We start from the raw sequence: 72,089 nt of genomic DNA on the forward strand, positions 1-72,089 counted from the left end.
TAGATATGGTGTGACATTGCATAAATAACCTTAGAGCCGTTTGGGAATTAGTGTACATTTATGTGTCCACTAATTTTTGAATTATTCAGTGTGGACAGTTTGGGATTATATTATCTGTATTGTACATTTTTGTTACTCCTACCTTTCATGTTTAATGTGAAGTTTTGGTGTCTTCCTCTACTGTTCGAAGGGTCACAAACCCTCTATTTGAACATGTCTACTTGGTGAATTATAAGGAGGTGCTGTCGAAATTTCTACTAACGTGGAAAGTAATAGAGTGATGAGATTTATGCAATATGGATAATATAATTTGAATGGGATAGGACCAACTATTTTATCAAAAAAAGCAATGAGAATTGGAGCATACATGCATGTGAATTTTCTATGTACGTGTTATTAATAGACAGATGTTTTTAAAAATGGACAAAAAGTGGATACGTCTGGGCGATAGACTTGGAAAGGATTAGATACCCTATACGCGTGGAGTAAGAATCTTCATTGATTTTTCACGAGCCTTTTGCTGATAGTCGTGGTTACATTAAGTGTTCATGTTGAGAGAGTAAAAATTTGTGTGCAATAGGGTTGGATGAAGTAGAAAGTCATATATTTGCGAACGGTATGACTCTGGGGTATACCTGATGCGTACTGCATGGTGAGCCGTATGACAGTCAGCAGATGTATTGGTCGATCATCACAATTATTTGCAGCACGTGGATGATGATTATGAGCAGGATGAGATGGAGGAGATGTTGGGTGACATTGGAGCTGAGATGTTTATGGATGAGGTTGACGACAATGCCTCAAGTGGCGGAGGGACTGATTGTGAAAATTTCACTTCAATGTGGGAAGGTGCAAAGCGTGGGCTTTATCTAGGCTGTACAAAACATTCCAAAATATCATTTATTGTGCGATTGCTTCACATTAAGTCATTGTGTGGGATGTCGACGAAAGCAATAAACATGGTATTGGACTTATTTAATGAGGTGCTTCCCTAAGGGTCTGCATTGCCCAAGAACTTTTATGAAGCGAAACATTTGAGAAATGGATTAGGATTTGAGTACAAGTCTATACATGCATGCAAGAATGATTGTGTTTTGTTCTGGAAGGAGAACGAGGAGAAACAAACATGTTCTGTATGTGGAGAGTCGAGGAGGAAGGGTAAGAAAAACGTGCCAGTTAAGATATTGCGGTATTTTCTCTTGAGACTTAGGTTGCAAAGACTATATATGTGTAAGAAAACAGCTCACGATATGAGCTGGCACGAGGAGTAGGGGTGTAACCGGTCCGGTCCGGTCCGGTTTGGTCCGGTTTTGGCCTAAATCTAGGACCGAACCGGTATGTACCGTTTTTTCATTTTTCAAAACCAATTACGCCCCGGTTACCCTTCTAAACTGGTACATCCGATTTTACCAGTTTCCGGTCCAGTCCGGTTTTTCAGTTTTTTTAAAATGTAAAAAACATATAATAAAATGTTACTTCTTATGATAAAATGTTATTAATAATTTAATATATATATTATGTTTAAAGCATATGATCAATTAAATTTTCATCTTTAAGATTAAACTTTTATTTTATAAATTATAATAACATTATCTTATATATAATTATATTAATAACATATGATCAAACAAATTAGAAATGTTCATATTTAAGATTAACATTGTATGTTATAATTTATAAATTATAATATTAAATTATTTCATATATGATATATAATTATATATTATATATAAAACTTATATATATAAATATTTTGTATAATATATAAAATTAATTTTTATATATATATATTTTCTAACCGGTCCGGTCCGGTTCTGGAAACTACGGAACCGAAATCGGACCTGTTCCGGCCGGTTTTCATAATTTAGGAACCTGTTCCGGACCGGATTGGTTCAAAACCGGACCAACCAGTCCGATTCGGTCTGGTTTTCTGATTTTTCGGTTTAAATTTACACCCCTAACGAGGAGAAAAGAGTTAAGGATAATGTATATATGAGGCACCCAGCTGACTCACTTTCGTGGCAGTCTTTCGATAATCAATATCTAGAGTTTGGAATAGAAGCTCGGAATGTGCGCCTGGCACTCACAACCGATGGATTCAACCATTTTGGAAATATGAGTACAAGTTGTAGCACTTGGCCCGGAGCATTGATTCTGTACAATCTTCCACCATGGAGGTGCCTAACTTTTTGTTAACTTTACTTATCCTCGGCCCAAGATCACCTGCGAATGACATTGATGTATTCATGCAGCCATTGATTGAAGAGCTGAAAGAGTTATGGGAAACAGGCGTTAGAACTTATGATGCATCCACGTCGACATCTTTGCAGATGCATGTTGTGGTAATGTGGACCATAAATTACTTCCCGACATATGGGAATCTTTCCGGCTGGAGCACGAAAGGGAAATTAGCGTGTCCGACGTGTAATAAATAAACTACTAGTGAGTGGTTAAAATATTTTCAGAAGTTGTATTTCATGGATTATCGACGTTATCTACCAACAAATCTTGATGGAGGAGAGAATGTGCTAATTTTGATAGGAGAGTAGAGGATAGAATTGCACCGAAAGAGCTGTCTGGTAAAGAGATAGTGGAACAACTGGAACATGTTAGAGTGAACAATTTTGGCAAAGATCGGGGAAAGAACAAGAGAAAACGAGGCGCAGCAGAATTGAATTGGACAAAGCATAGTATTTTTTTTTACTTGCCGTATTGGTCGTCCTGCATATTGCGATATAGTTTGGATGTAATGCATATAGAGAAGAATATTTGTGATAATATATTGGGTACATTGACAAGCATTAACAAAAAGACAAAGGACACGATCAAGATGAGAAAGATATTGAGAGAATGGGAATTAAACATAATCTACATTTGTGGGTGGAAGGCAATATGGTCATGCCGCATGCATGTTTTACGATGACGAGGAAAGAGATGATGGATTTCTGCAAATGGTTGCAAGGTGTGAAGTTGCCATATGGTTATGCTTCAAATATTGGTAGATGCGTGAGTCCTGATGACTGAAAAATCAGTGGATTGAAAAGTCATGACTGTCACGTATTTTTGCAGAAGTTCTTATCTGTGGGAATTCATGGGAAGCTGACATCTAATGTAAGTTGTTTTTTAAGGATTTGTGCTCTCGAGTAGTAAATCGAGATGTGCTACAGAAGTTGGAAGAAGACATTGCTACTATACTATGTAAATTCGAGCATATCTTTCTACCATCATTTTTTGATGTCATGGTCCATTTAGCAATACATTTACCACAAGAGGTACTGTTGGGTGGACCAGTGCAGTTCCGTTGTATGTATCCAGGTGATAGATATTTGGGTCGACTGAAGCACACTGTTGAAAATAAAGCCAGAGCTGAGATTTCAATAGCAGAGGCCTATAAACATGATGAATGATTAACATTTTGCTCTCTATATCTTCGTGGTGTTGAGGCACGATTTAGTCTTCAAGAGCGAAATGCTGATCTTGCTGCTCCGCCTCCTAGTGAGTTGTCAGTGTTTTTCCAGAATATACGACCCTTGGGTGCACAAACGGGTTACGATTTAATTGATGGAGAGTTGGGTAAAGTTCGAAGGTATGTTCTAAGTAATTGCCGGGAGATTGATGATTATCTCAAATATGTCATTCCATGCTTCAAATAATTCTAATTTTCTTCAAGTTTAACTATAACTGATGTGCTCAAAATAAACTTATTTTGCATTTATCTATAACAGTGAGCACATTGACAAACTTAGGATGGAATGCGTAAAAAACATAGGGCAAGACACGAGGAAGAATTTCCCAAATGGTTTGAAGAACATGTATGAACTAAAATGATATATATGTTATATTTTGAAACTTTTAACTCTGGATAATGAAATAATAAATATATACTATTTCAATTGTTAGATTTTGAAACAACGTGCTCGTGATCCCGAATCAATTTCTTTTGAATTGACTATTATGGTGTCATACGTGATATTATCAGATTGAAATATCTAGGTGGGTTTGTAACATATGACTTTAAATGTGATTGGTGGGATCTAAGTGGTGGTCGAGTTTCGCTACATAGGAATAATCACTTTACGAGTGTCAATACTGCATTTAAATGGTACGAAGATGATCCATTTGTATTGGCTTGTCAAGCTACCCAAATTGATTGATCCAATGAAAAGTGCTGGTGAAGATAGTGGAGAGATAACTTGGCGAGTCGTACAAAACTTTTTCCCTCGAAATATATATGAAACAGGAACGAGTGTAGATTACAAGAATAGTGGAGATGAAGATGACACTCCAATTGTAAAGGCATACCAGGAAGATAGAGAGGGTGTTAACTTGTTTGTTGACCTTGGTGCACTCGAGTTGCTCCCCTTGTGTAGAGATGATGTCCCACCCGTCCATCTCGACCTGTCCGTATTAAATGATCATTCAATTCAAGTAAGTGAGGAATAAGAAGAAGAAGAAGAAGAAGAAGAGTCAGAAGATGAACACGAACCAGAATCAGACCAGGAGGTGGATAAGGAGGATGAAGAAGAGGTGCATGATGATGATGAAGATGTTATTGAGGGAGATTCTGAAACAAGCATGAAAAATACATCCAAAGATGAAGAATAAAAGTACTAAATATTTTATTCATATAGATGACTATAAAATATCTTGAATTTTCATAATTTGTTCTAATTAATTTTCTTTGATATAATTAATTATTTTCAAGAATGCCGCCAAAACAACAACGAATAAATGTGCCTCCGCCATGTCCAAATCCCGAACCCGTTGAGGACTCCCCACTCGAGGATTCCGCTCCTGAAAATCAAGTTAACACGCAAGAGAACAACAGGCAGTCGACACCTACTAGTAAGGAAATATTGTCGTTGATAATTAATTATATAGTTAATACTTTTGTCTCAATAACTATATAAATATAATTGTACTATCTATTATCATGCAGTTGATGCATCTGCACGTCGCGGTCGTGGCTATACACGTGGCATCTCTCTTGAGAAAAATAGAAAGCACGGAAAATTCAAGATCATCATTCCTAATAATTCTATTGGAGGAGTGGATGACAGTGCAGCAGCGCTTTCCTCCTATATTGGCATAGTAGTTCGAGCTTATGCTCCATTTTATGTGCGCTCATAGCGAGATGTTCCGAATGAGATTAATGAGCATATTCGAAGTCGTGTGCTGGTGAGTTTACTTTGAGAGCACATTTTTTTCACCTAGATTAGTATATGATATTTTTGACCTGATTCACTTGTTAAGATGAATTCGACATCGACTTTGGCTGTAGCGAGGATTTGAGAACCGTGAATGAGTTGATGGCTACACTATTCTGATTTCACAAGGGACGATGTCATGACCACTTCAAGAAGTTTGAGATGTTGGAAGAGGCTGCGTAGTCTCCTTTCCAGCAAATGAAGTTAGATTATTGGAGAAAGTGTTGAGATATTTTCGCATCTCCAGATTATCAGGTATTTTACATTTATATCTTTTAATTATTTACATTCATATTCATTCTATATATCATATGTATACATATTACAATTAACATTCTTAATATATTTTGTAGCATTTGAGTTCTACAAATGCACAGAATAGATCTGCTTTGGCTGTCCACCATCGTGCCAGTTCAAGGTCATTCCATCGTCTTGTTGAAAAAATGGTAATTAAAAAATTATAGAATTCATTTATTTTTCTGATATTCTTTTATTTAAGTACTAACATTATCTTTTTAAAATTGTTAATGTCACTTTGTTAGAAACGTGATGATCCAGAAAACGTTTCCCTCATTCATGTTTATGCTGCTGCTCACACTAATGAGTATAGTGAGTGAATGGATCCTGTTGCTACAGATAATTATGTAAGCAGTATTAATTTTGTTAAATAAATTATGTAACATGTGAATAACTTATTTTTTATTTCTATTTCTTTTAATACGTTACTTATTAACTATCATTACCTTTCAAATTGTAGAAAAAAATGATGGAAATGCAGTCGGCTTCTGGGGAATCCTCTCCTAGTGACGTAGACATATTCACGCAAGTGTTCGGGTCGCATTCTATTATGGCAAGAGGTTTGGGATGATCTATCAAACATAGATGTTCATCATCTTGAACCTCATCGAATTCACAAATTAATAATCTTAACAAAGATTTAGAAGCTGCACAGCGTGAGAATGAGTATAAAAGGTCGAGACAGCAAGAGTTAGAGTCTCCCTTAGAACAATAGTCTCATTTAGAGACACGTTTGTAGGATCAACAGAGAGGCCATGAGGAAAGAATACACAGTAAAGTTCAAGAGCAAGTGCAACGGGAGATGATGGTGCAAATGGAGCGTGTTATGTCGTTGCAACAGAATTGCAATGGGCGAGAAAAAAATAAATAAATAAATTTTATTAGTAGTGGTGGCTAATTTTATTATCTAATTTTAAAATTTTATAAGACATTGTTATTTGTTAATTGATGGTATGTAATATGATATAATTGATATTTTTTAAAATTTTATGAAATTTGTATTTTTGATCTGTACATTCGAATGTAAAGTAAAAACGTTCAAACATTGGTTCACATTCGAACCAACGTTCAAACGTGAATACATAAAATTGTATAGTAACATTCGAACGTAGGCATTTTCGTTTGATGTACTAACCCTCAAACGAACAAAACGTTTGAATGATTAAAAAATTAACGTTCAAACAAACCTCCGAACGTACCACTTGTATTCGAACGCTCACTCGTTTACATTCGAAATAATGTTCGAACATTAAACCCGTTATGTTTGAACATTGGTCCTTTAACGTTCGAACAGAAATTCAAACTTTTATTATAATTAATGTTCGGAAGCATAAACGTTTAAACGTAAATATGATACGTTCGAACTATAATCAACGAACGTCAACTTCTCTTATTCGAACACCAATTGGTCAGGTTGTCGTTCGAACGTTCAATTGGACGTCTGAACGTTAGTTTTTGTGACAATTCTCGACCGTCACAAAAAAGGGACTGTTCAACTAAACGGAACACTTCCAACCATCACTAAAAATATTTTTAGTGACAGTTCAATAGTAAACCGTCACCAATTGTTTTCTGTCATGAACATTAGGTGACGGTTTGAAACCGTCACCAAATATCTTTAGTGATGTTTTGGCAATTTTTTGTAACAGTTTCTTTAGTCACAAAAGACAAATTCTGTTGTAGTGTAATTAATTACATTATCAACAAATAAGTTCATCTAAAAAAATACCCACACAATTCGCAACTACTTATTCCCGTTGCAAACATCAATTCCTCAATTACCAAGGACTTCTTTCTATTGCAAAAAATGGCCACTCAATTAGCAGTAACTTGTTTTGGTTGTAAAAAATACCCACTCAATTAGCAACGACATTTTTCCATTGCAAAAGTGGATTCAGAAAAATCCAATTAATGACAGATTTTCGATGAAAAAAAAAAACAATTCCTTAATTACCAACGATAAGATATTTGTAACAATTTTTGAGATCGTTACGGAAAGGTATTTGCAACGGTGAATATATTTGTAACGCCACATTCGTTGCAAATAAAAAATACTTGCATCGAGAATAGGTTTCGTTCGTAAAAGGCCAACCATTTGCAACAGCATAGTCTTCGCCCAGGACGATACCGACCTCGTAAATTGTCATTTGCAATGAAAGGCTGGTTGGAAATAAAAGGTAACTGCAACGAGAAGGGACTAAACCTATGTGTACAATAACGATGATAATATATGTATTTGCAATGATGAGATTTCATGGCTAAAAATGGTTATTTACAACCAAAAAAACCATTACCAGATCAATATACTTTTCCCATAGCTGCATTAATTTGTGAGAGTAGGGCAACGAAAAGTGATAGTTGTAAATATTTTTTTGCAACAAGGAATGAACTTTTTGCAACGATATTGTTTTTCGTTACAAAAAGTGAGTTTTGTTGAATACTGCATGCAACATGACGTTCATGCACGTGAAGATGTTTTGAATTTGAATAAACCTGACTTTGCATGAATACATTTTGTGTTCAAAGATCATCTTAGGTAGTTTACCATATTAAATTATTTATATATCTGCTATTAATTTCCAACAAAATAATTGAGCTTTTTGCTCTTCAGGATCTATCAGCTTGTTTTTTACCTTTCTTTTTTCGCAACCACCTGGTAATTGATATATAATTAATTTATAAATATAGTTAAACATGAAAAATATCAATGGCAAGTGCTAGGCTGATATTTAGAGGAAAAAAAAAAAAAAGGTAAACCGAATTGAGCCAGTGGACTCAGTTCTGTTCGGTATGTACGAATTTCATTTTTCTCAAAATCGGTCAAAATCGATCCGGTTTTAAATTTCCTTTTTCTAACACCGGACATGACCGGTTCATATATACATATATATATATTAATTTTTTATATTATATAAAATATTTTTTATATCATTTTTATATTATATATAACTTTTATATAAAATATATATAATTATATATAAAATAATTTGTATTATATGATAAATTACTAATTAATATAATATTAAATTTTAAAATCCTATATAAATAACTATATATTATCACTATAGTCTATTGTATTAGTAGTTATACTAATACCATATCACTATATATTATAATATCCTATAATATATCACTATATTATATAGTATAATATATTACTATAGTCTATAATACAATTATAATATATATTATAATATATAACAATATATTATCACTATATTATATATACTATATAATATATTAGAAAAAGGGGACCAAACCAGACCAGAATCGGTAAAACTAAAAGTATCGATTTAGGGGTGTAACCGGTATAAAAATCACAAAATAGGTATATACCAATTCGGTTATAAAATATGTCTAAAATTCAACTAAACCGAACCGGTTACATCCCTACTTTTTATTAAAGTGATATTTTAAAGCCGCAAATAAATTCTAACGTGGCAATGAGTCTCAAGCATTTAATTATTTATATATACAGTTAATTTGTATTTAATAAAGAATTCTACCCTGTAATCTGTATATAATGTTTCAATTCTATAGAATCATGATACCAAAAGTGTAATGACAGGAAATCTATACTGTCTTCCTTTTAAGCCTAATATTGCTATAGATGGCCGGTTCAAAACCATATTATATCTTCTAGAACATTAGCTACTATAAAATACTAATCTTTTCTTATCCTCTGTATAATTTAATTATGTATAATAATATCAAAATCCCAAAATGAATAATATTAGAGATATAACAATTTTATAATTTTTTTCAAAGGGAAGGCTCAATGATGCTCTCGCCTTTGGCCGAGAGTACACTATTACAGTATAGAACACTAGTCTAGGGGTTAAGAAAAGTCCCAATATTGTGAATAGGGGTTAAGAAAATTCCTTCACCTATTTATAAATATGACAAGCGTTCATTAAGCATGTAATAAATACATACTTTTTTAATTATTTAATTTAAAAAATTAAACATTTTAAATAGCTTAGAAGAAACTAATTCCTCCAATCCAATTGAGAGGAAAACCCTGTCATATTACAAAATCTAAACTTCGGATCATCAAATACATATATATTAGCATAAGCAACTCAAATAACCATAATGTATGTAAAACCCGATCCATCCAAACAAATGAGAAGCATGAAAACCTCAGAAAGGATGACAAGTTGTTCACCTGCCTACTTATAAATTAGGTAATACTCTCAACTCTCAACGCACCTTCAAAGTTCAAACAACCGAACGTGGAGAGGTAATTATGTTAGTCTTTAAGCCCATGAAAGAATATTACCCAATTTTATTGGAGGGCCGCTACAAACACAGGGATCCCACAAAGGGGTCCCAAAACACTAATGTCAGCTTTTTTTTCCTCAAAAACTCAGTACAGTTGTCCCCACTACCATCCTATCCCGTTCAATCCCAGTGTCATGTTCAGCATTTGTCCCAACCCTTGCGTCCCGTTTCACAAGTTTTCTTTCCCACCATGCATTTGAGCCTCCGTTGTCGCCGGAAGTTACAGTCCCCGATGTTAAGGATATCTCTCCACAATCAACGTGTTCCCATAAGTGCCATAGTTGACCCGTAATTCCAAGAGATTGTTCTCATTTGAATATTGCATATTCTTTCCATTTTAATTGTAATTACTATTGATATGTATTCAATCTATACAATCTGTAAATTATATAAATAAAACATATTTACCACTCTAAAGGTGTGGTAGTTTTTATCAAACATTCTCATGGTATCACAAGCCTACCTGGATTAACATCCCTCGTCTCGATGGCTTCAAATTCCTCCCCCAACCTTCTTTCATTCAACACCATGATTCACATGGTAACAATCAAGCTTTCTTCCTCCAACAATCTTCTGTGGAAGGGCCAACTTCTTCCCCTTCTTGAGAGCTAAGAATTGTTGGCTTATGATGATGGCACCCAAGTGCTACCACACGTTTTGAACCTGCCAACTCTCAAACGCCAAATGACAAACACTTGACATGGAAAGCCACTGATCAGTGTCTCCTCAGCCTATTGCTCTCTTCCCTCACCGAGGAAGCCAAGGCTAAAGTCGTTGGCCTCTCCACCTCCCACGAGGTCTGGCTCGCCTTGGAGAACACCTTCATCCACAGCTCCAAAACTCGAGAACTCCGTCTCAAGGGTGATCTACAGTTGATGAAGCGCGGCTCCCGTCCTATTTGTACGTACGTCAGAGCCTTCAAGGCTCTTTATGACCAAATCCATGCAATTGGTAGGCCCGTTGATGGCACTGATAAGGTGCACGGGTTCCTCCGCGGCCAAGGGTCTGATTTCTCAAGCTTCTCCACCGCTCAAATGGCTCTAACCCCTCTCCCCTCATTTGCGGACTTGATCTCCAAAGCAAAGAGTTTTGGGATTTTTCAAAAATCTCTAGAGTCTTCTACTTCCCCTTCTACAGCATTTACTACCACCAAAAACTTCTCTAACCTTAGTGGCTCCTCTCGCAACCAACGAGGTCGCAACAGTGGCCATGGTAGCAATTCTTCCAGCCTCGGACAAGGACGTTCCAACTCTGGTCAAGGGTGCCGTCCTCCAGGATGCCAAATCTGCAAGATGGACGGCCACTACTCCGATTGGTGCCACTAGCGTTAAGCTCGAAGTGAGCCCTCTGCACAACTCACCGAGGCTTTCACGAGTTCATGCTCTCTCTCTGAAGATGTGGCCTCGGATTGGTTTCTAGACACTAGGGCTTCAGCCCATATGACAGCAGACCCCTCTCAATTGGATCAATCGACAAATTACGTGGGTAAGGATTGTGTAATTGTCAAGAATAGTGCGTCTCTATAAATCACCCATACAGGTATAATTTCTCCTACCCTGAATATCCATCTCTTAGATGTCCTGGTTGTTCCCCATCTCACCAAAAGTTTGTTTTCAATTAGTAAATTAACATCTGATTTTTCTTTATATGTTACATTTACTAATAATATGTTTACTGTTCAAAATCGCAAAACAAGAAAGGTGATGGCAACTGACAAACGTAATGGAGGCTTATATGTGCTAGAGCGAAGCAATTCCGCTTTATTTCTGTCCTTAACAATAAATCTCTCCGTGCTTCATATGATTTATGGCATGCACGACTTGAACATATCAATCATTCTATTATTTCTCTCTTAAATAAAAAAGAGCATCTTTATCTTACCTCTTTGTTGCCTTCTCCTGCATTTTGTAGTACAATTATGCAAAAAGTCATCATTTGCCTTATTCTCGTATTGAACATAGGTCATCTAATGTGCTAGATCTTATTCATTACAATATATGAGGCCCTTCCCCCATCAAATCAAATTTGGGTTTTGTCTACTATGTTCTATTTATTGATGACTATTCACACTTCACGTAGCTCTACCCTTTGAAATTGAAATCTAATTTTTGTGATATTTTTCTTCAATTTCAAAAATTTGTGGAAAATCAATATTCTACTCATATCAAAATTTTCCAAAGTGACGGAGGTGCTAAATTTACTAGTAATTACTTTAAAGCTCGTCTTCTTAATTTTGGCATTCACCACAAGCTCTCCTGTCCATACACACCCGCCCAAAATGATTGTGCAGAAAGAAAATACCACCATGTGACTGAGAGAGGATTTGTCCTTATTTTTCATTCACACATTTCTCCTCATTTTTGGGTTGATGCCTTCAACACTACAACTTACATCACCAACTGCTTGCCCACGCTATTTCTTGGAGGTAAATCACCTTTTGATATTTTGTATGGTAACTCTCTGAATTATGAAAACTTTCATCCTTTTGGTTGTCATGTCTATCATTGTTTACGTGATTATATGCCTAACAGACTTTCCCCACCAAGCATCAAACGTTGGATTATGCATGAGGGCGTGCTAGTTCTAACAGGTTGTAAATAATCTCTAAGTGTCATGTTCTGATTTACTACTTCCCTATCATGATTCTCATTTTCAGCCATGGTGCTATTAGTGTCAGAAGATGACTCAAGAGAAAGTGATGTTGAGGTAAAAGATGCTTGTGATTCTGTCCTAACCAACCGAGAAGTATGGTCCATAGTCCAACCAGTCATACAAACAAGAGCAGAAAAAAAAATAAAAAAAAAAATATGTAAGACAAACAAGAAGAAAAAAATAATAAAGTAAAATAAAACAAAAAAGAATGTCACCCAAGCTGTGAAGAGGTTCACAGCACTACAAACGTCTTCTCAACAATATGAGAATGCTAATAAACACCAGTTGTCCCCAGCAACGGCGCCAAAAACTTGATGGCTTTCTAAATATGTCTTCCAAGTGCAGAAACTATCAAAGTAGTACATAGATGAGTTCCATGGTCATTTCCACAAGGAGAATAGTATTCATGCCGAGCAAACGTATAATGAAGTATATTTAGTGTGAAGAAATTGTTTGTGAAAAGAGGTATTTACAAAACCAAGAAAAGAAACAAATAAAGTAAATTTACGTACTGATTTTAAATGGATTAATGAAGAATGGTTTGGATCATTTCTCAAATTTTTTTTTTTTTGAATAATTTTTTGAATGCTTGTAGACTTAAAAGAAATGGAAATTGAAAGAAATAAATGCTAGAGAAATGGTTGCAAGGAATTGCAGAAAAATAAACACCTAAGCTACAATTTTCATCCTCTCACATGTTGACAATAGAAATGCTAAAATCCCTCTTATACTCAACCACTAACCCATACGAAAGGATCATGATCGGAAAATGTAACCAATCAAGCACAACTTATATCTTAGCCCCAAATTCCCTACTAAGTTGTAAAGTCAGTTGAGCAATAAAAGAAGACTATCAGAATCTTAAATCAGATCAAGCATCAGTTGTGCCTAATGTCTACAACTAATCAAAATGCATGAGAAAGAATTCCAAGCTTCTCCAAATATAACAACATTACAACTCAATAAGATGTGAAATGAAAATCAATGGAAAATGAGCAAAGTCATGCCAATCAGTTTCTGGATTACTCCCCACAACCTAGGCTTAGAAATTTAGCCTAACATCTTTGAATCCAAATGTTTCATCCACTTTCTTGAATCACTGAGTAAATAAAATCATCTCAAAACCAAAAGTCTAGAAGCTTCAAATCCCTAAGAGAAAAAATGAAAAACAACCAAAGAGATGGCGCACGAAAAAAAAATTTCCTTTTATACTGCGCGTCCGTTTCTGTGTTTCGTGTCCCGTGTCTTCCGTCTATAGTGCGCGCTTCCCCTTTCTTTCCCTCTGCAGTGCGCATCTTGAGCTACTCAATCCAGCCTCTGCTCTCGCGTCTACGTTCTGCGTCTCCAGCCCTGGTTCCATCCCGTGTGCTGCGTCTCCTACCATGGTTTGAAGCCACGATCCACATGTCCAGAAGCTACCCACATGAGCTACTCTGCACCTGTGAGGCCACACTCCTTCCACTCAGTCCCATGTGCGTGAGTTTCTAATGCCTTCTTTTGGATGTTGTTGTGCTAGTGGGATATTTCCAAGAATACCCATGTGCTTTTAACATCTTTCCCACAATGCCCTGCAACATAAGTAATATATGAGAGTAATATTTTGGGATATTAATTATTGGTGTAGACCAGCTGCATTACGACTCTTTTCAAGTGCAAAATACTAGAATTTAACATTGAGTCAAGTACTAAAAATTACTACATAATTAAGTGCTTAATTCACTTTTTGGTTAAACAATTCATTCACTTTAGCAGCTTAATTATGTAGTTTATGACACTTTATCACACCCCCCAACTAGCTTTTTACCCCCAACTAGCTTTTTGCTAGTCTCTAGCAAATAATGCAATAAAAATATTGAAGGATCCAAGAGTGAGCCACTAAACTCAAAAATCTCTACAAAAGATCAATCATATTGAAATCCTAGGCATTAGAATGTAGTCAAGTCAGGTTTTAGCTCAACACAAAAGCTTATAAAATTCTCTAGAGCTCAAATAAGGGAAATGTACTTAAGCTGAAGATTTTTGAGTGCATCAAGTGTGTGAACAGATTGCCATTTGTTAATTTCAAGATTTCTCACAATAGTTTCAGCCTAGCAACTTTTTCAAAAAAAACCAAAAGGTCTTTACTCCAATTCAAAACCATTACATTGGCGGCTTTCACGCTATCACACTTTGAAAGACCCTTTTTTAAAAAAAAAAAAAAAGATTTCGGTGATAGGCAGCCTTTTCCAATGTACTTGCACCATTTTTTTCTTTTTTTTTTTTTTTTTTTTTTTTTTGTGTGCATGATCTCTAGCCTGTCCCTTTTCTCATGTATTTTTACAACTAGTTTTTTTTTTTTTTTTTTATCACACTTTTCCTAGGCCATTAAGATATGGTTCATTGTAGTTCTTGCTAGTTGCTTAGAAGAAACCACTGGTTGTCATCAAACAAACAACAAAAAGATCTGCTCGTGTCAATTAAGGTCATCAATCAATAGATTTGAAATAAATTTCCCAAGTTTGAGTTGCTAAGACTTATCATAAGGTCTAGTGTCGAACTTAAACCTAAACCAATGGGAATTAGTGTAGCCCAAGACTACAACTATATGATCTTAAGTAGAGAAGTGTGAAAATAGTAACTTGGCAGCAACAAAAAATTCAAACCCCACAATTATAAATCCTAAGAGACTAATGGTAGAAGACTTTTCTTACCCCCAACTAAAAATGGGCAGTGTCCTCACTGCAAATCATGAATAAAACAAGACATGAAAGAAAATAGGGCCAAAGGAAAATACCTGAGATGGCAGAAGGGATCATGAACGTAAAAATGAAACCAGAAATAAAATAAACAGTGCTGAACCTGAAAAGATATACTGAAGAAAAAGAAGGAAAAAAAAAAAGAAAGAACAAAACATAGAAGTGAAACAAATAAAAGCAGAAAAAAAAATTAAAAAAAAAAAAAAAAAAAAAAAACAAAGCAAAGCAAAAATGAGCTAAGGATCATGAGAATAAATGGGATCTTCCAAAGGAATGGAAGTATCCTCATGTGAAAGTTTTGCCAAAAAATGTTTAAGTCATTGGCCATTGACTTTGAAAGTATTTCTATTTTGAGGATTAGTAATCTCAACAATTCCATATGGAAACACAGCCTTAACTATATAAGGACCACTCCAGCTCGATCTTAATTTGCCTGGAAATAGATGGAGGCGAGAATTGTAAAGTAAGACTTGTTGATTTGGCTCAAAATTCTTTCAACAACTTCATGCGCTCCTCTGACAATTTAGAATTGTCATATGCATCTCGCCTAAACTCATCCAATTCTGAAATCTAAAATTTTCTCACAAAACCAGCATGGTCAATGGAAAAATTGTATTGTTTAACAGCCCAATATGCCTATGTTCAAGCTCAACAGGAAGATGACATGATTTTCCATATACCAAGTGATAAGTGGACATGTTAAGAGAGGTTTTAAAGTTCTTTAAGCCCAAAGTGCATCAATTAGACTTAAAGACCAATCTTTTCTGTTGGGGTTAAGTTCATATTAGCTAATTCAGCTTGCCCATTTGTTCGAGGGTGATATGGAATGGAAACTTTATGGTGTATACCATATTTTTTCATGAGGACAGCAAAGGATTTGTCGCAAAAATGGGTTCCATTATCACTAATGATAGCTCTAGACATGCCAAATCTAGCAAAAATATTTTCTTTCAAGAACTTAAGCACTACCTTATAGTCATTTGTTTTACATGGGATGGCTTCAACCCACTTAGAAACATAATCAACAAATACGAGGATATACAAATAACCAAAAGAAGATGGAAATGGCCCCATAAAATCAATCCCCCAACAATCAAAAATCTCAATGACCAAAATGGGTTGTAAAGGCATCATGTTTCTCTTAGTAATTGTGCCTAATTTTTGACATGGTTCACAAGTTTTGCAAAAATTATACGCATCCTTAAACATATGCGGCCAATAAAACCCACTTTGTAAAATTTTTGCAACGGTTTTATGTGTAAAAAAATGTCCCCCACAAGCCTCATTATGACAAAAAGAAAGAACAGCTTGTATTTCATGATCAGACACACATTTCCTTATGATTTGGTCAGAACAATATTTAAACAAGTAAGGATCATCATAGAAGAATGACTTTACCTCATGCTTGAATTTCCGTATGTCTTGAGTACTCCAATGGGGTGGTGTTTGTCCTATCACCAAAAAATTAACTATTTCAGCAAACCAAGGCAAATTTTTAACTGACATTAATTGTTCATCAGGAAAAGAGTCAATGATAGGGGCAGTGTGCTCATTTTCAGCAAATGTAAGCCGAGACAAGTGGTCGGCGACTATGTTTTCATTACCCTTCTTGTCTTTGATGATAAGGTCAAATTCTTGGAGAAGAAGAATCCATCGGATTAAACGTGGTTTAGCATCATTCTTCAACAATAAGTACTTTAACGCTGCATGGTCAGTGAAAACAACCACAGAAGAACCAAGAATATAAGTTTGAAACTTGTCTTTGAAACTTGTCTAATGTAAAAACTACAGTAAGTAATTCATTTTCTGTGCTAGAATAATTTCTTTAGGCTCCATTTAGAGTTATACTTGCATAAGAAATGACATGTGGGAACTTATTTCTACGCTATCTAAGAACAGCTCCTATGGTTACATCGCTAGCATCACACATTATCTCAAAAGGAATAGATCAAACAGGGGGTTGCATGATAGGGGCTGTAGTGAGCAAAATTTTCAACTTATCAAAAGCATTTTGACAAGAAGATGTCCATTCAAAAGTAACATCATGCATAAGTAACCCACACAAGGGCTTAGAGATAGAACTAAAATTTTGAATGAATCTCCTATAAAACCAAGCATGCCCAAGACATGATTTGATTTCTTTTACTGTTTTGGGTATAGGAAGCTTGAAGATAAGCTCGATCTTAACTTTATCAACCTCAATATCTCGTGATGAGACTATGTAACCAAGAACTATGCCTTGTTGAACCATGAAATGATACTTTTCCCGATTGAGAAGCAAATGTTTATCTTCACACCTGGGTAAAACAGCTTGTAAGTTGGTCAAACATGCATCAAAAGAACTACCAAATACTGAAAAATCGTCCATGAATACTTCCAAACAATTTTCAATTATGTCGCTGAAAATACTAAGCAGACATCTTTGAAAAGTAACCGGTGCATTACATAGTCCAAAAGGCATTCTTCTAAATGCAAAAGTGCCAAACAGGCAGGTAAAAGTTGTTTTCTCTTGATCTTCAAGTGCTATTTCTATTTGGTAAAAACAAGAAAATCCATCAAGAAAGCAATAGAAGTCATGGCCAATAACTTTTTCTAACACTTGATCAATAAATGGCAAAGGGAAATGATCTTTCCTAGTGGCGGCATTCAACTTCATATAATCTATACACATTCGCCAACCAGTTGAAATTTTAGTAGGAATCAGTTCATTTTTCTCATTCTTCACAATAGTAAGCCCAGATTCTTTTGGAATTACATGAATGGGACTTACCCACTTGCTATCTGCAATAAGGTAGATAATTTCCACGTCAAGTAGTTTCAAAATCTCTGTTTTTACTACCTCTTTCATGGTAGGATTTAGTCTCATTTGCATCTCTCTAGAGACTTTAGCATTTTCTTCTAAATAAATCCTATGAGTGCACACAAAAGGATTTATACCTTTTATATCTGTGATTGTCCATCCAATAGTACCTTTGTGCTGCCTTAAGACTTCCATCAGCCTCCCTTCTTGGTCATGAGTGAGTTGGGCTAAAATCACCATTGGGAAGGTGTTGTCTGGATCCAAAAATGCATATTTCAGGTCATTCGGCAATGGCTTCAGCTCTAGTGTTGGGATTTCATTTTCTGAAGGCTTCAAACTTGCTGTCAATGGTGGGAGCTACTCAATTTTTGGCCTCCATTTAGTCTCAAATTTCTTTTCTGCATTAAAAACAGGAGAAACATCAATAGGGGTGTCATCAGTGATGAGATCACAAATATTTTCTAACTCAAACAGTAGGTCAGTAGGCTGGTATGCCAAAAAAGCCTCTTCCTCAAGGATGCTTTCCAGCAAATTTACTTCTTGTACATCTTCTAAGTCATGAGGTTGCCACCAAATATTAAAAATGTTTAGTTCAAGAGTCATGTTCTCAAAACTCAGTTTCAAAACATCACTCCTACAATTTATTAATGCATTTGAAATAGCAAGAAAATGTCTTCCAAGAATCACAGGTGCTTGAAAAGAAGATTTTGGTGTCAAGTGAACATCTGTAAAAAACATTTATCCACTTGAACTAAGACATCCTCAATAACCCCTCTTGGCATTTTAATAGACATGTCCGCTAGTTGTAAAATGATAAGAGTTAGTTTTAATTCCCCTAAACCAAGCTGCTCATAAACATTATAAGGCAGTAAATTCACACTTGAACCAAGATCTAACAATGCTTGACCAATTTTTGAACTTCCTATAACACAAGCAATTGTTGGTGAACCAGGGTTTTTATATTTTGGTGGGGTGTTGCTCTGAATTATGGCATTGACCTGCTCAGTAAGAAAAACTTTCTTTTGCACATTTAATTTCCTTTTAACAGTACACAAATTTTTTAGAAACTTAGCATATGTAAGAATTTGTTGAATAGCATCCAACAAAGGAATGTTAATCCTAACTTGTTTGAATATTTCTAAAATTTTAAATTGGTGTTTGTCTTTGTGCAGAGGAGTCAATCTTTGAGGAAAAGGAGCAAGTACAGGACATGAAATCTTTTCAGTTTCATTTTGTTCTACCTCACCCTTTTTAAGCCTCATTTTGTACAGGTTTAGAGACATTACAAGCCTTGTTTGAACCTTGAGCTGGAATATTCACCACACTACCATTTCTCAAAGTAGTGACTGCCTTCACTTGCCTTACATTTGAACTCTCAACAGCTCCTTGAAGTGGCTGACTTTGTGGATTGGGTTGAGGTTGTGCAGGAAATTTTCATTTTTCTTGAGAGCTCCATGACGTAGTCATCTTTGTAAGTGTGCTCCGAATGTCATTTATCGCTTGAGAGTTTTGATTGTTGATTGTTGCTTGACCTTGCATAAACTACTGCAAGGTGTTTGACAATTGTTGTACCGTCTCCTCAAGTCCGTTCTTTTGCATTGGAGGTGCTTGAATTGTAAGTTGAGAGGGTCTTGGAGCCAAGGCTATTGGAGCTACTTGCTGGTCACTCCTCGACCCAAAATTTGGGTGGTTTCTCCATCCTGGATTGTAAGAATTAAAGTAAGGACCAAAATATAGTTTATGTATCATATTTACAGCATTAGATTGGTCCAACAATACCTCTTTGACAGCGGGGATCTTGGGACACTCATTAGTTGAATGCCCATGATCCTCACATATGCCACACTTCTCAGAATTTTTATGGATAGCATGCACTTCATTTACTTTTTTCAATTCCATGGCTTCCATTTTTCTGGACAACAAGGTTAATGTATCACGCAGATCATCATCTTCTTTTAAAGTATATTTTCCATGACCAGACTCAACTTGCCTAGACATATCATGCACATCAGTTGTGTCCCAAGATTGAGCATTTTCTGCAAGATAATCAAAATATTCAAATGCTTCCTCAGCCTCTTTGTCGAACAATTCTCCATTACACATGGTTTGTACAAATTGGCGCATTTTAGGTGTCAAACTTTCATAAAAAAAAACTTATCACATACCAATTTTCATAATTATGATGAGGACAAGCATTTAAAAGATTCTTGAACCTTTCCCAACTTTGATAAAAAGTTTCAGAATCTTTTTGGGTAAAGTTCATGATTTGTCTTTTAAGTGCATTTGTCCAATGTATTGTAAAGAATTTCTTCAAAAATTCAGTTTGCATTTCCTGCCATGTGCATATGGTTCTAGGTCTTAATGAATTTAGCCACGTTTTAGTTTTATCTTTCAAGGAAAATGGAAACAACTTTAGTCTAATAACCTCCTCAGTGCATGTCCAGTCCATGAATGTAGAACAAACCTCTTCAAACTCTTTGATATAAAGGTAAGGGTTCTCGGATTCCATGCCATGAAAATGTGGAATTAATGGAATCATTCCAGGTTTGAAATTAAAGTCATTTGCATTCAAAGGTTGCATTATGCATGAGGGTGTGCTAGTTCTAACAGGTTGTAAATAATCTCTAAGTGTCCTATTCTGATTTACTACTTCCCTATCATGATTCTCATTTTCAGCCATGGTCCTATTAGTGTCAGAAGATGACTCAAGAGAAAGTGATGCTGAGGTAAAAGATGCTCGTGATTCTGATACCATATGGAGAAGTAGAGAAGATGTTTTTGAATGAAATGGCTCACACTTTTCTCATTTCCAATGCAGGTATATATACAAGTTGAAAGACTTGAGTTAAGCCTGAAAATAAGGCTATCCTATAACTGCCTAATAGATATACATTAACATCTATGAGCTGTACAGATTACACATCAAGAATTTGAAAACGCAGAATCAGATATTCGAGATTTAGGGGCTTGATCTGCTGTGCTTGATTGCGTTGGTTTTGGAGAAATAACAACTTTCCTTATACTATCATCTTCATGGTGATCCTTCTATAGATCTGGAAAATCCACTGGAATCATCACCAAACTTCTTTGGGCTTGCCACTTATGTTTTACGTATGTTCAACACGACCCTCATCCATGGGCCGAATTGGCTTCCCTTCCCACTACTCTTACCATTACTAGAGATAGAGCTCATATATTCCTGATTGTCATGCACAATTCGTCCACATTTGAAACACATTCTCGGTAGTTTTTTCTATGACAAAGGCACCCTCATGCTTCGACCTTGAAGGTTCACAGTCATGCCTCAAGTGATAACCTTTCTTAGATCACAGGCAATCTTCACTCATAAACAACTTCCACAGCCCACACCATCTTCTTAAGCAGCCGTCTCTTATACTTTGCCAATCGAGACTCCAATCAATTCCCATATTTGGCAATTCATACAAGCGAGGAAGATTGTGCATTTGAACCCAAAAGGATTCATGATAAAATTTTAACAAATTTGGTTGAGTGATTTTGTCGAACGGTTTCAGGATAAATAGGGTGCTAGCACACAGTGTTTGTCCCTTAGGGTGGCAAAGGTGATGATGATACAATTTGGGTGAATTTCATGGAACGTAATCGATTTGCTAACCTTCCAGATTTTTTCCATGGTTGTTCAAACAACTTCCTTCCCAATTGTGTGCTCTGAACAAATCTTGCCTACCAAACTCCGACCCCCTCTCTCCTCATCTCCTCCATGTCTTTGAGGTTGACATCAATGGGTGTGTTCTTCATTCAAATAAAGACATTCACAGATCTCTTCCAATTCTTCTATCCTTCTCTGTTGTCTCCATCAAGGTGAAAGAAGGAATACTTTCCCTTAGTCCAATGAATAGGCACAGACTGAAAAACTTATTCTCTACCAACTCACAAAGGAGTGGTTGAAAGAAGACTACTTTGTACAATAACACATCTTGGAGACTAGATCAAAGTTAAAGATAGTTATTCCTCAACTAACGTCCGTTGAATATATCGTAAGTGAAAATGTTACAATCTTCTTCTTTTAAATGAAGATATAGTAATCATAAACAACTATTGCCAAAATAAGAAAATAAGTTTTTTTTTTTTTTTTATTCTTTTTTAAAGATTAGTTCATGTAACGTAAGATTCCTTCCTAAATCTTAGAGCATAAAATGAGAGAGAGGTGGATGTGTGTGTGAAGTGATATTTCCAGTCCTAGGATTACAAGCTTTGTGCATTTCTCTTAAAAAAAATGAGTAAATCTGAGATCCACATGAAAAAACTATTTTTTTAATGATGAATCCCAATTTTGTTTTTCAGTATTTAGCATTACTTATATATATATATAGTTAGTCATAACATTTAAATAAATATTATATGATGCACTTCATGTGTCTACTTTTTTTACATTTTAGATCTTAAAGTTTTAAGAGAAATGTTTAGCCTATTAAAGAATACTATAAAAGTAATTTTTAAACTGATATATCTTGATATGGTACATTAGATTGTAAAACTCATTTTATTATAAAGTATATCTTACATTTTATACCGAGCTACATCAATTTGTAATTTGGATTTTAGAAAATCTCTTATAGATATTAAACTTATTTAGTTTGAACAATAACTTTAATGGGTTGAAAGTATCTTAATCCGTTCAAGAAAGTTTACTACATGTTTAAAAAGTATTAGGTAAGATGGCTTTAGTCTAAATAAGTAGGATATTCAATTATTCAAAAAACAAGCTCAAAGGGCCATATATTTAAACAATCGATAACGACGTGGGAAAATAGGTAGAACTTTTTTCTTCCTTTTGAATTTGGGCCGATAGCTGTGATAAGAACAAAACGCACAATAATTACTTATCAAACCCAAGACTTGATTAGGTGAACCTTAAAAATTGCGAAATTTAAGATATTTTAGTATTATATTATACAATGGTTGTCTTTATTTAAATCTAACCTAATCACTCGTTATCCTTTTGATAGGTTGACTTAATCAATATATAGGGTATATTTAATTATTAAATTCATCTCAACTCATCTCAATTTATTATTATAAATTTTTTAAATTTTAATATAAAATATAATAAATAATTTAATTTTTTTAAATTTTAAAATAATATTCTAATAATTTATCATCATAATTCAATTTAATTCAACTGATTTCAATATTCACGCACACCGTGTAATTCATGTTGAGAGAGATAAACAATAGGACAAACCTTTTTAATAATAATATAGGACAGTGCCAGGGGCTGTCAGTATGTGTCATTGTGCGTGCCTCATTGCATGTGAATTTTTCTATTTTTATTTAAATATTATTTTACCATTCGTAATAGAAAAAAAAAATATACAAGTTTACAAATAATTTCTTCTTTAATTATTAAAATAAAATTAAAATATTCGTAACGATAATTTTGAAAGAGTAAATATCATATTCTAATAAAATCATGAAGGAGTATCTTTAATCATAAGATGGTATATTCTCTTTAAAATAAAGTTGATAAATCTAAAATTTACATAAATAATAAATAAAAAATTTAATGATAATCCTAATTTTTTTTAAATAGAATATATTAGAAATGCAGAATCTAAACTGTATTACTCTTTATATTATTAAAAGAAATATTATTAAAAGAAGAATTTATGACTTGGTGGGGAAGTGGAGCGGAGCGTAGCAGGATTTTATTGTGCTTTTTACGGGGAAGTGCACTGGGGCCCGGCTTAAGGAGTACCGTCAATTTGTATACGATTGGAGAGGGTGCGACCCAGGTTGTCCCAAACAGTGAAACGTATGCATGGGTGTCTTGGGGACACCAACACCAACGTTACATCATTGATTTTGTGTATATATATATATATATCTTGATTAATGTAACCTCACGGATATGGACCATATCTTGATTAATTTATATGTGACAGATAAAAAACCAGAAGATAATGATAATTATTCTTATAAATAGTGGGCATAGTTTTCAGCAAAGATTCATACAAATAAAAAAGGAAATAAACAATAATAGAATGTGATGAGCTGTTTGCGTGTGTTTACCAAAAATAGGACCATGAGACTGAGACACAGTTGAGAGCTTTGAAAACAAAAAAAAATAATAATAAGTAAATGAAAATATAATAGATGTGATTTGATTTGATTTGATTTTCGACAAAGATGAGTCACACACGTTAGCTTTCTTTATTTTTGCATGACGCATTAATGTCTCTTCAATAATCAATACAGTCACGCGATGCTATATAATATTTGAATCGGGCCACTTAACCGTTTATTGTTTTTTAATTTTTTAATTTTTTATTCATATTTTTTTAATAGATTTAAGTATTTTAAAAAATAAAAAATATATATTAATACATTTAAAATTACTTTTTTAATGACTAAATAAAATAAAAAAAATACCAAACGTTAGATTTGAATAATATGTTACGGACAGCAAAGTAACCTTTTTCATAATATTTATGTTTGGAATATTATGGATATTAAAAAGAATTACTAATTTTTTACTATTATAAATAATGAAAAAATGTTTTAATTTAAATACGATCTAAATAGAATAATAGGGTAGTATATAATATTATTCTATATATATTTTTATAAATATGATTTTTAGAAACCTATATTTATGGCTTTTAAAATTTTTAGGATCAAACTCTTTAAAGAAACCAATATATAATTTGTTTTTAAATACATTTTCCAATCTTAATAGCCTATGGAGCTCTACATTCTTTTACTGGTCCATCCATTTAATTATTCACCTACATACCGAGACAGAATTTTTTTCTCCATGTTCACATGTTCGTCAATAGAAATTATAGGTAATGGGCATTAGATCATGATGTCCGTGAATTATCAGATCATAACATGCTGACACATGAGACACTGAGAGAGTAATGCATTATGCACTCCTCTTTTGGAACATGTACTCATTTCAACTCATCTGAATTGAATTTAAATTTAAATTTAATCTAACATTTAAACACACAATTCACAAATTATTAAATATCACTCGACTTAAAAGTTCTTTATACGTGAGATTCAGAATTTTTTTCAATTCAATACATTTTTAGACGCGAGACTCACAACTTTTTCAACTTTCTATAAATATATTTTAACTCATTTTAACATTTAAACACATCTAAATTAATCTTAGGTGGACTTCACAAAACTCACTCTATCATTTTAACTCACTAATATTTATAAAAAACTCAACTCAACATCTAAACGGGATCATTTAGCTTGACTCCTCTGTAGAATAAATATCAAGAGAAATAATATATGTAATATTCTCGTATTCTCTTTAAAAAAAATAATAAATTTGATATTCACATATAAAATTTATTTTTTTAATATTGCCTTCAATAAAATTGTAATTAGACATGCATTCTTTTTATTATCTTAATTTTTGTGGAATGTAGCATACGTCACCTGCAATAATGATTATATTAGTGATGCCTCTCTCTTTTTCTACAAAGAGAAGACTTATGTACGATTATGAAGACATCAATTAAACTAAAAATCAATGGATCATGTCATTGTGGACAAGCCAATTAAAGACGTGTACGTAGTACTCCTTGAGATCGAATTTGAGAAAGTCGTATATATGTCTCTCGAGGCCGCGTTTCAAAGAGACCTATCATCTACCTCATTGTTTAGATGTTTAGTGATGCATCTTTCCATCTAATTGATATTTCTTGATTCTCAAATTGGACCTAACACTAATTGATTGAGTACTCTAGTATTTCGATTTAATCATGTTTAATGATTTTGTTTATTTATTTGTGTCTTATTAGTCGGCAACCGACACAACATGTAGAACTAGTTATGTTTTATTATCGTGTCCTTTCAATTCCTTTACGTTATCTGTTTATGAAAAAAAATGAAATTATTGTCCTATGTTACAAGCACACAAGTTTATGATTATCAATCACATTAATTTATCAGGATTTTATAACATTCAAACGTCACCATGAAAAGATGTTAAAGCCTAGCTACGTTAATGCCCTAGATATACACATGCATGCACGTGATTATTAAAAATCAAATCAAATCAAATAATGCTTTATACCCATCTTCCTAGCAAGACTTTGGCAGTTTGTGTTTCTCGTGACAGAAATAATGGAAATCATTTGCAACTAACCCAATAAACAGGCTATTACTTTTTTTTGTAATCAAGCACATGAGAGAAGTCTTTACACTAAGAATATATAATAGCTTTGTTGCATTATAAAAATATATACGTATTGATGAAGGTTAGACCAATGAAGATCTCTTCCCGCAATTTTTTTTTATTAAAAAAAAAGAAAAAAAAAGAAATCATAGACGTTTGTCGAATGTCGAAGGGTCAGCAATCCTGATCATGAGATTATTAAGGACATATCTGGGGTATGAGATGAGATATAAAATTCTCGTCTGATATTCTTATTTTATTCCATCCTATCTTATTCTCAAACATAATTCAAATACAAAATTTTTAAACTAATTATTATAAAATTTTTAAACTAATCATTACAACTTTTTCAAATTTTCAAATAGAAAACAATTTTAACTTTTTGAAATCTCAAACAAAAATAATATTATAAAACTATATTATTACAATATTTTAACTTTACAATATTTTTTATTCAATTTTTTCTTCAATCTTTCTCAAAATTTAAAAAATATTCAATTCAAACTATCTCACTATCATTCACAAACTATATTACTATTATTTAAAAATTTTCATCTTTATCTCTCTTCCAAACCTGGCATAGTCAACTTATCTCGTTCATGGAAATTAGAAACCCAATGTAGGGATCGAGTTTTAAGACTTTGTGGAGCCTCCATTTCCAATGACATTTCCTTGATTAAAGTGCTTATTTCCTAGCACATAGGACTGACTGGCTATTTTTCCATTGAGAAATGGCTTAGCCAGGTAAAGATTTTTTTTAAAAATAAATTAATAAAATGATTTGATTTGATACGTAACGTTATAAAACTATTTTTATTAAAAATTATATATAACTATTTTTATTGAAAATTATATATAACGTATTGTGTGAAACTCAATTTATGGGTTTATAACTTTTACGTGATCTATTTATAGTTTTAGCACTTTTCTTTTTATGAATTTTGTGAGTTGGACTCATTAGTCATTTACACCCCAACAATATATGTGGGAAAATGATAGTTGGTCCCCTAGCTCAAAGTAACCGCTCAAAATGACTGCTCGAGTATTTTGATTTTTTTTTCTTTTTTTTTTCTTAATGGTTAAAAAATTGTCTATTAGTGAACATTGTATAATTGTTTTTCATAATAATTAATAATGTTAAGAAAAATATTTAAAAAACATTCAATACACGCTGGTCCCAGTCCATATGTATATGTCTTTGTGAAACAATATATTTCATTCACTTTCACAAAATTTTTCAATTCATTTCATCTAATTATTATAATTTTTTAAATTCTTACCTAAAATAAAATAAATAATTTAATTTTTTTAAATTTTAAAACAAAAATAATATTAAAAAAATATATTCTAACAGTATTTTATTTAACTTTTAATTTTTATCTCAACTCATCTTTAATCTAGCTACCTCTTTAATTATAAATAATTCTGATCACTAATACGTAAATTCATTTAATATGATTGATCAAAAAGTAAATTTTATTAAAAATAATACTAATTTAAATTTAAAATATAAAGATAATAATATTAATACGCAGAATTGTATATAATAAAACTCTCTCAAAATGATTCCCACAGACCAAAAAACACAGACAATAATTAATTATGCTTTATTAATTAGAAGCTGCTTAACACATGAGATCCTGATCACCAAAAGCAAAAGTCATAAATAACATCTTACAGAACTGGAATTATGAGCAGTACTGAGATCCCGAAAAGTTGAAGCCACTATTTATTAGTATCAACATATTTTGACCCAGTTTTGACTGCACCATGTACTGTTCTTAAAGCAATTCCCCTCCTGAATTAAGAAGTGAAGAGAAGCACTGGATATTGGGAGCCACGATACTGGTTTGAACACAATTACTAACTGTCCAATCAGCTTGCAGCATTTCCTCTGAAACCCAAAGAGGTTGTTGGTCTGAAGAAGGAGACAAGTCATTACTGTTGTTGTCACTGAAAATGAAGTCACAGACATCTGAGAAGTCCGAGTTGAGAAGATCCGACAAGCAAATGTCTCCGAAATCCGTCGAGTGATTATGAACTTGATCTTCTTCTCGACATGAAAATGGAAAAAATTCATCCATTAACGCACCGGATTCGGCGGGCTTATTATTTATGGAATGTTGGTGCTTGTTTGGCTGTGCCTGCAGTACTACCGGGGTGAGAGGGACTTTAGAGCACCTAAACGCCTTGGTCTGGATCACACCATGATCATCAGAGTTCATGATCGTCAATGGCGATGGAGATGAGCAGGCTCCTGTGTTGGAGGAAACCTTGATGTTGTTGAGTACTGGCTTTGAAGTTGAACAAAGATTAGGATCTGGAACAGTTCTGGTTTGTTGGGTTTGATGTTTTTTTCCTAGATTTGTGTTCCAATAATTCTTTATTTCATTGTCTGTTCGCCCGGAAGCCTTCCAGCTATCAGAGACCATCTAAAAAGGAAAGAAAGAAATACATTTAGCTTTTACATTATAATTGTTTAATTTCTGAAAGAGAAAAACATTTTTAAGGAAAAGATGCAAAACCTGTTCCCTAAAAGTTTGTGAAGCCTGATGATGAGTTCTTCTTCATCCTGTGATATGTTACCTCTCTTAATGTCTGGTCTCAGGTAATTCAACCACCGAAGCCTGCAGCTCTTCCCACATCTCTTCAGACCTGATCTCCAAAATCCCAAACCATTTATGTCATGATTTTCCCATATCAGAAACAGAAAACCCTTTTAACTTTTCATTTCCTACCAAAAAGGAAAAAGACAAAAAAAAAAAAATGTATAGAAATAGTACCTGCTTTTTTGGGAAGGTTTCTCCATTTGCCTTCACCATGGATTCTGATGTATTCTCTGAGAGTGTTGTCTTCTTGAGCTGTCCAAGCACCTCTGTTCAAGCCCTCCTTAGCACAACAAGGGCTTCTCCCCATTTTGGGCACTAAGCTTTCTTCACTAGTCTTGGATCTCTCAATCCTTGCTAGATCGATCTGTGGAGGTTTTGATTGTTTAAGACCGTAATTTATAGCTAGAGTGATGTAGAACCGCAATATTTAATATTTATAGCTGATTTTATTTTTTTTATAAATATTGACACCATTTGATTGAAGGATGAGTTGAGGTAGTTTTAAATGGGTGGAATAAAATATTATTTTTTAATATTATTATTATTTTATATTTTAAAAAATTAAATTATTTATTATGTTTTATTTAAAAAATTTAATAATAAGTTCAGTTACATTTCGAATAGGAATAACAAGTTTTCAATATTTTTTTAATTTCTTATTCATAAGTGGACTACAGTACTTCATTCGTTCGTAGGCGCGTAGCCTTGTGTCCTGTACCTCGTTTAAACCAACGTGCCAAAGACTTTGACTTTTCATTCTGCTACATGTTCGTTCATATTTGTGTCGATGCTACTGCCTTGTATATATGAATCAACCGGCCTATATCTTTGGAACCAACCATTCATTAATAGTTTCACACCTTAAAAATGATCATTAATGGGAAATGATTTATGGGCAGTGATAGACTTACTATCCTATTACTATTGATCTATTATCTAAGTGTATTTCAAATTCTTTATTTTTTTATTATTTTCTTTAAAGTATTTTTTTAATATCCTTAATCACTAAGAAAAAATTAAAAAATTAATATATAATTTTACTAATACTCACTTCCTTAATCATTAAGTAAAATAAAAAATTTAAAAAAAATCAAATTCAAAAGAATAGTAGATGAGTAGTAGTAAGGTAGTAATCCTACCATTATTCATGATTTATACAGTCTTAGAATGTACATATCTAATTCACTTCTTTAAAAAAAAAAATACGAAAAATTTGAAACCTACGTGAAAAGACTAACATTTTTACGCGAAGTTTATACATCTTAAAACTGTATATTACGTTATCTTTATCAATTCGGTTCATTGTGGGTATTGTTTTTCTTCAATTGTCTACTTGACAAGATAAAACTTGCCATACTAAAAAATCATGCAAACAATATTATTTAAAGTAATATTGCTCAAAATGTGAAACATCTTAGTATTGTGGTGTGGTGTGGTGTGGTGTGATTGAAAAATAATAAAAATAAATAATGAATTTCACTATTATTTAAGATGTTCAAATGCATGGGATGGCCACCACCCGTCCTCATTAATTAGTTATTGCAATATCTTATCTCCAACTAACTTTCTCCCACAAGCAATTGAAAGTTTGTTGCAGAAGAATGCGTCCACAACCCCCGCCCAGACCATACATCCATCTTAAAGGGCCATGCATATATGTCACTGTTTCTATCATTGCTGCAGCCTTGTCTTTCATCATATGAACATGTTGCTCTTTTTATTTTTCTTATTGGCACTTATCACTGTCTTTTATAGTGCTTTTTTTTTTTTCTTTTTTTTTTTTTCGAAGTCCTCAGTACTAATGATGAAGGAATGAGAAATGCTCTAAAATAAATTTATAAATTGATATAATTTGAATACGTCATATTATAATTTATTATTATTATTATTATTAAGTCACTTTAATTTATAAATATATGGTTTCTCCGAAAGCTATAATTAATTATAAGTTTGAGGATTATTTCTAACAATGATTAGAGAAGTCTCAGGTCTTAACCATTGCATCTTAGCCAAGTACAGGACAAAGAAACAGAGAAAATATCACATAACAAAATATAATTATTTACAAAAAGTATAAAGCAAAAAGAAAACATAAAGCTACTTTATGAAACACTACGGTCTGGAGTTTTCACATAAAGAATTAGAATCAATATATATTAGATATGGTGCACGCTCGTTGCTCGAAGACATTGTTTAATATAATATAAAAATAATTCTACAAATTGACGTATTTTTATATGATCTGTTATATCTATTTTATAATAAAAATAATTTTATAATTTGACAAACTATAACAAATCACATCAGTTTATGATATTACTTTTATATATCACTTTGTAGTTAGAATAATTCTCTTAATTTTATGATTTTTTTTTTTATATTTTAAATGACAAGTAGCATCAACAAACTAGTGATACATATTTACCCTTAAGTAGTGTTAAAACCGGTCATTTTGGCTATTGCTAATTTGCTGCACCTCATCAGTTGGCTATAATATTTAGGAAAATGATTTATATAGTTTTAAGATGTGCAAATTTCACGCATTATATTTTTAAAAAAAATGGCTAAACTTGAGAGTTACATAAAAAAATCCTAATTTTTTTAATGGTGAATTTTATTTTTTTATATAAAAAAATGCGTGAAACTTAAACACTATGCTATATCTAACATTAGTCTAATAATTATCAAAGATATTTCATCTGTACATGCATGAATTAGTACCACGCAGTATTAAGATTCAAAAGCAAGACCAAATAATAGTATTTGAAATTAGTTCCAAACTGTTGAACCAATACCAAATCTTCACTCAAACTTGATAGCAACTACCACAGATTTAAGGGCTGTTTGGATCTGCAGATGGTTTCATCTCTTCTAGGGGTGTAAGAAAAAACTGAAAAATCGATTGAACTGGACCGAACCGAACTGGTCTAGTTTGTAACCGGCCTGTTGAGGTACCGGTTCTTAAAAACGAAAGCCGGTCTTAAACCGGAGTGGTACTGATTTTTATATTTTGAAAATCGGTTTAAACTGAATCAGACCGGTACATATATTTTGAATTTTTTATATTATATATAATTTTTATATATATTATATGCTACATTTCTAGTTAATATAACATAAAATTCTAATCTTATTATTCAATTCTATTAATTTTATAACATAAAATTAATATACTAGAATAATTAGACACTAATTATACTATTACAATCTAATTATTCAAGTTTATTAATCTCACTAATAAGTTAGACACTACTTATATTATACTAGTATAATTGAATATTAATGTATTAGTAATTGTTAATTATAAATACTAAATTCTCACAATTAACCTTAGTATTAAAAAAAATATAACATTAAATATATATAGTATCATACCTATAAATGGTAAATCGAAAAATTGGGCCGGACCAGACCGAACCGAAATCGAAAGTTCTGGTTTCAGTAATGAATCAGTCTGTACCGGTTCTTAAATTTTCAAAACCGGTATATACCGGTTTGATCTCAAAATTTCTTCAAAACCAGACTGAACCGACCAGTTACACCCCTAATCTCATCACATCTCAACATCCTAATACTACTCAAACATACATTTTTTAATTTCAAATTTTTAATTTTTTTTTATATAATCATTACCTAATATTACAGTTTTTTCAAATTTAAAAAAAAAACATAAAAAAAAAATCAACTTTAAAAACTCCAAAATAAAAATAATACTAAAAAACTATATTCTAATAATATTTTAACTTTATAATATCTTTATTCAACTTTTCCTATCTTCTTTCCCAAAGTCCTATAAAACATCATAATTTAAATAATTTCATTATTATTCACAAACCATGTCACTACTATTTACAAATTTTTCATCTCATCACATTTCTCAAGAATCCCTTAAAGCCTCAAGCCCTAGAGCTTTCTAGTGAAACCTCCCCTTTAATATATGGAAAATGATAGGGTTGCTAGTCTCCTACTATCCATTTAATACTCTTTTTGTATTTAATTTTTTTTTTAATTTTTAATTTTACTTAATGGTTAAGGAAGTGACTATTAATAAAATTATATATTTTTTTATTTTTTTCTTAATGATTATGGATGTTCAAAAAATACATAAAAGAAAGTAATAAAAAATAAAAATATTATAAGTAGTAAATGGGTAGTAACCCTATCACTACCCTTAATATATACGTAGTTATGCTAAACTACACTCCATACATCACCAAATTTACAAGGGCTTGCCCTAAGAAGAAATCTACCACATCCAACATCTTATAGCCATGATATATTCATACATGTACATACATGTATATCTACACATGGAGAGCTTGGTAAAATACAACTCTAAGCATAGCTTTCAAAGCTTCTATATATAAAATTGATCAATAAATAATGACCATCAACATGACAAAACTTTCTTTCAACATCTTATAACCCATGCACAACAATAAGACTCCTTTCAGATAGATCCTTGAAAGATGTAGCCGTGCACTTTATATTCGCTTATCAACATTCAATATGCATAACATTCACACAATGTCACAACTCATTCATTAAGCATCTCCTAAATTCATTAATAGTGAATTATGCATGACTAGATCAATAGGGATCTTTCATACATGTGACATGGCATTTTGTAACGGTTTCGTAACACATAGATCGATTTGACCAAAGTTAAAAACTTGAGGACTATAAAGTTAAAAATTAAAGTTCAAGGATTAATGTCTAAAGAGCACAAAGCATGGGGACTAAAATGGTATTCATCCATTTTTATTAAAATTTCGGCTCTAAAATTTTTCTAGAAGTAAGAATTACATATTAAAAAACTCATGGCAAGTAGTCTCTCATAATTCTTTTTCTAGTTCTCTTCAAGATTTTCTTGTTGTCATATTTTATCTTTTCTATGCTTGATTTTTCTTTATTTTTTTTTTCTTAAACTTCAAATTAAAAAATATTTTTAATTAATGTTGACCGCAAGGAATATTTCCATCCCGCTACTTAGGGTTGGGCCTGGCAGGACACTGAAGCCTATCTTGACCCGAGTCACTGCCTTCATATGGGCCCAATAGTCACTAACCAAACTCGGCCCACGGTTTGTACTACAGGAGAGTGGATACCCTCGTGTGGGAAATAAATCAGCGGGACAGACAGGACAACCTTGACACCCTCATTTAACACCTAGCATTTAAAGATCTAAGCCGGCAAGTTAACAGAGATCACAGAAGACCCTCCATTTCCTGACAATGGGGACGAGAAGTGACCACACCGATCATCTGCCATTGAGACGCCGCCCTAGGAGCCACGTCGCATTAAAGACCATGGCCTAGTAACTACGAGCATGACGCAAACCCCTAATACATAATACAGAATGTCCCCACGATACCTCTATAAAAGCCAAACTCCAGGTACGAATAAGCCCCCTTAACATTTTGATTCCATTGTAATTCTCCAAAAATGAAGATTGACTTTGGCATTAGAGCATCCCTAAACCACCACTAAGCCCACCTTTGTCTCTTTGATTACAAGTAGCAGGATCTCGGTCCAGATTGCTAGAAGTCGGCCTAGGTGTACGGAACATGTCATTAACATTGACCATGTAGTTATTTCTTAAAAATTAAAACTCATATCTATCGACTTTGATTATTATAAAGGTATTGTTAACTTCGTGTTTCATGCGCCTTTAGGTTGGGTTCTAGAAACTCTGGTCTTCGGGTTTTCACTTGCACACTTGAGCAAACATGGAGAATAGGGGGCCTTACTGGTGGTTGGGGAGTCTCCAATGCTAAATTCAGTATATCTCTTTAGTAGTTTGTACGTAAGTTTAGGGGAATATGAGAAAGTTCTTCGTACATGAGGATCGGCTTTTATAATAGGTTTCTGGTGGAGATCACAAGTCCCTGACTCCAAGGAACTTATGTCCTTTCCACTGTTCCTTTCTCAGAATCCTTTAATGTGGCGTGGCTTCTAGGGCAGAGTCATAAAATGCGATGTAGATTCTAGGGGGTGGTGCCATTAATGTGGCGCGGTTCCCTAGCTCACTTTATCTAACGGGTGTTCCCTGTTGAGCTCCTCTTACTTGCTGTCACGAGCTCAAGGGTTCTCTGTATATCCCACTTGCCTGCTTATGCAGGATCAGGAAAGGGTGTTGGAGGGGTGGTGTCAAGACAACAAGTCCTATCTCCCCCTGTTGTTCGCTTTCCCCATGTATGGGTTGCTTTGGGGGTAGGTTTTACTTGTGAGTTGAGTACTTCGGAGAGGCCCACTGATTCTTCTTAATGGACAGGGGCTTGTTGGACTTAACTAGGCATGGCCGGACTCTCTGACTTTCTTCCTCGTGGTCTCTCATGGGCTCGATTTATGGGCCATTAAGGTGCAAAACCTCCTTACAATTACCCTGACAATTCACATCCGATGGTAATTCCTTCAAGCTTTCGCCGTTATGTTTGCATTTTCCTGTAGTCACTGTACTTGTTTTCTTCTTCCATAGAAATGAGCCATTGTTATTCTTTCGGCTCTTCTGCTTGCCTGGTTTTATGCCCCCGTGGCTTTTTTGTAGTTTTTATGTTGTTGGGCAACGGTTCCCCTTCTGATTTTATTGACACATTTTCTGACTATTGGACTTTGCACCTGATTGCGCCCCTTCAGACCTCTCAGCATTGATGGGGTCAGGAGGCTCCTTGTCTACACGTCGCATCACATAATGCATGCTACGAAATTAATGCATATCCTGCCAGCTTTTAGGGGTGCGTGCTTTCTTATGATCTCGGGGAGGCCAACTGTAGATGGGGCCTATTTAAATCCTCTTCTTTTGACGTTGGAACCCATTTTGCCTCATTTTCCTTTCTTAGAGTTCTTCATGCTCTTTTCTCTCTCTCTCTCTCTCTCTCTCTCTATCTCTTCAAATCTTCATCTACATGCAACCTATTCTCCCCGTCTTCCTTTTACACATTCACATGGCTCCTAAAAACTTTTCACGTCCCACCCCTGAGAGTTCTAACCTGGCCAGGCCTCCTGGCTCTTCGCATGTTCCTAGGGGCCTAGACCCTCCTGAGGTTCGCATTGAGTCGTAGAGATTCGAGGGATTCTCGTGGCATTTAGTCATGGCTCCTGGTGAGTTGTTGTCGATGAAATCAACCTACAACGTGCCTAACATTATTGAGTTTGAGGTGGTTTCTCCCAATGTAGGCGTCTTGGACGCCGGAGGGAACGTGTCGAATGTGGTCGTGTACCCTAGCATATTCTCTAATGGCCTTATGTTGCCTTTCTGACGTCCAGTTCGTGATGTGCTGGACTATCTGCACTTGGCACCCACCCAACTTCATCCAAACACATGGAGGATTTTGGTATCGTGCTGCGTCATCTGGTAGTAGGTGCTGGAGGAGATGGTTTCCGAGTACCTTGATCTCATCATGCATGAGTTCCTCCTCACCCACAAAATTCTGAAGCAGAGTGGCAATACTTGTAGCTTTAGGTCTATCCAAGCATCGGCTCGTTTGGAGCTGCAGTACAATCGGGTGAATGGGTGGAGCCGACGCTTTTTCTTCTTGTCCGGTAGGGGATGAGAGTTTCCTGTTGGTCAGTCCAATCAACATGACTACCCCGTTCTCGCCATCTGGGGGGTAATGGGTGATGACAAGAGCACTTGACCCTTGGTGACTCCCGAGGAAGTGAGTCTAATTGAGGTCGTTCGTTCTTGGGTGAAAGCCTATCTAGACGGCATTTTTTTCAATGCCCTGTTGGATAAGGGCAACTTTTGGTGATACTTGCCTCCCTCGGCCAACATGCATTTTGCCAACGGAACCATACCTATACAAGTGGTCGTGCCTCAGGTTCGGAGGCTTTCCCTTAGCCTACCAGTGGAGGGTAAGGGGAAGATTCCCAGGAAGGAGTCTTTCGCCAAAGTTGACTCTAACGCCCCCCCCCCCCCCTCAAGGCAATCTTCAGTCAAGGTGGTTGTTCAGGGACGAAAGCCGAGGTCATCGAAGAAGGTGGTGGTGACTGTATCGCCTTCTCGCCCCACACCACCTACTTCTCTCCCATGTGGGGTGGGTGGTTTTAATCCTCCCCAGTCGGCTTGGGCAGATCCATTGATAGCCTCCCTTGTGTAGCACGAGGAGGCTTTTGCAACCATCTTAAAGGCTTTTTCCCTGACCCCACCGAGCAACGTGGGTGTTGTGGAGCTTTCACTTGGAGGGAAGTTGCTTTCTATGCGATTTTATGGGGTTTCTTGGACCGTCCTATTAAGGAGTCCCAGATAGTTTTCTTGTCTCTAGAAGTCGATCTCGAGAGGATTCCCTAGCTCTTGTCTTTGAGCTGCCCTGTCAGGAGCAAAAATCTCCTCGGCCAGGTTTCAATTTCGGATTCTCCTATTGCCTATTCCCCTAAAGTCAAGGTTTCCTCGCTTGCACCTAGCCTAGAGGGTAATAGGGGCGACGATGTGGTGTCTAGAAGGGAGGTAGTGATGGTCGTGTCATGGGCTGACGGGGTTCTGACAAACGCACTCAGTGCTGAGGTCGCGAAAGTGTCAGTGGACGTCAGCGAAGCTTCGGTTGTTGCAGGCAACACCAGGGTTCCACTGTCCTTTACTTACACCACCCTGGCCTTGGCTTCGATGGAAGCTAGAGCGTGGGTTGAAGTGAGCGAGGGTGGTGAGGTCCTGGCCACATTGACTGAGGCTAGCGCTCCTTTGGAGTTCATTGACACCATCCTGACTTTGGCGTCGACGGGGGTAGGTGATGAGGTGGAGGTGATAGCGAAAGGAGAGACCAAGGGGGCCGTCCTAGAGCTTGATACTGAGGTGGCAGATGGCGAGGCTCCAGCAGCTTCTGTGGGCACAAAGTTTGGGATATTCTTGAATGTGCCATGGCAAGCCCTTGCCCGGCGAGTGGCGATGGCAATGTGCTCAAGAGCCCATTTGATGAGAGGGGGGATGCTGCCCTAAGGTCGGCGGTAAGTGGGGGCCATCTTCCTCATGTTCAGGACATGGCTGGGAAACTTAGGGTGTTCTTCTCCTAGGTCAGTTATCGACTCTTCATACCTTCTTTTAAGCTTTTTTGGTGCAGTTTCCTTTGTTGTTAATTTGAAATTTTTGAGTTAGGGTGTGGGTCAGTTGGCGGCGTTCATTGTGGACAATCAGGAGGCATTAGAAGGCGAGAATCGAGCACTCTGATCTTTGGCTCGGTTGGCCTTGCATTGTGCCAAAGTAGAGATTAAGAGAAAAGATGAGTTGGAGGAAACCCTCGTCAAGGTGCAATTTAGTCGGTAGTGGAGGCAAGAGAGGATATTCAAGATTTGTCGATGCAAGACCCAACTTAGACCCACCTTGGTAGGGTCCCAAGAGTCGTTTGATTGCAAACAAAGGGAGTTGGAGCAACTGTGACTTGAGAATGTGAAGTTGCAGAAACAACATGATTTCGACTCTCGGTCATACAAATGGTTGGAAGGTAGGTATGTGGAGGCCTCCAAGTTTTTACAGAAAAAGAGGGGCTTTCTCAAGGCTAAAGACCAGAGAGTGAAGGCCTTGGAGTTTGAGAAGACTGAGGCCGATCGTGTGATGGCCGTCCATGAGGCCACCATCTTAGACGTGTGCTCCTGCCTCGACAGTGATGAAGCCACCCTTCCTTGGTTGCGTGAGGAGCTATCGCACATCTGCTTGGTTCATGACGATGCCTGGAATTACGGCTACTTGGAGGCTTTGGAGAGAATGAAGGATCAGGTGTTCTTGAATCGCCAAAGCAACTTGAGGGCACTGAAAGTGCAGGAGCTCCCTTGAGACCCAGAGACATTGAATCATGGAGCCTTAATAAGGAAAGAGCTCATCCCCGAGCATCCTCTTAGACAAACCCCACTAGTGACAACCCTGCCAGCTGAACAACTCCCTCTCTGTGTTGATGTATCTCTTTTTATTTTGTTTGTAAAGTTAGGCACATTATTACTCTCATTATTATTATTTGTAAGGTACTCCGATCAAGTATCTCTAGATGTCCTTGCGGCCATTTTCTCGTGCCTTGTATATGCTTAATTTGTTAATAAAATTGTCATTTTTTTCCTTTGCCATTTGCTTTGTCCCTTCACATCAATGTTCTTTTTGCTTCGATTTTTTCATCTATTGGCTTGGTGGGCCAAATGTGAGGGATAATTTAAATCTGGGGGGATATGATACTTGGCTCCTCGGTCTTTTTGTCAACCCGAGAGGTCACGTCCCCCTGAATCCTCCAAGTGATTCGAGGGTACTAAGGGTGTATGTCCTTTCTCCAAAACCTGTAGCGCTGGGCCACGAGGCCTTGATAGAGAAGGAGTTGATGCCAAGGATTCTCTCAAGTTACCTTGCCAGTGCTTATTTCGCCAGCTAGGCACTATCATTTCTCATACCAATATATTTATTGGGTAGCGAAGAGAACAGACCCATATTCCGAGGGAGAGAGGTCAGGATGCCTTAGGCCAAGCCCTCCTATTCGAACTCCCTAGGGGAAGGGGTGTGAGTCGCCGCTCAGTTAGGGAGTTATCTTGCTTTTGCTCCTCGCTTAGTGGAGGAGTAGTTTGGCTAGGGTTCTAAGGTGTTATGTTGAGCAGTTGAAGGACTACATCTGCTCTCCACCAAAAGAGGGGTTGAGATGACTTTGGTCAAGCCCGCCCTTTTGTAACCCGAGGAGGAAGTTTGCCAAATAGTTGGGAGCGGTCCGCTCTTTCACGTGATGTGAGTAGGAGTTATCCAATGTACCATTGGACAAAATAAATTAGTTAGTATAACTCATTCTTGATTTACGAGTGCAAGATTTGTAAACCTGGGTTGTCTTGTCGTGGACGTGAGGTATTAATCGCTTGGCGTCTTGTTTGGTGAAGGAGGAGCGAGGCAAGGAGCCTGAGGTGTCGCTCATTTGGCATTTTGTTGTTGGAGATGACGTTTGGTGTGTCAGTCAGTCAAAAGACTAAATCCGCTCTCCACCAGAGGAGAGGTCGAGACGCCTTAGGTGAAGCCCGCCTGTTTGTTCCCCATGAGGAGGTGAGTTGTAGGACAGTCTAGGAGCTGGTTCGCTCTTCATCTTGATGGGGGTGGGGTAAGTCACTGGGTAGTTTGAGACTGGACCCGCTCCCTCCCATTGACATCACCGGTCAGGAGTGTGCTGAGTCAGTCAATCAAAAGATTGAACCCGCTCTCCATCAAAGGAGAGGTTAGGATATCTCAAGCCAAGCCAATCTTTTTGTTTCCCCCGAGGAGGTAAGTTGTTGGACAGCTGATGAGCTGGTTCGCTCTTCACCATGATGGGGTTGTGGTAAGTCGCTGGGTAGTTGGAGAATGGATCCGCTTCCATCCATTGACATCACAGGAAAGGTAAGTGTTGGGTCTGGCTGGCGTTAATCTCGCTCTTCGTCGTGGCAGAGGTCGGGGTAAGTCGTCAGGCAGCCGAAAGGTTGGGCTTGCTCTCCAATGCCAGAGAGGTGAGATGGCCTCAAGGCAAAACTTGCCCTCTATGTCCCATGAGGAGGTAAGCTTGCCTGGCAGTTTGAGACTGGACCCGCTCCCACCCGTTGACGCCCACAAAGAAGGTAAATGTTGGGCAGCCGAGGGCTAGCCCACTCTCTCCATCGCGAGAAGGATAAAGTAGCCTTTGGCATGACTCATCCCTTTGGTGCCTCGCCGGAAGGTAAATGTCAAAAGCTGAGTAGCCAGTCCACTCTTTGTCATGATGAGGGCAGGGTAAATTGTTCTGGAAGCTAAGCAGCTGAACCCGCTCTCCCCACGAGGGGGATGGGTCACCTGTCCACCCTTTAGCCCTCGTGGGGAGGTAAGTAGTCGGGCAATTTGGGGCTAGACCCACTCCTGCCCATTAATATCACATGAAAGGTAAGTGTTGGGTTAGACTGGCTCTGATCCCATTTTCCTTCGTGACGGAGGTTGAGGTAAGTTGTCGGGCATCCAAGGGGCTTGACCAGTTTTCAGTCGCAGGAGAGGCGAGATGGCCTTAAGGCACATCTTGGCCTCTATCTCCCGGGTGGAGGTAATTTTGTTGGGCAGTTTGAGAGTAGACCCACATTCCACCAGGAGAAGGATAGAGTAGCCTCTAGCGTGACTCATCTCTTTGATGCCTCACGGGAAAGTAAGTAGTTGTTGATGGAGACTTTGTTAGTGGTAATCACGTTGTTTGAAATTAAGTCGATGGAGATTATGTTAGTGGAGGTTACATTGGTGGATATTATATCAATGGAGATTATGTTGGTGGAGATTACATTGAAAAAGATTACGCTGTATTCCTAAAAAGCCACATTCTCATTAATAGAATTTATACATCAATGCAGAAACGTAAATTGGAAGTCATTAGGTTTTTAAATTAGTAATAAAACTTCTGCATGTGTTTGGCATTCCAAGGGTGTGTCACCTTGTTCCCATGGGAGTCTTAGAGCCAGTAAAAGCCTGGGCGATTGTTGGTAGTGAACACGTAGGGGCCTTCCCATCGTGGGCCAACCTTTCCTTCGTTTCGGGTAGTTGTTCCCATTTGCTTCAACACGAAGTCCTCAATTCAGAAGGCCCTTGGTTGCACGCATTTGTTGAAGCATCACTCTGTTCTTCTTTTGTTGACGGTTGTTCTTACTTTTGCCGCAAGCCTGACTTCTTCCAGCAAGTCAAGCTGTTCTTCTAGTCGTTCATCTTTGGATTTGTACTCGAAGTGTTGTACCCTGTAGGTTGTGATCTCGATCTCAATTAGTGGAGTCACCTCATGACCGTAGGTAAGGGTGAAAGGGGTCTCTCCCATTGGGGTTCTTACCGTGACACGGTATGCCCATAGGACTCCAGGAAGCTCCTCCACCCACGCACCCTTTTTGTCGCTAAGCTTCTTTTTGAGTACACCCATCAAAATCTCGTTGGTCGCTTCTCCCTGCCCATTAGATTGAGGATGACCCAGAGACGAGTAGCAGAACTCGATTCCTAGCTCTTGGCACTAGTCTCAGTAGTGATTACAGTCAAACTGCCTATTGTTATTCGATATGATGGTATAAGGGATGTCAAGTCTGTAGATGACTGTTTTCCACAAAAAGCATGTGATCCTACTTGTCATGATCATCGCCAACGCCTTAACCTCTACCTATTTAGTGAAGTAATCTATTGTCACTACTACAAACTTCACTCCTCCCTTGCCTCGTGTAACATCTCGTATTTTAGTGTATTTCTATTGAATGATTATTTTTAATAATTCAAAAAATTATTCTCTTGTTTTAAAATTGTCAGATTTTTAAATGGTTTATTTTTATGATGTTTTATTGAAATGGGTCATTTTTTGAAAAAATGATGGATTATTATTTTTGGGCCAAAATGAGATTTTGGCGTGTATTGGAAAATATTCATTTTCGGGGAAAATGATGTTTTAAGGCTAAGGCGTATTTTATTATATGCATGCATGTTGGTTGCATTAATATGTTTTTATCTCGTGGGTTGTTTGGGTTATTACTTACTTACGGTACAGTTTTATGGTACCGTAGATTTTGATGCAGATGAGGACAAAGAGCCTGAGGAATCGGCTTCGTGAAGTGAATGGTATGTGGTTGCTTTTGGATTATAGAATTTGTTTCCCACTCTTATATGTATATGTGTTGTATTATATTTTTAATGGATAACTATATAATTTTTAACGGCTATTTATTTTGGATATTTGTATTAAACAATTCTAGTACTTAGTTAGCTTATTTATATTAACTGCCGCGACTTTTATTGTGCACTTTTGCATATTGCTCACACTTGAGCACATTTCATTAGTATGCGTGACCCGTGTTGTCATTATCCTGACGATACGATTCTTGCATTTCCGTACATGGGAGTCGGGGCACCACACCTGGGGGAAGGGGGCGTACCAAGTCGATCCCCCATTGGGCGAAGGGCCATGGCTAGGTGATCAACGTCAGTTCTTCTGGCGGGCAATGAGGCATTTTGGAGTATTCTTAACATTTCTTGTACTTCCGTATGTACTCCTCAGAGTCCCACAGGGCTTGAGACTAGTAGTTCGCCGCCTTCATCACTTTGCCCGCCATCACTTTTCCTCCAAAATGGTCATCACAAATTCCCTCGTGCACTTCCGCTAGCATGTATGGGGCTTCTTCAAATGAGATGCACCTCAGGAGGGGTGTAGAATGTCCTTTTCGGTATAGGACTCCCTCGATTAACGTGAAAGGTGCCACTCTGTTCCTGATTTTTATGGTCTCATGTCTGTCATCGAGTACCTCGTTGGTATCAATATATCTAATAATATCCAATGCCCATTCTGGGGCTCCTGACTTAACTTCCACCACTTCAATCCCCATAGTTGGTATTTTGATGGCCCTAATCATAGTCCCTTCTGGCAGGGGAGAGTTTTCTTTCATAAACGCTGCCCATACCAATTTATCTGCCTTTTCATTCTCAGTCCTCGTCACTTGCTAGATTTGAAAGTATTCGAAGTGGGAGCGCTCAACTTCTATCAGCATAAGATATTTCTTTAATTTGTCGCTCTTCGCAACGAACTCCCTCCATACTTGATTGATCACAACTTGAGAGTCAACTTGCACCTTTACCTCATTGGTGCCTAGAGATCTAGCGACTGCCAGACTTGAGAACAATGCTTGATACTCTGCCCCATTGTTTGTAGTTTTGGATGCTAGCTTGATAGCATAATTTTGCTCTTCGCCTTCGTTGGTAATTATATTCACCCCCTACTTCTCCACGGACGCAGCAACATGAGCCATCGACGAAGACCTGCCATGGCTTCATAGGAGGTGCATGTTCGATCCCTTCCAGGAAACCGGTAAATTTTTCTACGAAATCTGCAAACACTTGTCCCTTAATAGCATTATGTGGTGAGTATTCAATGTCAAACTCGCTCAACTCCACGGCCTAGTTCGTCCAGGTGTTGCTTGGGGTCCCACTTTTGACCAGCAAATCATCCACATAAACCTCCATGTTTCTCTCGATCTGATTTTTCAACATACGGTTGACCAACCACTTGTAGGTGGCACTTGCGTTTTTCAGTCCAAACGGCATGGCCGAGTAGCAATATAATCCTTGATTGGTGATGAACAAGGTTTTTTCCTTGTCACTTGGGTTCATGTGGATCTGGTTGTACCCGAAGTAGGTGTCCATGAAGTTGAGTATGCAGTGGCCGCCCGTGGAGTCGACAATCAAGTCTATTAGGGTAGCGGAAGCTGTCTTTTGGGTAGGCCTTATTCAAGTAGGTGAAGTCAATACACATTCTCTATTTTCCATTTTGGTTTTTCACCAATAACACATAGGACAACAAGTTTGGGTAATGGGCCTCCCATATGAAGCCCACCGCAAGTAGCCGATCGACTTTCATCGCGATGGCGACATTCTTATCTATGCTGAAGTTTCGACCTTTTTGCCTTACTCCCTTATATTTTAGGTCCACGCTCATGTGGTTGCTGTATGACCTCTAGCTCGATCCTAGACATGTCTTCATGACTTCAGGCGAAGACATCCTGGTGCTCCGTGAGGAGCTGTTGTATGACGTTTCTCATGTCGGGTGTAATCCCGCTGCCAATCTTGACGGTAGCTTCCGGTCGGCTCGGGTTTGACAGGATCAACTCTAGTGGTTCATTCATCTCCACTTTTGTGAGCCCTTGCTCATCTCAGACCTCCCCCTCCTCCAAGGTCTGCTCAGACGGGGGTGAGAGGTTGTGGTCTCCAGTCGGGAAGTGGACCATACTTACCTCGACATTTTTGTTCTTCAACTCTCGCACGTAACGCTCTCGTGTCATGACCTGCATGTAACGCCACCTCCTCCTGCATTCCCAGATCCCACGTGCTCACTGTTGCTTGGTTCCACCACATTTTCTAACTCATTGGTGACCACTTTGAGTGTCTCATTTTCTCTTTGGAGGATTTCTACTTAGGCAGTTAGCCTTCCTACCAGTTGTTCCATCACGATGAGGCCGCCTCCATGTTTGTTGACGTTCCTGCTTTTTGTCCCTATGTTTTTTGAGAATGGGTTGCCACAGGCATGCAAAAGACACGTGAAGTCTATAGAGATCCCACAGACGTCACCAATGTTAACGTCGTGTTTCGCGCGCCTTTGGGCTGGGTTCCAAAAACAAGGGTCTTTGGGCTTTCACCTGCACACTTGAGCAAACACGGAGAATAAGTGGCCTTGGTGGCGGCCATGGAGTCTCTGATGCTAAATTCAGTATATCTCTTTGTATTTGGAGATCGACTTTTATACTAGATTTTAGGTTGGGATCACTCGTCTCTGACTCCGAGAAATTTATGTCAATTCCATTGTTCCTTTGTTTGAATTCTTTAATGCAACGTGGCTTCCAGGACGGCGTCATTAAATGCGGTGTAGAGTCTGAGGGTTGGCGTCGTTGATGCGGCGCGGCTCCCTAACTCACTTTATCTAATGGTTGTTCCTTGTTGAGCCTCTCCATGCTTGCTGTCAGGAGATCAAGAGTTCTTTGTATATCCCACCTAACTGCTTGTGCAGGTTCTTGAGGACCAGGTCTCAGAGGGGTGGTGTCAAGACAAGTCCCATCTCCCCCTACTTTCTACTTTCCCTATGTATGGGTTGCTTCGAGAGTAGGTTTTACTCAAGGGCCGAGTACTCCATAGAGGCCCACTAACTCTTTTTAGGGGGGGTCATTGGACTTATCCAGGCTTGGCCGGGCTCTCTGACTTGCTTGCCCCGTGGCCCCTCGTAGACTCCATTATGGGCCAATTGGGGGGGGGGGGGGGGGGGGGGAACGTATCACTATCACCTATCCTGATAAATATATGAATATTTTTTTTTCTCAAATCATTTTTAGAATGCCTTTATTATATATGGTACAATATATTATGAACAATAAATAAGAAAAAATTAATTATTTCAATATTGATGCGTAACCCCCATAATGAAATCCATGGATCAACCAATACTGGCTAAAAAGAAAATCCATAGGCAATGATGACACTATTCTCAAGCAAATTTCATGAAACAGTACCTCTGTCAAAATTACTCATAAGCAACACTAGGCCTCCAAACTCTCTTTTGAAATATTTGACAAGCCAAAACTTCATCTCAAACTCCTCCCCTACATAACTTGGTACTTGGTAGCAAAAATTTCCCTATCTCCATTTTATCCTCATAATACTACTGGCTATATTTGATTTGTAGCAATAACATATCACGTCATCACAATATTTGATTTGTAGTAACAACTCTTCGTCTTGGAGAAAAACCAAGAATACTATGCATGCGTACGTTTCAATTAATATTTTTATGCGTTGAATGAGATGCGATAAGAAACTTGTGAATAATAGTGAAATGATTTGAGTTAACATAATTTTTTAGGTTTTGAGAAATGACAGAGAAACAATTGAATAAAAATATTATAAATTTAAAATATTATTAGAAAATAATTTTTTAATAAAATTTTTGTTTTTGTTTTTTTTAAGATAGAACAAATTCCATTCATTTATAACGGGACATTATAACTTTGACTTGAGACATATAGAATACAAGCCAACTATTGCTTTTAAGGCTCTCCAATACACAAATTTCATTGTAACTGACATGGTCTAGTCCATTGATATAACTCTCTACAGACAAACCGTCTGAGAGACAACACTCTGTCCTAAGACAGATTTAATAAACCCTACATTCTGTCCTAAGACAAAATTAAACAACCTCACACTTCTTCTAAGACGAAGTACATAACACACTCTATGGACAAAATCCAAGAGACTGTTTTTTTTTTTAACCTAAAACAAATGAAATAATAGAAAATGTAAAAAATACATCGAAAAATAGCGAATTACAACTTGAAAAGCTATAAATCCTCATTTTCAACCTTAGAGGAAATAAGAAATGTAGAAACCGAGACTGTGGTGGCACATGAGGGACACACGCCATCCTAGAAGTAAGCCAGAACGTCAAATTTGAAAAAACTGATGGCCTTGGTCCCAAAAAATCCATATGTGGTGACGATAGAGCTCTTCTTGCAGTGGCGCGTGAATGTCACGCATGCACTTTAGGCCATGCATGTGGCTAATGCGTTGCTCCGTTCAATGAGATTCTTCGTTCGTTTGAAAGATCGACACCTTGGAAATCTGGCAATAAGGTGCGTGGTGGTCACCTGGCTTTAGAGAACAGTAGATCTGCATTTTGCTCTACTGTAAATGAAAAAACTAACAAAACCTGAAAAATAAAAGAAAAACTAGAGAGAAGAGGGAGAATGGATGAGGGAGGGAAGAGCCAAAGCTTCAACCCCCCTCCCCTGGTCTGAGTTTTTTGAGGAGGGCTGTATAAAGAGAAAAGGGCAAGAATAAGGTTTTTCGTTTCAAGTATGACCAATAAAATTTTTGTTTTGAATTTTAAAAAAGTTGAATTATTTTTTATGTTTTGTTTATAATTAAGTTTAGAAAAATTGTAATAATTAGATGAAAAATTAAAAATTAAAAAATATTCACGTTTGAATAATATTTAAGATGGAGATCTAATGGTCCCAAAGGAGGAGTTGTCATTTTTGCCAAATACACCTTGTAACGAAGGCAAAAGGAAAAATCATAATCATTCTCGTAGGAACAATGAAATGAAATGCTGACCAGCATAAGTCCACATCACTATTTAAGAAAGAGAGAAAAGTCAAAGGCTCTTTGTAATACTCAGAGCCTAAGCTCAAACCAGAAGGGAGGCCAAGCCCATGAAGATGTTGTTTTGGTACTTTCCTGACTGTAGTTTTCTTGCCAGACTGTTTCTTTTTTTTTTCTTCTTTGCTTTCCCTCCGGTTTCTTCACTTTCGAAAATTCCTCCACCTCAAATCCATTTTTTCCCCACGTCTCTACGGTTTGCTTTTTTTTTTTTTCCTTTTCTTTTCCATCACATACTCAGACTCTCACTCACCCATGGCACCACTCATTTGATTCACTACCTAATGATCAAGTCATCCTCCAAACTTTCTCTCTTGCTCCTCTTGTTTCTCCGCATGTTCTCACCACCCCACGATCCAATCACTGCTCAAGCCCTTCTTGGTTGGTCTCACTGCCGTGAAACACAAAAGCATTTTTCGTCCCATGCAAACCGTGTAATGAAGCCCTTCTCGTCCAGAAAGCACCATAAACCAAACCATTCAAACATAGCCACCGTTCATTGTAGGCTCCCTCCACCGTAAATTGCACCCTCACGAGCTCCCCTCAACCCATGCATGGCAACACTCATTAGCCACCGTGTGAGAGCTGCCCAGCCTCCATCTGCATGTAAAATCGACGCCACCACCCTTCACTTGACCCCCACAGAAGCCACAGCTCCTCCGTGTGCCAACCTTGCAAGCCCTCCTTTGTTTTGCAAGACCGAAACGCAAAGCACCGGCCTTCCTTTGTAGTGAACCCAACACTGTCGCCGTCCAGCTGCTCAGCTCAAGCGAGAACAACAAGAAGATGCTGGTCGTACGCCCAGGTCCACCGTGACCACCCCTAGGTAAGCTGACACCGAATTCCCCCACTGTCAAGCTCTGCCTCTGTGCTCTCTCTCTCATCGTTCTCTCTCTCTCTCTCTCTCTCTCTCTCTCGCTCATCTCACTCTCTTTCTCTCAGTGTGCCGCCATTGGGATAGCCACCATCTACCACAACCCAACTCCGCCGCGACCTCCTTCCCCACGATGCCACTGCCTCTTGTTTTCCTTGGGTAAGTGTTGCTACCGCCACTCACGTCTTGGTCCTTTGAGAGTTTTCGTGGTTGTGTTTAATTTTAAATTTTTTTAATTTGATATTTGATTTTAGGACAAAATTTAGTTTACTTAAAAAGAAAATATTTTTGTGTCTTGGTTAACCTAATAGATGAGATGTACTATTACCATTTTGCCCCTTAGTATGATGTTTCCAGATACATGATTTCGGATGTTTAGGTTAATGGATTTATATTTTAATGAGTTGATTATGTACATTGTGATTGAAATCATGAGTTTTATATTACATGCAAGTTATATTTTTATTTGGACGTAGACGTATGGACTTACAATACTAAGTCAGTATACTAATGCTTTTAACAGAATAATTATAAGTTGATCATGTTTTAGTTTTTATATATTAAACTCACTTTGTATGAGTGTGTTTTAAATACAGATTAAATAAATATTTGAAATATATTATTAGTATTAATATTTTGTTTTTTGAAGTACATAGTAGTGCAAGATTTTTATTTTGAACTCTTTAAAGAGGAACTAATTAGTCTATTTGTTTTATTAAATAAAATATTTACTCTCCTACTTTAATCGGTTTTGTTTTAATGAGTCTTTAAACCATAAATGTATTTTATGGCATAATTGTATTTATTATTAATATTATTAAGCAATTTTAGAAATATTATGAGTTTAATAGTTATGTGGATATTGAGGAATTTAGGAAGTGATGATATTTTAGAATTATGAGAAATTTTAGGTTTTGAACAATTAAAATAGCTATTTCAGGTGGAATATGAGATTGTCTGTTCATTGAAAATTTATTTATGTTATATGAATTTTTATAGGTGATAATTGAAAATTGTTCAGTATTGTTGTGGAGAATTTCTGAAAAGTTAAGAAGCACAGGTAAGTAGGGTTCATATACTAATTTTGCACAAAAGAAATGAAATGAGGTTGACTTTAAAAATATGAATATTTCTTTTTGAAAAGAAATCTGAAAACGACCTCAGATGTTTGTTCTATATATGCATATATGCTATATAAAAGAAAGTATTTTCTGTCATGACTAGCGTAAACATGAGCTAATTTTGTACATTATGTTTCTGAGCTTTGCAAAAAAGAGTGAATATGAAAATCTAAAAGTTTTTATTGCGAATAAATGAAGATGTTTTGATTTTTTATTTATTTCAAACATGTGAAATGATTTAAACCTGTTCAGTTTTCGATTTTGATATGATGTAGCATCTGAAAACCTTGGTATAAATTTCTGAATCTGTATATGAATATGATATTGTTTCGATGTTGTTCTGTTATATTTTTGTTAAGGCTCTGTCACGAGTATAATGATGGTTTATAACCCTACCACAGGGGTGAAATATGGTATACGGCCCAGCTACTGGTATAATGTTGGTTTATAACCTTACCACGAGGGTGAAATATGGTATATAGCCCAGCCACAGGTATAATGGTAGTTTATAACCCTACCACGGAGGTTAACATGGTATCTGTTCCAATGAAATTCTCTAATATGATATGAAGATGCTGTCTCATTTTATGATATGTCGAAAGATTTTTCAATAAAAAAGTTTTCTGAAAGTTTTGCTCGGATGTTTTGTAATAAATTATGTTTATGTATTCTGAAAGTAAATATCTTGTTTTTGCATTTTAAAAGTAAATGTTTTGTTCTGCATACCGAACTTTATAAATACTCATGTTCACATGTTAGTATAAGTTCTCTATTTACTGAATTGTTGATAACTCACTCCTTATCTCTACAATATTTTTCAGATATTTGATGGTTTAGTTGATGATCAAGATTATGATGTATTGTGTGAGATGATTTAAGTATAGTAGATTAAGCATATAAAATTTTTATGAGTATTGTCGGTTTTTATTAAGAAATTTTATTGTGTTATGATGACTTGATATTTTGAAAAATTGGTTATATTGAGAAAATTAGATTGAATCGAAATGTCTATATGATATTGGGAATTTGAAGTCTATTATTATATTGTTGAAATGTGAATTTAAGTGATACGAAGTAACTCTTACACCCGTGCGGAACCGGGGCGTTACACTATTTTCTTGCAAAGATTCTATACCCACACAAGCCACACACTAGGTACAAACTTTTTCTGCAATATCTATCTAACAATATTAATGATATATACATATATATTTATTTCAAGGTGAAGAGCAGTAAAAGACGAGTGTCCATTGTAATTTTTTACATATGAACGGTTTTATTTTTTACAGAATTCTTCAACTTGTCATTCCCCTTTGGAATCAAGGATTGAAGCCAAGCAATGGAAGTCGGGTGCCATGCTCGGTTGAACATAATTGCTCATGATGGTCCAATCGTGCGGCAGCATTTCATCGGAAAACATCAAAGACTGATCCAAATGTTGCGGTAATTCATGGTTATTGTCGTTGCTATACTCGAGGCCACATGAATCTGGAAAGTAAGAGTTGATAAGATCAGAGAAGTCAAGCTCCCCCATATTGGGATCCATCACAAACTCTGATGTTTGAATATTTTCTCTGCAACCAAATGCAGAAGATGCCTTGCAATTATCAACCTCCACACGAGGCTTGTCAAAGGGACGGTCACTGTCGATGGCTGGCCCTGCAACTTTGGTGTCAGAGTGTTCATCTTTGCTAGGCTCAGGCTGGGGGGACATACAAACCTTCGAGCACTTGAATGCCTTGGTCCAGACCACATTTGAATTCGTCTTTGATGGCGATGGCACTGATGCGTTCTTCTGGCACAGGTTGATGTTGGGGGGTTTGTGATTGCTCTCATTAGTCTTTTTTGTTGAAATCTTTCGAGTTGGATCAGTGCTTTTGTACTGGTCTTGAACTTTTCTGCCTAGATTTGTGTTCCAGTAGTTCTTTATTTCATTGTCTGTTCGCCCTGGAAGCCTCCCAGCTATTAGAGACCATCTAAAAAGACCGAAACTGGATTATCAGATGCCTCAGCATCTATGCCTGATTCTCAAAACTATCTTTCGCTTGCATCATACGAGAGCTATCAAGAAGCTTTCTTCTCTTTAGAGAGAGAGAGAGAGAGAGAGAGAGAGAGAGAGAGAGAGAGAGAGAGAGAGAGAGAGAGAGAGAGAGACCTGTTCCCCAAGAGTTTGTGAAGCCTAATGATGAGTTCATCTTCATCTGGTGAGATGTTACCTCTTTTGATGTCTGGTCTCAGGTAATTCAACCAGCGAAGCCTGCAGCTCTTACCACATCTTCTCAATCCTGCAGAAGAACCAGTTATCTGAAAAGCCATGTGTATTGTTGTTCCTCTCTTACTGAATGAAGCAAAAAGAAAAGATCAAAGGAAAAGAAAAGAAAATCTTTTGATCTTAACTCTACTATCTATCTAATTACCTGCTCTTCTGGGCATGTTTCTCCATTTTCCTTCTCCATGTACTTTGATGTATTCAGTCAGAATTCTGTCTTCTTGAGCAGTCCAAGCACCTCTGTTCAAGCCCTCTTTAGCACAACAAGGGCTTCTCCCCATCTGGGCAGAGATGCACGTATGCCTGAATATTGAATGTTTCCTCTGCTTTACAGCAATACTTATAGCTTTAGTTTTGTCCAAAATAATAATTTCCATGCTCTTATTAATTTCTTTAATTGGCCCATATGTCTCATTGCCGAGTGGTCGTAGCTTTCCGAGTGGTCGTAGCTTTCCGACTGGCATCAACTTTAGCTATAACCAATATGTATGTGTGTGGGTAGAGAGATACAAAAAGAAAAAAAAAAAGAAAAAAAAAAAAAGAAAAAGAAAAAAAGAACAAGAAATGTCCAGTGAAAATATTTATTCATCGTCATTTTTTTCATCATTCTCTCGTCATCTCATGATGTGGTATTAAATAATAAATTCACAAACAAAACATAATAAATAGTTTCTAATCATCTAATCTCACATAATGGAATGATAAAAAAATAGATGATAAGTAAGCATTAGTCTAAACTAGAGTTCTCTGGAAGATTTTGTCAAGAAAAAGAACAAAAAAATGTGTCAAGAAATGGGGTTTGAGATATACACAATTTACAACTGGCATGAGCTCTCAAGAGTCAAGAGTCAAATCTTGTGCGCTCGTCTTATTCTGGGATCAGAAATTTTTGCTATGCCAACTAGAAGGATGCATCCATCCATGCATACTAACGTGTGATTCACGGTTAATAACCCAAAAAACTTGAAAAAATAAAATAAAACAAAATTATGTAGTATTTTATATATATATATATATATATATATATATATATATATATATTTAGGAAGACGCCTACCATATTACTAAAATTTATTCCAAGGATCTTGTTTTTGTCTAGAATTTCCACGCCAAGACATTATTAACTTTTTGACAAGTCATATTGAATTTTTTCTGCACAGGCTTTTTTTTTTTTTTTTAAAGAAAAACTGTCATCATTCATTAATCAGAAAAATTTACATTCATAACCAGATACATTCTCAGATCTCCCTGTATCAAACATGACATCATAAATTAAAATAATACATTTAAAACTCTACTAGTATACTATTTTCTTTTGTTTGCACGGCGTATTAAAGAGTGTGTTTATGCATCATTTTATAATAAGCAGCATCCATGCATAATCTAAACGACGGGAGGTTTGTAAGATAATAACTTTATTTTTATTAATTATATCTATAAAAACAAAATTTAATAAAAAAGTGAATTAATTGTTTAATGAAAAGAATAATATATTAACAAAAACAATTTGAACACTCATAGCCATTAGCCGCCCCCCCATGGTCGCCAGAAACTACAAATGAATTAATTGTTTCTTTACAACCATCACTAATAAATTTGGAGCTTCTCCTCCGAACTAACTTTCTAAAGACCTCTCCAAATTGAATGTTTGTTGAATCACGCAGTAGCCTTCCCCTCCCTTGCCATCTCTCTCTCTCTCTCTCTCAATATATATATATATATATATATATATATATATATATATAATACACACACATATACACACGTGGGTTAATGCATATTGTTCATGTTTGGTCCATTTGCATCCATCCAATTTGACCGTTCATGTCTCAATCATAGATGTTAACGTGCTTTTTTATTCCTTTAATAATTTGGAGTATACATAAATATATATATATATATATATACACATATGTATGTATATGTAGTTTTTGTTCATATTTAAGATATTCTCTTAAAATAATTTTGGATTTACATGGCTACATATATACATACGTTTGTGGCAATGTAGTCCTAAAATTCAATCAAAAGAATAAAATTGCCTAATATTATTACAAATATATTAGGTAGTAGTTGAAATGATAATTAATGCGACCATAATACAATAAGAGTCCTTGGAATTATATGGGTGTTTGTTCCTATTTTGACTCTTAGTATTAAGAATTACAATAGACATATTAATAATTAATTATATGGTTACAAAGAGAAATATTCGCAAGCTACAACAACCTATCAGACCTAAATACGCCTATCTTTTAAAAGTTCTTTAAGCTTTAGCAAATGGAATAAAACTATTCTTCAAAGAGAATCTTCTTCTATATATCTAGAGAAGATATTAGTTTATAAGTTTTGTTACACAGAATAGGTGTGTTAGCATAGTTGATTTGGAAAAGTTCCACATCAATAGTGTATTGAGTGTGTTAAAAATAAAGGTTTTAAATAGATTTTCTCTTAGTCTATTCAATATTGGACCATCCTTTACAATCATAATAATTGTTCTAAGTTATTTAGTAATTCTCTCTTATAATCATAACAATCACATTTTACTTTTAATAGAAGTCTAAGTTACAGATATAACCTATCAATTTGCACCTCAGATGGTCCAATTTTACATATTTGAAATCCAAGAAGATGAAGGCACTACTACTAATTTTCTCAACACAATAAATCCAACAAACATAGATATCTCCTTAATTTTTTTTTTCAACATTTAATAATTTTTGCAACCACATTAAATTAATGGACCCCATTTACTATGGAAGCTTATATCTCTGTGAGGTTTAGATAGTGAGTTAAGATGAGTTGATATCAAAATTGAAAGTTGAATAAAATATTGTTAGAATATTATTTTTTAATATTTTTATTGTTTTGAGATTTGAAAAAATTGAATTGTTTATTATATTTTGTGTGAGAATTTGAAAAAATTGTAATGATTAGATGAGATGAATTTGAAAACTTTTATATCCAAACCGAGCCTTAATATATTACACGAAAAATGCAATATTTCAACTACTCATGACTTGTATGGTTGCAGAAAGATTTTTATTTTTTATTTTTATTTTTTAGCAAAGGGCCATTAGGGATCGTTGTCAAAAGTTGTAAAAAAATCGTTCGAAGGAGAAAATATCATTCCAACAATATATCATTTTCATATAGTAACATTCACAATTGCTTTTTTTTTTTTAATCAATATTACATTTAAAAGTTTATATAATTAAAATACTTGATATTACATAAATGGATAAATATCTCCTAAAACGTTTTTTTTTTTTTTTTAAATTTGAGGGTCTTAAGTGAAAAAGAGATGGACACATATAGTAAGTCTTATAATATTTATTGATCAATTAATGTTGTTCAGAATATTTATATGATTAAAAATAAATACTATATAACCCACCTTCTGTGCCTCTCTCCCCGTTTGAGACCCTCAGTTCAAACAAGAACTCGAGTGGGTTTTTTACTAAAAAACTACAATCAAATTAAATTGTATCATTGACATCTAGATGTAAATTTAGAAGTAGAAAATAAATTGTTCCAATATGATAAATACCACATATCAAAATAATTGAGGAATTTTTATAACTTTTAAGAACCATGCTATATGTACTGAAAAAGTATTCCAAATCACTTTAGTACATTTTATTTTTTTATTTTATTTTATTTTTTTTATGTATTCTTTTAATCATCATAAATATTTAAAAAAAATAAAAAAATTTACAATATTATCATAAAATATTTTCTTAATCATTAAATAAAAAAAATAAAAAAAAACTTATTCAGAAAAAAAAAAAACTAATTCAGGATACGTTTTGAGTCTGCCAAAGCATTCATGGACATTTAATGACTCAACAATCATTGGTTCTATTTCCTCGAAGAATGGAAATAATCCTTGGCCAGATCACACTCAACGTACAGTAGTCATACAAATGGCCAAATCACGCATGCCACTCGAGAAAATGGACCAAAATTTTGGTGGTTTTAGCTTTCACCAAATTATTACATTAAAAGTCTATATCATCAGCACGATATATTTGAGAGAGATGATATTTATAATTATAAATATATAAATATTGTATAATTATTTTAAAAAATTTAATAAATATTAGACTCACATCAAAAAAATTATTTTTTTAGTAATAAATTTTACTTTTTTTTAAAGCGATTACACGACACTTACATATTTAATGACTGTATATTACATTACTCTCCACTTAAATGTTTCTTGATTCAAGAATAATGGACCTTGCTATAATCATCATATTCGATAGTGTATTTTGTCTCTTTTTCTTTCTTATTTTTTTAACATTTAAAAAAAAGTAAAATATTGAAAAAATATGACAAATCTTTTTAAAAAAAGAAACCACAATTCTTTTGGGCGCGGCCAGGTGCCCTTTATCATTATAAAGACATAAAACACTAGCACAAAGGGAAAGACTTTACATACTTGATAAGATTGTGGGCCTCGATTATAAGACTACTTGATGTCTAATTTCAAACCTTGATTGACAGTGCCACATGCACTTGATCAACCTTTATTAATTGGTGCCCCCGCATGTTTTGTTTCCAACCCGTCAATACTAATTTTCTCTTCGGCCAATCAACAACAGTTGTCATTGAGGAATGCATTATCATCAGAAAACTGAAAGAAACTTCTCAATTCCTCCTTATTCAATCTTGCACTCCTAGTGAGTTCTAGTCTAAGCTCAATTAAAGATCTTTGACCTGATCTCCTCTACTTTTCTGGGTTGGAAATTACTTCAAGTTTAAAGGGAATTTCACATCTTTATATGGATTAAGGATCACTTGAGCTTTAGAAAGGGTGAAAGCTAAATAAGTAGCAGTTATAGAAGACTCTCACCAAACCATATATCATATTTTCAGTCCATGATTAATGTTCTGTGCCAATTTCTTGACCAACCCACTTAGCTACAACACTTTGCGTTCTGATCAGAGATGTTAAAACTATTTAGTGGATTTGATCTCATAGTTGGTACTGCAGTTCACGTAGCTTTTTTTTTTTTTTTTTTTTTTTGTTGATGAGAGTTGCTTCTGAAACACAAACAAAACAAAAAATACCAAATTACTCCTAGTCAATGTCTTTTTCTTTTCTTTAACATCTTTTATTTATTTATTTATTTTACTTTGATTGGGTTAGACAATACAAGGAGGTCTATGACTTGTTTCTGTCACTACAACAAAATTTGGCTTTTGTGACGGATGAAACCGTCACAAAAAATAAGCAAACCGTCACAAAAAAATTTTTGTGACGATTTTAGACTGTCACCTAAAAGGCATCATAGAATGCTTTTTGTGACGGTTCACTGTTCAACCATCACAGAAAGTTTTTTTTTTTTTTTTTGTGTGACGGTTGGAAGTCTTCTGTGAGATGTAATGTTCGAACGTGATATTTTTTGTGACAGTTAAAAACCATCACAGAAAGTAACGTTTGCATATATAAACCGACGTTCGAACGTTAATCCGACTGATTAACATTCGCACGTAAAAAAATTGACGTTCGTTATTTTTGTTTTGCACGAATGATATTTACGTTTGAATGCAGTATTCGGATGTTAAAGCAGAAGAGTTCAAACGTAAAATTTTTAACGTTTGGATGTTAGTTTGTCGTTCGCACGTAACAATTCTAATCATTCGAACGTTTAGATTGTTTGTGCGTTAAAACGTCCAAACGTAGTGTCTTACGATCAAAAGTTTTGTTTGAATTCGCTGGTATTTTGTTCAAACATTGATTCAAACGTGAAGCAATGTTCGAATGTTTATTGTTTACATGCGAACGTTATGATCAGAAATAGTAATTTCTTAGAATTAAAAAGCATACAAATTGTTTCATATTACACCATAAATATAAAAACTAATAATGTCTTATAGAGTTGCAAAAATAGATAATAAATGTTTCTAATAATGAAAATGATAATGGTATATAGATCAATTCTTCTTTCCTCGCCCACTGCGATCTTGCCGAATTGTCATAGCACGTTCCATCTGGACCATCATTGTCCTCTGCAGGTTTAGAATTGACATAGCCATTTTTATTTTTATTTTTTTTATGAGGGTTGCTTCTGAAACACAAACAAAACAAAAAATACCAAATTAATCCTAGTTAATGTCTTTTTCTTTTCTTTAACATCTTTTATTTATTTATTTTTTTAACTTTGATTGGGTTAGACAATACAATGAGGTCTATGACTTGTTTCTGTCACTACAACAGAATTTGGCTTTTGTGATGGACGAAACCGTCACAAAAAATAAACAAACCGTCACAAAAATTTTTTTGTGACGGTTTTAGACCGTCACCTAAAAGGCATCACAGAATAGTTTTTGTGACGATTCACTGTTCAACCGTCACAAAAAGATTTTTTTTTTGTGACAGTTGGATGTCTTCCATAAGATGTAACGTTCGAACGTGATGATTTTCATTATAGTTAAAAACCGTCATAAAAAGTAACTTTATCACATATAAACTAATGTTCGAATGTTAACCCGACTGATTAACATTCGCACATAAAAAAATTGACGTTCATTATTTTTGTTTCTCATGAATGATATTTACGTATGAACGTAACAACGTTCAAGCGTTAACTCGAAGACGTTTGAATATAGCATTCGGATGTTAAAAGATAAGAGCAGGAATGTAAAATTTTTAACGTTTGGATGTTAATTTGTCGTTCGCACTTATCAATTCTAATCATTCGAACGTTTAGATTGTTTGTGTATTAAAACGTGCAAACGTAGTGTCTTATGTTCAAAATTTTTGTTCGAATTCGTTGGAATTTGTTCAAACGTTGATACGAACATGAAGTCATGTTCGAACGTTTGTTGTTTATATGCGAACATTATGATCAAAAATAGTAATTTCTTAAGATTAAAAAGCATACAAATTGTTTCATATTACACCATAAATGCAACAACTAATAATGTCTTATAGAGTTGCAAAAATAGACAATAAAAGTTTCTAATAATGATAATGATAATGATATATTGATCATTTCTTCTTCTTTCATCGCCCACTACTATCTTGCTGAATTGACATAGCACGTTCCATCTGGACCATCATCTTCCTATGCACTTGCTCTTAGACTTCAATGCGTATTCTCTCATCGCGGTCTCTTTGTTGCTACTACAAACTCGTCTCTAAATCTTTAGTAAGATTGTTAACTTCCGAAGTCGAGGTCTTGGAGAAAGAATATTCCAAACCTCTTACCAAACCAGATTTGGTCCTGAGCACTTGTGTAACACCCCCTTCTCGACAAGAGATCTCATATTTAATAAATGAAATTAAAATTTATTTTGTAGAAAAAATGTCCTCTAAAAATATTAAATGAATAAACTGAATAAAATTTATGTCATAAAAGCAATTTTATTCTAGAAGTTCTGAAACTAAATCAATTGCTCCTTTTAATCCTGGCATGCTTGCTCGTATTCATCATCCTCACCTAGGTGGTTAAAAATATGAAGAAAAAAAAATGAAATTAGTCGAAGACTCAGCAAGAAAACCATCACAATGTAAACATAATAAATATAAGGTTTTCATAAAAGTTTTCATGTTGAGAGTTTAAAATTCATAAATGTTTATACTGATGTTTATGCTATGCATGACTGATTTATCTGAATTAACTAACTGTTCTGACTTAAATGACTGATCTAACTAGCCAACACACTTAACCTTGTGTGCGACGTTATGAACCAGCCCCACGTCCCGCAGTTGTGAGGGGAGCCGCTGATAGTATTCTAGTATTCTAACATACTATGGAGGACCACGCTTGAGTCCGTGGCTTGCACATCCACCTTGGTCTAAACTACATTTGTACCATACATCTGAATGACCATCTGATTAATTGATCTGATCTTATCTTGTACTTGAATTTAAAATAACTTACGTGTCTTATGCACATGAGATGTATGACATAATACATACATAATTATAATTTCTGAATCTGAACATCATGTAGAATGACATGATCGTATACTATGTTGAATGACATGTTTGTTTATGACATGAGTGGTACATAAAAATGGTTGTTAAAGAATTGGCCCTAATAATAATCTATATAAGTTGAACTGTGATGATCCTAATTTGTAATCAAATTACTTACCTCGATGCGCTTCCTCTTGAATCTCACTTTGTAACTCATCACATATACGCAATATTAACTATCACTAAATCTGTCTAGGAACAACATGTACTAATATCCTATTGAATTAAATTCATAATCTCGAAGATAGTCAATTAAATTTTTTGTTTAATACCATAATCAATAAATCCTGATATTTTAAATTACTTAAATGCTAATAACATATTATAATTTAATAGAATACTTAGGCTATTTTAAATAAGTCATAAAAATCCCAAATTCTTAAAATAGATTTAATTTCCCATAATTAACATAATTATTCAATCTTTCAAGAAATCTAATAAATATTAATATCATTTAAATATTCTTAACATATTTCCTTATTTTCAATCTACAACTTTAATAGCATAATTGTATCAAGTCTATTAAAGTAAATAGTACAATTTAGTTTAATAAAGCGTTCAAAATAAATTAAACACTTTTGCTGCTGAAATACTAATATGATATCTAATCTTTCAAATATAATTTAACTATATATATTTGTATCTAAAATAATTCGTGGAAACATTCGATTAATAAATAGAATTAAAAATATCTAATTATACTAAAATTAATACATAATAATATTATTCAAAACTCATAACATATTCCTTAATTTCTATTTAAAATATATCCTAATAATTTTATTAAAAATCTAGTTAAATAGTCAATTGGAATAAAAATAATAGGCTCAATAGTATAAAAATATACTTTAATTCCTTTAAATACTTTACATAATAATTTAAGTCAAATTGCTCATATTTATTTAAGTGAAACTAAACTCAACTTGAAATATTAAGCCCAATAAAAATCACCAAAATAATTACTGAAACATAATAAAATCAAGCCAAATTTAAAATACAAATTTATCACAATGATGCATGTCTAATTAACCTCAAGCCCAGCCCACAATTAAGGCAAGTCCAATTTAGAATATTCCAAAATGTTTCTTCACATGATTTACGGGAGCCTTCAAAGCAAGGGTTTTAAGGGCATAAAAGTAATCTTATTATCATAGTATGTAGTAAATTGAAAACCTAAAAACACAACTTCATAATATCAAGAGAAAAAGAGGGCTCAGGAGAGTGGGAAAGAGGTGTGCGACAGAGTCAAAACTCAGCGAGAGAGGGAGAAGGGGGCTGATTCGACAACAGCTCTAGGCTGGATGGAGGTGCCCACGATGCGATTGGGTTCCTCTAGGTAGGGTGGTGTGACGCCGAGAGAGGGAGCGATGCTTACCAAGAGAAATAGAGGGAGGTAAGGGTGGCAGACAGCAATGAGCTTACCGGAAAGGAGTGGTCTCGCAAGGCTGAGCTGGTCGGCGATTTCTGTGACCATGGAGAGGTGGTCCGTCAAGGGGGCTACTGGTTACTGGGAGGGAGGTTGCGGTGGCACTGGCCGTGGCTGGGCAAAAACATAGGGGCTATTTTATGAGTTTTTTTTCTGGGTTTTGCTAAGACTGTGTATGATGTTCTTCCTTCGGGTATTTTTGTGTGTTTAAAAGGAGGGTTCATGAGGTTCTTATAAATGATAGGGAGGATATATGGTAGGGTTTTCTGATATGAGTTGGTCTCCCATTAGGATTTGGATTTATCAATTAGGGGATAAGGATGAAGCTTATGAGATTGGAAGAAATCAGGCTTAATATTCATAACCAAACTCTAGTGGCTATTGCAAAATTGGGTCATACATAAAATACCAATAACAATATAATCATAATCCTATTAAAATTAATAAATGTAAAATCTAAGAAAATTATAATAATAGTAATAATAATAATAATAATAATAATAATAGAAATAACTAAATGATTTATTTATATACCCCAAATCTATGACAAGTATGTTAGAAATCTCACCCCCCCCCCCCCCCTAAAAGACAATCTCATCCTCGAGATGGGACGTAGCTTGATTAAAATAAGCTGGGCTGGGGTAGGGGTGGGCAGCAGGGCCTCACCCCTGCTACCCCGCCCCACTTCCGCTCCACCCCAGCATGGCGGGGCAGGCAACCCTGCTCTGCCCATGCGGGGGCGAGGCCCCCAGCCCGCATTTCCTTCGCCCCCATTTATATATATATATATATATATATATTATATATATATATATAACATAAATATATATTTATATTTTACAAATTGTGTATATATAAATATATATTACAATTTGTTAGACTTGGTCACAAAATACTTTGGCAAATTTAAAAACTACATAGTTTAAAAACTAATACACTACAATTTACACAAAGTATGCACTAGCAAATTTAAAAATTACTTAATTTATAAATTATAGTCATATTTACAAAATTTAAATTTATAATTTGGATCTAAAAATGTATTTTTAATTACTTTTGCACTTATAAATAATTTTTAAATCAAATAAATACAATGTTTTTTTTTTAAGTGGAAAGAGGCGGGGCGGATTGAGAATCCGCCCCGCACCCCGCCCACCGGGCGGGGGACGGGGGTGAAAACCCCGAGTGCCCCGCATGGGTGCCCCCGCCCGTAGGGGGCAGGTAGCACCCCTAAGCAGGGGTATTTCTCTCTCATGTCTTCCTCGTGTTCCCAAGTGGCTTGTCTCTCGCTGTGGTGACTCCAAAGTACTTGGGCCTTCTCTGCTAATATTTTCATTGGAATTTCTTCATAGTTGAGTCCGTCTCGAATCTAAAAAGGCTCGTACTCCAATACATGCGTGGGATCCAGGGCACACTTTTGTAACATAGAGAAATGAAACACATTGTGCATTGCCGACAAGTGAGGTGGAAGTGCTAGTATGTAAGCTGCAGCACCTATTATGTAACAACCCGATCTTAAAGTTAAGCCATAAGATAAGTTTTATATATTTTTCATATAACTATAAATATTCTATTATTATTATTATTTTATCAGATTTTACATTCGTTAATTTTAATAGGATTATTATTATTTTGTTATTGGTATTTTACTATGACCCAATTTTGCAATAGCCACTAGAATTTTGTTTTGAATTTAAATCTTATTTCTTCCTATCTCCACCCATAAACCTCATCTCTTGATTTTATAATCCTAACCTCATGCTCATCCTCATCCCCTAATTGGTAAATCCAAATCCTAGTAGGAGACCAACTCATACTAGAAAAAAAAAAAAAAAAAAAAAAAAAAAAAAAGAAAGAAAACCTACCATTTATCCTCCCCATCGTTTATAAAATCTCACGAAAACCCTCTATTTTAAACACGAAAATACGAAGAACTCACTTTCGCATAACCCTTATATACTTTGCCCAGAACCACCGTTAGTTCGCAGCCTCCCTCCTAGCAACTAGCAGCCACCACGGCAAACCACCCTCTCCTCGGCCACAGCAATTGCCGGCCAACTCAGCCCCGTCAAGCTGCTCCTTTGGGTAAGCCACTGTTGTCCGCCACCCTCACCTCCCTCTATTTCCCTTGGTTTAATAGTTTCTCTCTCTAATATACTCTCTCTCTCTCTCTCTCACTGCGTCGAACCACCATGCCCAGAGGACCACCCAATTGCTCCACCGTGGCCCCCGTTAGCCACCCAGACTGCCACGCATCTCTCCTCTCTCTCGGAAAGTTTTTCTCTGTTGCCACCCTTCTCTCTCTCCTTGTAAATTTTAGTTCTCAGTCTAACCTTTCTCTGCCAAGTAGACCCAATCACGTTGTCAACCACTTCCGGCCGCCCAGAATCGTCAAACTGTGCAGCTGCCATCGGTGAGCCTTTTGTTTCTCTCGCAAGGCAATGGTCCCTTGTCCCATGTGTTTTGGCTTCTTAAAGGAACCTTTGATTCACAACAGGCTCTAAGTATGCTGGACTTATTTTAAGTGGTCTTATGTTTTTATTGTTATTATGGCCCAGGTTGCAATTTTTACATATTCTAGTGATCTTTAAATAGAATTGTATTTTAAATTGAGCTTGATCTTATATTATTTCAACAATTGTTTTAGTAATTTTATTGGGCTTAGTATTAATAGTTTAAAGGTGAAGTTTTTACTTAAACAAATATATTAGTCAAAGGCTCATCTTTATAAGAAAGTGTTTGAAGAATTTGAAATATATTTTAAAGTATACTATTGAGCCCAATATTTTGTTAATATTCCTTTATCTATTTAGTAGACTTTTAATAAAATTGTTATGTTAAGAATATTTCAACAATATTAATATTTATTAGATTTCTTATAAGATTGAATCATTATGTTAAGAAATGAAACCTATTTTAATAATTGGGATTTCTATGACTTATTTAAAATAGCCAAGTATTCTACTAAGTTAAAATATGTTATTAGTATTTAAGTAATTTAAAATATCAGGATTTATTGAATATGGTGTTAAACAAAATATTTATTTGACTATCTTCTAGATTATGAATTTAATTAAGTAGGATATTAGTACATGTTATTTCTAAACAAATGTAGTGATAGTTAATATTGCATATAGGTGACGAGTTACGAAGTGAGATTCAAGAAGAAGTACAATGAAGTAAGTAATTTGATCACACATTATGATCATCACAGTTTATCTTATATATAAGTATTATTCAAGCCAGTTCATTGACAGCCATTATTTATGCACCACTTATGTCATATGCAAACATGTCATCCAGTATAGCATACAATCATGTCATTCCGCATCATGTTCAAATTCAGAAATTATATATATATATATATATATTATGTCATGCATCTCATGTGCATAAGACACGTAAGCTATCTTAAGTTCAAGTGCAAGATAAGATCATATCAGTTAATCAGATGACCATTCAGATGCATGGTACCAATGCAGTTCAGTTTCAGGGTGGATGTGCAAGCCACAGACTCAAGCATGGTCTACCATAGTATGCTAGAATACTATCAGCGGCTCCCCTCGCTGCTGCGGGACGTGGGGCCGGTGCATAACCCCGCACATAGGGTTAAGTGTGTTGGCCAGTCAGATCAGTCATTTAATTTAGATAAATAAAGTCACGCATGTCATAAGCATCAGTACGAATAGTCATAATTTTAAACTCTCAGCATGAAAATTTTTTATGAAAACCTTATGTTTGTTATGTTTACGTTATGATGGATTTCTTGCTGAGTTTTCGACTAATTTTAGTTTATTTTCATGTTTTTTACCACCCAAGTGAGGATGATGAATACAAGCAGGCAAGCCAAAATTAGAAAGAGCATTTTTTTTTACTTTCAGATCTTTTAGAATAAAACTGCTTTTATGATATAAATTTTTATTCGGTTTATTCATTTAATATTTTTGGAAGATTTTTTATTAGACATTTTGCTACAAAATAAATCCTCATTTCATTTATTAAATCTGATATATCTTGTCGGGTTTATTTTATGAAAAACACGTGACACTCCTAACCTACGGAAAGGGGGTCACGTGTTTAACTTAAAAGGACCTATGTACTTCGGGCTTAACTTTCCCTTCTTACCAAAACGTATTATCCCTTTCATCGGTGCAACCTTTAAGAGTACTTTATCTTCTATCTCAAATTCCAATTCTCATCACCGTTGGTTTGCATATTTCTTATGTCGCTCTTGTGCTATTGCAAGCTTCTTTCTAATAATTCATATTTTCTCACACATATCTTGTATAATTTCTTGTCCAAGTATCCTACGCTCTCCTACTTTACCCTAGTAGTGGGGTGACCTATATTTATGTCCATAGAGAACTTCATACGGTGCTGCCTAAATACTTTTCTGGTAACTATTATTATACGCGAACTCGATAAGGAGTAGATACTTAATCCAACTACCTTTAAATTCCATCACGCACGCTCTAAGCATATCTTTTAGGATCTGAATTGTCCTCTCTGATTGACCATCTGTCGTGTTGTAAGTCAATTAAGTTCTCAACTCCTTCTATACCTTTCTCCAAAAAACTGAAGTGAATCGGGTATCTCTGTTAGAGATGATCTTAGATGGTATGCCATGTAATCTGACAATCTCTCTAACGTACAACTCTGCCAGTCTATCCACGGAGTACGTCATCTGGATAGGAATAAAATGGGTTGATTTTGAGAGTCAATCGACAATCATCCATGCCGCATGCTGACCTTCTAGCGTCTTTAGGAACCCTGAAACAAAGTTCATCCCGATCTCATCCCAAGTCCACACTGGTATAGGGAGTGGATGAAGTGTACCTGAGGGTCTCTGATGCTCTGCTTTGACTTGTTGACATATGCCATATGTCAGACACTGTGCTACATATGTCACTATCTCTCGCTTCATCCCACTCTACCAAAAGTGCTGTTTTAAATCCCGATACATCTTAGTCCTCCCCAGATGAATTGTGTGAACGATGGGCTTCTCTCAAAATCAAATCTTCGATTACTCTATCATTGGGTTCACATATTCTTCCCCTAAATCTCAGGGTGCCATCATCTGATACTAGATAATCAGTCTCTTACCTTCTGATATTTCTCCTTTAATCCTCATCAATTCTGTATCAGTAGCTTGGGCGACTTTAATTTGATTTATCAATGTTTAACCGAGAGTCAAACTATTTATCTTAGATTGAGTGTCCCGAATTACTTCAATGCCTGCTCGCTCCATGTCTAGTAGTATATGCTTTTGGGAAGTATACATGGTAGCCAGGGTACCAGAGGATGACTTTCGATTAATTGCATCTGATAAGATGTTTGCTTTGCCAAGATAGGTAGTTAATATTGTAGTCATAGTCCTTCAGAAGTTCCAACCACCTACATTATCTCATATTCTACTCTCTCTGTGTGAAGAAATATTTTAGGCTCTTATGGTCGGTATAAATCTTGCACTTTTCATCATAAAGATAATGTCTCCATATTTTCAAGGCAAAAACCACTGCTGCAAGTTCCAGATCATGCGTCGGGTAATTCTACTCATAATTCTTTAAATGTTGGGAAGCATATGCAATAACTTTCTCATTCTGCATTAAAACCCAACCTAAACCCTTTGGTAAAGCATCGTTGTATATAATGAATCCTCCATCTTCCGAGGGAATTGTAAGAACTGGTGACCTCACTAGTCTTTTCTTCAACTCTTGGAAGCTGTCCTCACACTCATCTGTCCATAAGAACTTCTCAATCTTTCTTGTTAACTTTGTCATTAGAGCAGCAATACTTGAAAGTCCTTCTACAAATCTTCGGTTGTAGCCAGCGAGACCTAAGAAACTTCGTACCTCATTAACATTACTAGGCTTGGCCCATTGAGCTTGAGCCAAGCACAATAGTAGATTGTCAAAGCCGTTATATTCTGTACATTGATAGAACTTAAGTGCTGCAGAAGAAATTAACAATGTTAAATATAATATATGAAACTGATATAGATGTAAATAACTTATAAGGAATAAATCTAGAATACCTGATAATCTGGACTTGCGAAAAGATCACAACACTTCTTCCAATCCTATAACTTCATTTCTTAAAAATGAGACTGAACAGTCTCCTCCAACGTCTCGAACTTCTTGAAGTGATCATGGCATTGTCCCTTGTAATGTCGAAATAATGTAGCCATCAACTCGTTCACAGTTCACACATCCTCATTACAGCTAAAATTGAGGTCGAATTCATCCTAAGAAGTGAATTGCGTCAAAATAATGAAATCAAAACATCTCTAAAAAATTTACATTCGTATATAAACTCACTAGTACACGACTCTGAATGTGATCATTCAATTCATTCGGACATCTCTCCATGATTGCAAATAAAATAGCGCATAAACTCAGACTAGTGTGCCGACATAGGAGGAAAGCAATGCTGCACTATCATCCACTCCTCCAGTGAAGTTATCAAGACTGTTGACCTTGATTTTTCGTGCCTTCAATTTCTTTCAAGAGCAAGGCCACATGTGTTGCCACGTCCTCGACGTGACAAGGCATCATCTAATATTTTTAAAATAATTAAATACAGTCCTCAAAGTATTGAAATATAAATAATTATCAACAAATTCTTTTATTGGTAGGTATTGACTGGCTGTTTGTCTCCTGTATATTAACTTGTTATGGAGTAGAGTCCTCAGTTGGGGAGTCATGAATGAGTTCGGGACTTGGGGGAGGAGGCACATTTCTTCGTTATCGTTTTGATGGCATCCTTGAAAATGATTAATATTTAAAAAAAATTAGTCTAGAATAATTTATAAAAAGAAAATGTATTGTACTGTTACCTATGTAAATAAAATATTTAATACTTTTATTCTTCACCTCCAGATGTATTTTTCATGCTTGTTTCATAATCGACTTCAATAACATCTTCGTCTTCATCATCTTCTTCTTCATGACTTCCTCTTTAGACTCTTCTTCTTCACTTACTTCATGAATTGAATGATCATTTAATACGGATGGGTCGAGATGTATAGGTGGGACGTCATCTCAAGATAAGGGGATTAGTTCAAGCTCACCAAGGTCAACAAATAAATTAATACCCTCTCCATCTTCTTGGTAGGCTTCTATAATCGGAGTGTCATCTTTGTCTCCACTATGATCATGATCCGCTACCATTCCTGCATCATATATATTCCGAGACACAAATTTTTGTACGACTCACCAAGTTATCTCTCCACTATCTTCATCGGCCCCTTTTATTGGATCACCTAAGTAATAGACTTGGGTAACTTGACAAGCCAATACGAATTGATTATCTTCGTACCATTTACACGCAGTATTGACACTCGTAAAGTGACTATCCCTATGTATCGAAACACAACCAACGCCTATATCCCTCCAATCATATTTAAAAACATATGTCACATTCTCACCCCAGGTATTTTAATCCGATAATGTCACGTATGACATCATAGTAATCAATGTCATACGTTCCATGACTTCCATCGACCAACACACCATAGTTTTGTATCTTTCGATTATGTTCACTGTCCATAGTATGGAATCTATAACCTCAAACTGTGCATGTAGTGTATCGAAATACTCTATGTGAGGGACAACGGGCCAATATATGCAATTCAAAAGAAACTGATGCGGAATCATTAGCACGTTGTTCTAAAATTTAACAATTGAAATAGTAACAAAATTATTAAAAGTAAACAATAATTAAAATGGCTCAAAGTGATTTTAAGTTATGGGACATTTAAAATGCATACACATTGTTTTTAGAAAATTCTTCTTCGTGTCTCGCCTCTATATTTTCTACGCCTTCTGTCCTAAATTTATCCATGTGCTCATTGTATAGAAGTACAAAAGAATAGAATATGTGCATTACATAACATGTTATATAATAATATTTTTAATTAGAATTATTCTAAATATGCAACGACATACTTGAGATAGTCATCAATCTCCTGATAATTATTCAATACGTACTATTGAGCTTTTCTTGACTCTCCACCAATTAAGTCGTATCCCGTTTGTGCACCCAAAGGTCGTACATTCTGGAAAAACACTAATAGCTCATGAGGGGGAGGAGTAGCGAGATCAACATTCTACTCTTCATGATTAAATCGTATCTCAACACCACCAAGATATAGAGAGCAAAATGTCAACCATTCATCGTGTATGTAAACCTCTGCTATTGAGCCCTCAGTTCGGGCTTTATTCCCAATAGTGCACTTTAATCTACCCAAATATCTTTCAACTGGATACATCCAATGGAACTGCACCGGACCACCTAACAGTACCTCCCAAGGTAAATGTATTGCTAAATAGACCATTATATCAAAAACTGATGGTGGAAAGATCTGCTCGAATTTACACAGTAGAGTAGCAATTTCTTCTTCCATCTTCCTTAACATATCTCGATTTACGACCTTAGAGCACAAATCCTTAAAAAACATGCAAAGTTCAGTTTTGGCGACACGTACATTAGAAATCGGTTTCCCACGAATTCCCACCGGTAACAATTTCTGTAAAAATACGTGACAATCATGACTTTTTAGTCCACTTATTTTCCAGTCATCAGGGCTCACACATCTATCGAGATTGGGCGCATAGCCATCTGGCAACTTCACACCTTGCAACCATTTGCAAAAATCCATCCTCTCATCCCTTATCATCATAAAACATGCATACAGCATAACCACCATGTTGCCTTCCATTCACAAATGCAGATTATGTTTAATTCTCATTCTCTCAAAATCTTTCCTCATCTTAATAGTGGCCTTCGTCATTTTGCTAATGCTAATCAATGTCCCCAGAATATTATCACAAATATTTTTCTTTATGTGCATTACATCCAAACTATATTACAACATGTATGATGGCCAATACGGCAAGTCAAATAAAATATTACACTTTATCCAATTCAATTCTGCAGTACCTCGTTTTCTCTTGCTATTTCCCCAACCTTTTTCCAAAATTGTTCATTCTAACTTCCAATAACTGTTCGACTATCTCGTCCCCAGTCAACTCCTTCGGTGTAGTTCTATCCTCAACTCTCCCATCAAATTTAGCGCCTTCCCTTCACCATGCATGATTTACTAACAGATACCGTCAATGGCCCATGAAGCTTGTGACGCCCACAGATTCCGCTTGGGATCGGACGGACATCTGAAGCGTCGGGACATGCAACAAAGGTTACCTGCCCTCGTTCATGACATATAAGATGCAATGTTCCTAACATGCGTCTAGCATTATGCAATATTCGCAGCGGATAAATTTTTTTTTTCTTTTGGCAATACCATGCACCAAACTTATAATATCTCAAATACTTAAAACATACTTCATACATAAAGGCATACTAACAACCGAGATCACAATACTAGTCCAAAATGATTGTGAACAAAAGAGTGCTGGAGATTTAACTCCACAAAATACAAGTAGTAATCTAGGGTAACTACATCTAAGTCACACCGTCGCTTAGTCGACCGTTTCCAGCTGGTCGATCCCTAGTTCTCCTTCAGATCCTGTAATAAGATCTACCATTCGGGAGGAATGGTAGTTGGGACTACTACAGTGAGATTTGATTACAAATCTCAGCAAGTTAACAAAAAACTTTCACACAGGTTAATGATGCATGCATGGCAATAAAGGCATAAATGCACAATCAAAGTCAATAGTAAACATAACATATCTTGACATAGCATGGTATGAAATTATAAGCATAGCATGACTTGACATAACATGGCATGAGCTGACATAACTTGAACTGAAACTGAAACTTAGCTTGACGTGACATAAACTTGAAACTTGACATGAACGTAAACTTGAACATAACATAACGTGAAACATGACTTGAACGTGAAATACATGAACTTGGAATCTTAATCAGTAGACTTAGTCATTAAAGTGACCATACGGGTGCTACACAGGTCCCCTTGAGCCGTGTGTCCCTGCCGATTACCGCATCACAACACAGGTGTCTATACCAGCTGTGAGTGCGTTAATACGTACTCCACAGTTGTTGTGGCCCCACGTATCCTACATGTCACAATTGCTGTGTTTCACGTAGTGTATGCTCCACAGTTATTGTGGCCCCATACTTCATGCTCCACAGTTGTTATGGTCCCATGAATTGTTTGTGCCACACTTGCTGTGGACACACGTAAAATAAAGTTTGGCTCCATCGGCGTTAGTGCCTGGCGCGCTCCGGTGACCAGCTAATTAGGCCCCATTCGCAACCTGTTGACTGTACTTCGTCAACCCAGGGAATTTCACACCTATTTAGACACTCCAGCGTGAACAAAGGAGTTTCACTAGGATATTACCCCATCCTAGCACTTAGGGTCGTGATTGGCATGAATAACTTAACAAGACTGTTCTCGAGATGTACAAACTGTATTCAAGACGGAATAACATGAATATGAAAAGACAGAAGTCCCGAAGTAGCGTAACGTGACGTGAACAGAAGATGACATACATGACTTACTTTGAGACTTACTTGTAACAGAAAATAGTTTATAACATGGCATACATGTAACAGATATTATTTCTTAACATGATATAACATATAACAGACAATATTCTGTAACATGGCATAACATATGACAGTGAATATTACGTGAAATGAAATACATGTAACAGATGGCATACTTAACTTAACATGACATACTTGCAATGCATAGCAATGTATACAAATACGTGACAGAATATCTTATGTAACATATGAATAATTCGTGATAGAATAAATTCTGTGTAACAGATAAATATGTAATGACTTGGCATGAAACATATGATAACATGCATACATACACTTTAGTTCCCTTACTTATCACTCATACACATTAAACTGATAGTAAGTTAAAAGCTAACTTACCTCGATAGTCGTGTTCTACGAGAATAAGTGTGAAACACGAGGAACTGTAAGAGGGTATTCTAAAAGTTAGAAATTAATTACTAACAATTAGAAATGTGAAAAGAGACAACTTAGAGTAAAATTACCATTTTACCCTTTACAAGTGGGAAAATGACTATTTTACCCCTAAC

The 72,089-nt window shown here is 35.6% G+C and overlaps 1 protein-coding gene, 1 long non-coding RNA gene, 1 other non-coding gene and 1 pseudogene across 3 annotated transcripts; 1 reads left to right on the forward strand and 3 right to left on the reverse strand.

Annotated features, from left to right (window-relative positions):
* Positions 1–13,432: 13,432 nt before the first annotated feature.
* Positions 13,433–31,935, reverse strand: LOC121251663. Its single transcript, XR_005938075.1, has 4 exons — positions 31,923–31,935; positions 22,598–22,602; positions 14,873–14,883; positions 13,433–13,539 (listed from the first exon to the last, which is right to left on the reverse strand). It is a non-coding gene; the product is annotated as an uncharacterized LOC121251663 (long non-coding RNA).
* On the forward strand, positions 20,150–20,256 carry LOC121253769. Its single transcript, XR_005938488.1, has one exon. It is a non-coding gene; the product is annotated as a small nucleolar RNA R71 (small nucleolar RNA).
* Positions 27,747–29,159, reverse strand: LOC121251661 (annotated as a pseudogene).
* An 18,652-nt stretch (positions 31,936–50,587) lies between the features above and the next one.
* Positions 50,588–52,017, reverse strand: LOC121251660 (transcription factor MYB123-like). Its single transcript, XM_041150971.1, has 3 exons — positions 51,774–52,017; positions 51,512–51,641; positions 50,588–51,332 (listed from the first exon to the last, which is right to left on the reverse strand). Exons 1-3 carry the CDS (start codon positions 52,000–52,002, stop codon positions 50,660–50,662), a joined length of 1,032 nt encoding a protein of 343 aa, XP_041006905.1. The 5' UTR covers positions 52,003–52,017; the 3' UTR covers positions 50,588–50,659.
* Positions 52,018–72,089: the final 20,072 nt, after the last annotated feature.

Source organism: Juglans microcarpa x Juglans regia, chromosome 2S, assembly GCF_004785595.1.
Source record: "Juglans microcarpa x Juglans regia isolate MS1-56 chromosome 2S, Jm3101_v1.0, whole genome shotgun sequence".
NCBI lineage: Eukaryota > Viridiplantae > Streptophyta > Magnoliopsida > Fagales > Juglandaceae > Juglans > Juglans microcarpa x Juglans regia.

Excerpts from the sequence above, each read along its gene's own strand:
- LOC121251660 (XM_041150971.1), bottom strand. The coding sequence starts at position 52,002 with ATGGAAATTATTATTTTGGACAAAACTAAAGCTATAAGTATTGCTGTA. Across the intron at positions 51,642-51,773 it reads AAACATGCCCAGAAGAGCAG|GATTGAGAAGATGTGGTAAG; the intron begins GTAATTAGATAG and ends GTTCTTCTGCAG. Across the intron at positions 51,333-51,511 it reads CACAAACTCTTGGGGAACAG|ATGGTCTCTAATAGCTGGGA; the intron begins GTCTCTCTCTCT and ends CGGTCTTTTTAG.